The sequence below is a fragment of the Vidua chalybeata genome, chromosome 5 (assembly GCF_026979565.1).
Source record: "Vidua chalybeata isolate OUT-0048 chromosome 5, bVidCha1 merged haplotype, whole genome shotgun sequence".
Lineage (NCBI taxonomy): Eukaryota > Metazoa > Chordata > Aves > Passeriformes > Viduidae > Vidua > Vidua chalybeata.
The window spans coordinates 1,283,798-1,355,886 of NC_071534.1; positions in this window are offsets into that span (position 1 = coordinate 1,283,798).

Below are 72,089 nucleotides of genomic sequence, written 5' to 3' on the forward strand. Positions count from 1 at the left end.
GCAAGTACCTAATTTCATAATGCATGGAACTAAATAAACCAGGAATGAAATTAGGGCAATATCAGTGCTTCCCTGTCAGCCCCTCTCGGGCTGCTGCAGGGCAAAGGGCCTTTTCTGCATTAATTATGTCCAGTGTGCTGAAAGCATTGGCTGGAGCCTCAGCCCCACACAGCTTGGCAAGGGTCTGACATGGCTGGCCAAGCCTTTCTCCCCACTGACTTGACTACCAGGGCTGACAGCTGCCAGGTCCTGTTGTCCTCAAATGGAATTTTTCAAAGGTTCCTTCTCAAACTGTTGCCACCGACAGTCATGGAGGGAGCTCTGCTTTCTAGGTCAGCAGTTTTGTGTATCCTGCCTGTATTTGCCAGCCCACCCTTGTAAGCTGTGTGCCTGAAGAGACTGCTTTGAATGAAGGCACTCAGTAATTCACATGTGAGTGTGCACAACATTTAGAGCCCTCCTTTTGTCCCAGTCAAGCTGATTCTTCAGACTCGGGCTGATCTGTATATCCATAACACTGGCAGGATGATGTGTGATGTCACTCCTGTTTAAGAGTGACCAAATATGTTGTGTATATCAGTGACCACCACCTGTGTGTCTGGGATAGTGTCTTTTTTGGATAATATAACCTTCTGTGTCACTGAATGCTGAGAAAACACTTGCACTGCTAATCCTGAACCCTGTCATAGTGTGTTTGCTCTGCTGGTGCCTTTATCCATCGTGGGCTGCCAAACTCATGCTGTCCTTATCTCATCCAGAATTCTGGCTTTCATTATTAATTAGAGGTCAGCTTTATGCTTCCAACACCTGTTTAAATTATCAGGCCAAATTTGAAACTTTAGTAATGAACGTGCCCTGAGTAATGGTGTGAGGATGAAAGTCAAAATCAGACCTTCACCTATGCAGGAATAGTGCTGGGAATAAGGCAAAGAAAATGTTGGGCACAAACATCTGGATTCTGTCTTTTAAAGTCTAATTGATGAAAGATTGTGAAAATGCAGGATGGGTGTCATGATGTGTAGTAGGAAAGGTGAGGTGGCTGAAGATTTGATCAAACTAAAAAGAGGATAAAAACCAGGAAGTGGTCTGAGACAGGAGTTGCTGTTCTGTATAAATGAAAAATATATGTAATGGCATGGTTCTTAATAGGAAGATTCAAACTCAGTATTTAGCTAATTACATGAAAAGAGGGGTGCAGAAGACGCTGCTTGGGAACTGAAGACTTGGTTGATTACTTGAACAGGAAGCATTTCAGCCACAGTGCTGTAGAGTAGCCTATTTTAAAAGGTACTGTTATCTTAAGTAGTGATGCATCCTTTTGTTATCAAACTTGGTATATCACTTGTTAGATCAAAATATTAATAGTTGTGTTGGTAAAGTGTGTCTTTCAGTCTGTTTCAAGCTCTGGCATCTTCTGCTCTCTTCTCTTGGTGCAAAGGGTAAAATGCTGCCCTGGGGCTGTTTGCATAGTGATTTGTTCAGAACGGGAGATGAACAGAGCCACTGGGGGGGAAGAGCTCTCTGCTGTAGTTTGTGGGTGAGCAGAAATGAACTGAGCTACAGGCAGGGCTTCGTTTGCATAACCTGTGGGTTTCATTTGCAAAAGCTGTGTAACCATAGTTATCCTGTTGGGAAGCTCTGAAGCAATTACATTTGGGAAATGTACTTCAGGAGGCAGCAAAGGCTACTAACTAGCTGGGGACTCTGCACCCTCCCTGGCTAGTGAGAGCCATGCTTGTAGGCTGGTAGAATGATGCTCTTTTTCACCCATGAAAACTGCATATAGCTCAAAAAAAAAAAAATCTTAGAGAAGCAGGAAATTTGGGGAGAGCCTTGTGTGAGGGAATTGCAGAACGGGCTGAAGCGTCTCTGGAACGTTCCACTGCTGGAATCCAGAGTCACTGTAATTTTGCTGCGTGTTGGCAAGAGGTAAAGACTGAGGAGTGCTTTCTCAGGGTCTGCAGACAGATTTGAGTAAATTCTTTGTCTTCTGTGGTTCAACTGTGTGGTCATCTGTTCATTGCTTGAGACAGTGGCAGGAGAAATGAAAACAATACTGTAAGGATGACTTTTGCAAGGCACCCAGCTACTAAAACTCTGCTACAAATTTCGAGCTACAGGTACAAGAATGGATATGAAGCATGTGCTGTCCTTCTCTTCATAGTGTTTTTCTTCCACAGCTCATAAAAAATTTTCTACCTTTTATCCAGAAACGGGTTATTTGCAAGTATGAAGGTGTTGGATGTTAATGGCATTCAAGAAACATTTCAGCGATCCTAGGGATTTCTTGGGGGATTCTCTGAGGTGTTTGTGCAGGTGATACTTTGTTTTAGAGAGAAATCCTGTTTTTTTAAATTTCATTACTGTGGCTTTTGACTTTTTTGATCATGGATTACACTTTGAATGCAAAGCAGTGTCATTTAGATAAGACAAGTTGAAAAACACTACAGAACTGATGGCTTTGTGTTTAAAGTAGTTACTCTTTCAAAATACCCACTAGCAAATATGCTCAACAGCAAACTTCTGAGAGAATTGTTCCTAATGGAATCAATTTTAAGCAAGGGAATTGCAGGATATCCTGGTGTGATCTAGTGAGAGATAGGGCAAGCATCAGTAGGGTGGCTAAGGCTTGGTTTCATTTCAGAAAATTGTGGTGAATAGCAAAAGTAGGATGAAGGGGGGGGATTGGGAGATAAAGAGACAAAACAATAGAAAGAAAAGCAGGGAACGTGAGATAAATCATCATTTCAGAAAGTGCTTTATACCTTACTTTCACAAGAAATGCTGCCTTTTGTTGAAGAACAGTCAGGAGTCAGGACAAGGCAACAGACAGAAGAGAGGCAAGAATCCCCCCCTCTGAGAAAAGTGTGAAGACTTTAATTTTTTTTTTTTTTATTAACAAAAAATTTCTAGGATTTTCAGATTTCTAGGCCTTTCATCCCCTGCTCTAGTAATGCTCTGGCTTGTGTAGTGCCCACACTGAACTCCTGGGAAACAGAAGCTTCTGGTTCTATTTGTAGCAGTCAAGAGGAGCAGCGTCACCGTGCTGTGTTTGAGCATGTATTGTTTTACCTCATTGAGGGACACCTGTCCCCGGGGACAGCACTTCATTTATCTTCATGCCTGCTCCAGAGGGAAATTGTCAGGAGCAGAGCACTGTTAGTTGTAGTAAGCTGTGTATGTGTGTGCTGTGTTTTGGTGTAGTTCACTGACAGCTGGTAATCAGACCTAATCTGTCAAACTCATTTCACCTGAGACCTAAAGTGTAACTCCCATTCTGGTCTTTAAGGTAAAAGCATCACAAAGCTGCTTGGCTCCTAACCTTCTGGCTTTTAGCATGTAATAAGTTTTTTTTATTTCCAAATTTTTTTTTCTTATTTCCTCTTTAGAAACTCTGCTTCTTTTGGCCACTGATGTTTTAGTTGTCAGCACCTGTTTGCAAAAACCCCAAAACAAAAACCAAAAACAAAACAAAAAAAAAAAAGCCCCTGACTCCAAACAGAAAAAAAAAATGATAAAAACCAAAAAAGTTGGTAGTACTACACAAACTGTTTGAGTAGAACATTTTTTTCATGCAGTGACTGCATTAGCATATTTGATGTAGCTGAACCCCTATCCTTACCTGTTAGAGCTGCTCCTCATTGGGTGTTTGTGTTTCTTACCAGTTCGCTTCCTTAGGTTACATCTTTCAGATTAATTAGAACTCTGGAATCAATTAAGGATTCCTAGGGAACAAGAATCTTGATTGTAAATATTTTGGTACCCAGGTAATAATTATTAGTGAACAGGATTCCCAACTACACGTTCACCCTGGCTGCTTGTTTCTTCTGATGGACTCAGAAAGCAGGAGAGAAATTTCTCCACCTCTCAAATTCTGCCTTTGAATTTAAAAAAAAATATCTTTTTCACTCTGCTGAAATAGTTATTGTTTGTCTAGTCTGTTTTCTTCTTTTTTTTTTTTAACTGTTGCAGCATTGGCAATGTTCTCCTTTTATTCTGAAAGCTGCTAAAAATATTCTGAGTAGAAGCTGAAAATGTAAGACAACAGTCTCTTGGTGCTGCAATGCTTCATGGCCAAATGTTTGATGACTTCTTGTACTATTTTTGTTTCTGATGGCTCTATAGCACTCACAGAGATTTGCACTAGAAAAGAGGGAGAGCAGCTGACAAGGATTGTTCTTTGTAAGCTGGACCCAAAAGGACCAACAGAATATCTTCTTTCTTATCTCTTCATCTGTTGCTTTTTTCCTAAAGGGAAAATAAGGCCATTATACATCTTCTATGAATATTAATAAAAGGGTGGGGCTGGTGGGATGATAAAGTAGTGACCAGGGGGCCATGCTGTGCTTCTGAAGTATCCTCATTCTAGTGCCAAAATCTGAAGTTTTTCAGGGTATGTTGCACTTGTCCCATTTGGCTGAACCAAAGATTTTCAGTTTGAGATCTTACCCATGTAGGTGTTATTTGGCTTCAATTTGGGCAAGTATTGTATGGCTTGTTTGGTTGGTTTTGTTTATTTTTATTTATTAGGTTATCTATTAGACATAGATGAATAGCTTAAATCTATAGATAAGGAGTAAAGTATATTGTGTTAATCTCAGCATCAGCCAGATGAAGTCTTTCTGAAATTTTCTGTTCTGCTTCTGTTGGTTGTGTCATTCTTCACATCCCTTAGCAAGCGGATGTGCACGATGCATGATCCAGGAAATTATAGTTTTCTTACATGAAATTATTAAAGGGTATTGGACTGGCTTTGTGTTACTGCACAAGTACTGTCCCATAAGAAATCTTATCATAAAGCCCCCAGAAGTAGTTTCTCTTAGCAGCAGTTTATTATTGTCTACCAAGCTCTCTCTCAGAACCGAGCTTTTAAGGAAGAAGTTGGGGGTATCTCACAGTTCCCCACACCAAGATTGCCATTAACATTACATTTTGGGTTTGGCAAAAGCATTGGCTGTATAAAAACAAGGAAACAAAGAATGAGTTTTGAAATGATTTTGCCCTGGGCAGGGCTGAAGAAATAATGCTAAAACACATTAGACACGGGTTGATGACATGAAGTGTGGTTGCAGGATATCACTGTGAGAATTGAAGGGAAAAACAAGCAGTGTTTCACTGAATGTGTGAGTCTTGACAATGCCATCAACACGAAGAAAACTTCCAGTACCATGAGCAGTGCCAGTGCTCTTCTGAGCTCAGGAAGTGCTTGTTGCAGCCTTGAGATTGCTCTCATGCAGAAGAACTTAAAGAGAAAAGTGCTTTGGGAAATTGTTTGGAGAAGGCAAACCACAGTTCATTTATCTGAAGTTGCGCAGCTGAGGGGTGTTTTATTGACAATCTTGTATGATTCAAGGCTTTTCTCCTGGAAGTCCATTTTTTTTTAATTACAAGATTGTGATAAGTTGTTATATTTACAGTAATTGCAGTAATTGATTTAGTTAATATATATAATGGAAGTGCTAGAATTGAAGATGCCAGTGGAATCTTAATTTGGTCCTCTCTTGCTTATACACTGTATTATAGTCTTTAATAATGGAAACATGCACTGTTTTATTCATACAGCTGTATGTCTACATGTATCCAGAATATTCTAAGTACAGTAGTTACCTGTAGGTCCTTAAAGGTATTTTTCTCCTAAAAAGGTTGGATATAAACCTCATAAAATCTCATACTAATTTTCAAACTCTTATTCCTCTTTCCTCTAACTTGCTACATCTCTGCAGACATTAAAGTGATGTCACAGTGCTGCTTGGACAGGTGCAAGAACAAGGCTGACAGTACCAGAACACCTTTTTTTCCCCATTATTCTCTTTTTCCCTACAATGAGCACCATCTACCTCTGTTTTTGGGACTCCTGAGGCAGTGGCTGGCTACTTAATCTATTCAAACACATGTTCTCTTCCAACGTGGTGCTGGTGCCCATGCAAACTGTACCAGATTAAAAATGAGCACTTATCACATCTGTGTTGCTTGAGAATCACAGTGTGACCATAAGAGCTCATAGTTATCCTACACATGCTGCATTTTAATCAAACCAACAATTAATTTGGACTGTCTGTGCAAGTTTGTTATCAGTAAGGCTTTTCTTTAATCAGTGTAAATCTGAATGGTGATTTTTATCATTGCAAATGTATTTTTAAAAAATGACTTGAAGTAATAGATAGGAAACACATTGCACAAAGCTATTAACACCATTAACTCCCAATATGCTTCAAATTCATTGTAAACCTGAATTAACAATGCAGCTAATTTTTAACTTGCCTGCACAAGATCTAAAATTTTAAAATATAAAGTATATCTGTAATATAGATATTAGTCTAAATTTGCAAAATGGAGAAGCCCTCTCTGAAGCTCCCAAAACTCTGCCTGCTCTCTTCCAACTGCTCATGAAATTTTAACAGCTTGGCCAATCTCCTCAGCCTTTTGGCCTGACTGGTCATAGGAAGGAAAACTCTGTGGCCAGAAATGACAGTTGGCTGCTGATTATTTTATCACTTTTTTTAAAGCAGTCTAAGCCAAGCTGCCTCTTCCCTTTCAATCCAAGCCTTTCTCTTTGCATAGCACATCTACTTAAAGAAAAAAAAAAAGGGGGCATTTTTGGTCAATTCTAGAATTTTTAAAATTTCTACTCTTAAGGCAGTGTTGCAATCCAAAGAATCCCTTCTCTGGCTCATTTTCTAGAAGGAACCTGGGCAAGTTCTGCCACAGATTCAAGCCACATCAAGCAGCAGAAACTGATGTAGAAGGGAAATCCCCAAAGTGAGCATTATTCTTTCCTCAAAGAATATGTGCAGGTCATCCCATAGGAATTTAATTTAGATGGGGTGTATTCATAGAGGCTTTTAAGCTGCCTCTACCTAATAATGGGTTATGCCTATTACTCTAGTAGATTTTGAGCAGAAACCAGTAGGCAATTGTGGCTTAGCACAAGGTAGATATTGTAATTTGTATTTAATATTTATTTTAGAAATGAACTGTCTAGATGGTCATCATGCTGTACGCTGTAGAAATTCTTTCTCCCTCTGTTAAACTGCAAGATAGGCAAATAAACTTGGGCAAAAATGTAAAGTATCACGTTCTCCCAGGGAATGGCAAGAGCTGGAAAACAGTGAGCTGTGAGAGGGGAGGTTGCATCTCCACTCCAGCAGTCCAGCCATTGAGATATGCAGCTGGTAGCCAGGGCAAGCAATTGGATAGCCAGGGCTGTGGACTTCTCATAGCTCATATGGCTCTCATGCTGCTGCCATTGTTACAGCTCAAGATTAAGCTCCAGACTTTCCTTGATATCAAAGGAAATATTTACATCGGGCTGAAGTTCCGCAGCTGTTTCCAGGCATAATGTCTCTGCAGTCCCATTCTCCAGTGCCAGCTGATTCTTATTTCAGGAGCTCAGACACAGCTTTGTGGGCAAAAGGCTGTTCCAGAAAGGTGTTGCTCTGGAAGTCACTATTCACTCCACGCCTTGCAGTCACCAGGAGAGATCTGGAAAAGCAGAGGCAAGCAGTGGTTGTTGCCATGGCTGCTCTCATGAATCATTCAGCCAGGAATGTTTCATGGTGCCACAGGAGCTGGCCTGAAAGCTGTCTCTGCTTGGCAATACCATGTCAGGTAAAACTGGCACGTGGCTTGTGCTGATGTGCTGGGAGTCAGAGAATCCTGTCCCTGCCTTGAAGGCGTTGAGGATCTGGGATGTCGATCCCTGGATGCAAACAGCAGTCAGTTCTCCCTGACTTCTGTTGCTATGCCTGTGATGCCTTGTGAGGGCTGACCTGGAACAGAGACTGGACAGAGCTAAAGAATAAAGTAGGGATTTATTAGGAGGCCTCAAAGGATCCACCTTGGGCAGCACAACCCAAAATGGTCCCAAAATGCACGAGCGCTCCTGGGGGCTCTCACTGGGATCAGCTCTGCTCCATTTGCACCTTGCAGTTCATTGTCCCATTCCAGCTTTAGCCCAGGCACTCCCATCCTGCTTGTTTTTCTCTCTCCAGCCCACACTGTTTGTGCTCTTGGGCCTGAGATTTGGATCATTTGTCCTTGGTGCCCAGCTGGAGAAGGAATTGTTTTGTTTCCCTAGTCTGCAAAGACAGCTCACCATCCCCTCATATGAAACCCAGACCCACGCAGAGCAGAACCTGAAAAATATAAAAGCTAAAGTGAGGCATTAGCTGTGTGCCACCAACCCCAGAAATCCCTGAGGCAGGATGTAAGGCAGATGGGAATGGGTTAGCTGTGCTCAAACATAGGAGAGCATCCTCCTTCGTGTCCCCTCCTCACCTGACTCTTCATAAACACAGCTGTTAGTTTGGAAAGGCCAGGCAGTGCACAGCAGTTACACCAAAGGTCTTGAATCTTATACAGATGAACCTTTGGATGAATAAATCAACCTCCTGTGAATTTTTAACCTGTGGTTTTCACAAGTCATTGCAATGACATTTGAGGCTTTATTCATGGATCCAAAGGATCTCATCCTCCAGACTTAGCCCTCTGAAGTGAGCATTTACATGCACTGGCTTGTTTCTGTGTGTTTTGAGTTCTGCTCTGACACTAATTCTTGCCATTTCCTTAGGCAATAACATAGATAGGTTTCTCTGTAAATTACTTAGGACCTGAAAAACTGATGGTGACTGTATGATAGTAATAAAATGTTCCCTGTCACTGAATTTTTTCCTATGTACTGGAAATTTGCAATTCTTGAAACACTAAAAATTATTTAAGCTCTTGTCCTTTCCACCTGATGTATGGAAACACTCCCCAGAGCTCTGTGTCCAAGTGCATAATGATTCTAATGTGTTTTTTTTTTAATAAGTTTTTCTGTATGCCAAAAATAAGATTTAAAAACTTGGAAGAAAGACTTTCTTACCCTCTACTCAACGCATATTTTTATATGGTAATAAATAAAACTTGAAGTCGATAATAATTGGAAAATGTTTGCAGTGTTGTAATCAAAAGAGGACAATGGCATCCTATGGTAATAACTAGTTCGAAAGGTTAATTCCCTTAAAATAAGGATACTTCTTCCAGCCATAACAACAGTAGTATGTATGCCTGGTGTTCTGCTAGTTTTAGTAGAGTTTAACTTAAGTCCAGGTCAACAAAGTTTTGCCTAATAGTTAAGCTGCAAATGAATTTCTCATTTGGGTAACTTAACCTGAATATCAATATCTTATTTTTGTATGAAAATTTGCTTTTTCTTCACCAATAGTCCATTAATAAGGAATATATTTTCTTTAACAGATGCAGAGAACCCCCTTTTCCCCACCTCCCTGTATAGAAAAATATCATATCCGTACTCAAACCAGTAAAGAATCCGCTGTAGATAAATTCATACCATAGCAATGGAGCGTAAGGATTCCATTAATGCTTTAGTGATATTATCAAGCAAGAAAAAGGCAAAATGGATCCACGACTCTTACTCTGCTGGGCCTGTAATGAAGCAATGTTGTAGCAGCTGCTGTACTTTTGGGTTTTTTTTTTGTTGTTTTTTTTTTTTTCCCCTGTAGTCACCGCCTGGTGTATTGTGGAAGTTAAAAAAATAAAAATCCTGACTTTTTTATTTTTCCGTCTCTATTTTTTTCTTTATTATTTTAAGGAAGTCGGCTTCCTTTTGTTACTACCGTGATGTACTTCTCCCTACTAACTCCAAGAGCAATATGGAAATGACTAATATGACAGAGAAATATGAGCTTTATAGTGTAGAAAAAGTGGCTGTAGCAATAGATCAGAAATTATTGAATGTTATCGGTCATAGCACAATTTATTATTTTACCAGTGTGCCGTGAAAAGTTGCTCAGCCGACTCAAAGCTTTCCTACTGTATTGGTGCTGTCTGGGAGTTTAACTGGTAGCACTTTGCTAAATGCAAGCACAGGAATTATTTGCACATCAGGCCCTCAGATTCCCCCCTCTCCTCCCCAACTCTTCATCTCAACACACCGCATGCATGAGAATTTGATTTACCTTTTCTTATTCTGGACTTTGTGTGGCAAGGCTTTCACAGAGAAAAGATGGCTGAAAGATATAAGGGAGGGCTGAGAATTTGGAAATTGTCTGCTCTGCACTTTGTGTGCGCTCCCCGCCAAACTCACGTGTAACTCTCATTAATGCTAATGGGATTTAATACATGCTGCAAGAGGAAAATATCCTCATTTATTTTGCACTGAATCGAGTGGGTAGCAAAAGTGCTGTATTGACAACTCTGGAGCCCTCTATTTATCCAAAGAACAGGCAGTGTCAGAATAAGTTCCTCTTACAACTTTGGTGTCTCAGTCCTCTGGTGGAAGGAGCTCTGGAGGAGCTTAGTGGCACACATGCAGTAAATAAACTTTTTTTCTGTATGATTGACTGATCATGATAACTTTTAAGATGTCTCCTGCTATGCACGTGTCTATAATAGTCAGAAAAAAAACCTCTCTACTGAAACTTCTCACAGTAGTTTTATTAAGCTAAAAATGTTGGGGGGAAAAAATGGAGGAGGGAGTTCTTTCTAAGGATCAAGAGAATATTGTGTTTTTTTGGCTGAGATAAAGTTAGGCATAATTCTATGCACATTTCATGGAAAATTTTGAGTTCTTTCGGAGAAAAAGATTTGAGCTGACTTGCCCTTTTATGGAAAACTGTCTTATTTACCTGTTTATTTTTACTATTGTCCCGACTCATCTACACTTGATTCATTGATGTTATTTCCATTGAACAGACAGGATGTTCAGTTTTCAAAATCACACCCAGTCCAGGACTATACCTCATTACTTTGTTCTTTTAATCACTCCCTGTCAGCAGAAGTCTGGGTGAGTCTCTACCTGGCTGGCCTCACACATATTCCTGTGTGGTGATCTACCTAAAACACATTTCAGAGCAAGCAGCTGTCAGCTGCTGTACAGGAACTTCCTGTGCACTGATTAGAATGAAGAGTTTCAGGATTGAGCAGTGCTGCTTTTTCCCCTCTTTGGGCTAGAGGAGAAGGCTTTTGAGAGAGTAAAACTTGCTGGGGAAGGAGTCAGAGCATGCATGATACCATCAGGCACGTTGAAAATCAAGGGTGGTGTACGTTGATTCAGGTTCCAAAATGTTGTGGACTTCAGAATTTAATTTCATTTCTGCCAAGGAACTCCTTGTTGAGAGTGTGTCTAGGACACCTTACAGTTTTGACTATTCTGTTCGTCCTTTATCCTTTGTTATTTCAGTTTCTGAAAACTGAAATAACAAGGGAAATATTTCTGAAATATTTTAGAATCAAGTGTTCCACCTTGTTTCTCATTCAAACCCACCTACCACTGGGTTGTGAGTGACTTTTGCAGGTGTGAATTTTTTAAACCTCATGCTGGTGCCTAAGGAAAAACCCCTGACTTCTATAATCTCATTCTAATAGATGTATGCTCTTTTCACCTTCAGGTGCTTAGTGTAAAATGGACCCTATGGAACAAAAAACTTGAGTTTTCATATTGTCCAAGCTGTTGTCTCATGTAAACAAAATAAAAAAAAAATGGAATCAGTTTGAAGTTAACACCATCCTTGGGATTCATCTGGTAAAACCTAAACCAGATATTAAATAATGTTTTTATCATTTTCTCTTATGTCATACCAAAGAAATGGTTGATGCTTAGGCAGTAGGCAAAAGATATTGGAAAAGGACATGATAATGTAAAACTAAGGTGTGTTTTGAAAGTTGGACGTGAGCCTTCCCTTTACATTTTCTTCCATAATGTTGCAGTTGCTTTTATTTGGGTCATTAAATCAACTTGCAGATTCCAGGAGGGAGACCTCATTCTAAAACTTTTGTTTGGTTTTTTGGTGTTTTTTTTTTTTTTTCTTTTGAGGGCCATCTCACTTTGTAGTTGAACTGGATTTCTGCTGACACTAAAGACAATTCCTGTGGAGCTCCATTTCCAATATATAATTCAACAATTAAAAAAAAAAAGAAAAACCTGTGCTTTCATTTGAGAAAAATGTGTGGTTGAACAGAATTCAGACTTGTAGTGCCAGGCTTGTTTGCAAGGCTTTTTAACTTGGCTAAACAGTGAAGTTCTATTCTACAATTTATTTAATTAATGTTCATCTCATTAGTGGGGATCTCTCTTAGCCATCTACCATTATACAGTAAATTGCTTTAATGAATTCTGTGATTCTCTCAAAATTCCCAACCAGATGAGAGGTCCTGCTAATGCAATAAGTCAAGAAAGTACAGCTTTGGAGATTCATTAGATTTTATTTCTTATGAATTGTCTCTGGAAAAACTCTGAGGGCAGTGCAATGGTCAAAAGGGGTCGTTAGTAAACCCGCTTGTTAGCGATGTCCAAAAAGAACAAAGTTTGGTTTGGTTTTGAAATTCATTAGTACACTACTGATCTTTGTTTTGTTATGAGGTGCTTTTATTTGTTGGTTTTTTTTTTTTTTTTTTAATATCTTTTATTATGGTCAAATTCCCTTTAAAATAGGCTGTCAATGCCTGAATTTCATTTTTAGCTTAACTCAAAATGACAGAGGAGCAAGGTGTGTGTTCCAAGGAAAGCCCTGAAAAGCATCTACCAAATTTGTCATGTTTTCCAATTGCTTCCAGTGCACACTGCAAGTACAGTTCTGTCTGTCCTGCTCTCTCCCTGCTAACTATCCCTTTCTTTAAGCTCTCTGATGCTTCTCATTCACAGGACAGTAGAATGATGTTACAATAATTTCCCTTCAGCAGCAGAAGACACACTGCTGTATATTATGCCCTTTAGCCAAAAGAAAAATTGATTCTGTCATGTATACATTTATATCTCATCTTTTTTTTTTTTTTGAGGAAATTTTTAACTTTCTTTATGAGGCTGAGGTAGAAAATAATCAACTATTGAGATATATGACATGGTTCTCTCATCTTGGGAAGACTGTCCATCTTGAGAAATGGGAAATTCAGGAGCAAAGCTAAATGATGATTAGACCTCTAGGCAGGTTTTCTTTTCTACAAAAAAATCCAGTTACATTGTGGAGAATGGTTTTCTTACAAAAAATTAAAAACAGGGAACTGAATACAATGTGTCAAGTATTTGGAGTATTTTCCTATCTGAATCCTAAATTTGGGAAAAACACATCTTCACAAAGAGCCAAACTGTAATCCATGTGCTGTTAAAAGGTTTATTACCTTGAGATAGGGGAGCATTCTCTCAAGCAGCAGGAGTGCCTCTTGCTTAATTCACTGGGCTCATCAAGCATCTGCCTTCCATTCCTGGCCTGTCCTGTGTGATTTTTGCTATCTCAAAGTCTGTTTCCTCAGCTTTCAGTTTGAAAAACTGTGATAATTGTCACTTTGCCTCACCAAAATGGAAGAAAAAATATAGAACGTAGAGTTTGCAGCATGGAGCACCCCATGTATTCTGAAGAGAACCAAATGTAGGCTGCATTACAGAGTCCTCATCCAAAGGTGCTCCAAAGACTTGCATTAAAAGTGTGATTATTGTAGTCTCTTTCCAATGAGAGTAATCAGTTTTCATGGGGTGTTGAACATTGGCCAGCTTCCTTCATAAAAAGGGATCAAAAGTAAATAAAATACTCAGAAGCAATTGTCTTGAAATAAATTATGAACTGCATTAAAACCAAGTATTTTGAGTCCAAACCCACTGGTTTTAGTTGGTTGAGTTTGTTTTCATTTTTTGTGTGTGTGGTTTTTTTTTTGTTGTTTTTTTTTTTTTTTAATGAAATTGAATACTTTTTTGGTGTGATGACTTTTAGCCCAGATTTAGCTTCAAACGAATCTAAAAATCCTTTTTGAGGAGGTAAAAATGATGGCCTGTGATCAAACAACCCTGTTTTATACACCCCGCACCTGATTGAAAAATGTTATTTAAGTTTTTACTACCAGCTCTATAATTTTGATATTCCTGTTTTGCCATTTTTCTTCTCAAGTGTAGATATCCATGTTCCTACTTTTTGTCTTGTGAAGTTGATGGGCTCACTGTATCAGTTTGTTCCAAGTTAAAATATTTATTTCTAAGCCTTTTCCAGTTAATTCTGCAGTCATGACCTTAAATTGAAACTGAGGCAAATATGTGGGGTTTTTTTTCCCCATATTTGCATTGCATTGATTGTAAAGAGTGTTTGAAATAATTTTCTGCTCTGTCAGAGAAAGAAGCTACTGAAGACTGAGTTTGAATAAACTAATTTGGTAACTCTGAAGCAAAATTGATCAGAATGGGGAAATTGTAGTATCTATCTGTTTTAGAAAAAGTCTCTAGGTGGAAAAATCTAACCAAACTCAGAAAATCTGATGTTGCCAACACTCTCAGGATTCAGTTGTAATTCCTGATGGTGATGTCTTGCATTCCATTCCCCTTGGTAGCCTAGATAAATTGCATTTCCTGGGATTCCACACAGCTTCTTGTCATATGGAAGAAAAAATCTGAAATAGTGAGAGTTCCAGACCACTGCCCGCTATGGGAAGTTGTAGTCTGGATAATATCCAGCCCAGGCTGTCTGATCAATGTCAGGCAGAGACAGTTCTTGCAAAATTAAGATGCACTTAAAGGGGGGAAAAAAAATAAAAAAAAATCCCTCACCCCCAAAAGTTTATAAAAGTATTTTCATTAACCATTCTTCAATAGTAAATTTTCATCCTCTGTAATGAGGAATGAATGGGCAAACAGGTAGACAGAAAGGACTGAGAATATTTGTATACATGAATATGTGGACAGATACATGTTTTCCTAAAATGGAACTCTTTTTTGTTATAACAGAGGATAGGGTTTCTGGGAAGGGAGATTTCTCTGATCCAGAGGCAAACCCTTATTCCAGGATAGGTTCTATCCTCTTCATTTATATCAGGATCATGTGTGTCCCTCTGACTGAGAATCCCCAGTTATCTTTCCTTTTTTACTTTTTCATTTTTAATAGTAGCACTTCCTATTACCTATAAAGAAAAGTGAAGCAAGTTTTTTTTTTAAAGAACATATGTTTATTTTATCTTAGTATGTTAAACTTTAAAAAGTGTTTTAGAATTAATTCATTGTGGAACCCTGGGGCTAAGAACCACATGTCACAGGTAACCAAATTAGAAGTCCACGGGTTATGAGATCACAAGCCCCTAGAGAAATATTTAGTGGTATGTTTACTTAATATCAAACAGCATGTGAAGTTTATTTATTAATATGCCTGCAGGTTTCTCTCTAATCCCACTTCTCAAAGATGCTCACACAGAGATAGGAAAGCCAGGAGGGGGTGAATTGCCCTGGTACTATTTCCATCTAATAGAATAATATATCTGTTAAAGAAAAAAGTTAAGGTACAGTACATCCTTTCCTGACCTTGACCAAATCTCGAGTCCTGGTTTACACAGGAGCCTGTTGTGTGCTGTTTACAGAGAGCAGAAAAGCACATGCACAGCAACTTCCTCTTAGGGTTATGAATCTTTAAGAAGAAAATTCATTTTTTAACATAGTCAGAAGAGCAATTGCTCTCAGCTAAGCAATGAGAAAGCAATTCACCCATCCTTCCTCACATTGTGCTGCAGTAATGGAGCCTGGTGGGAGGAATTCTGCTGGAAGGAAATCTTCTTCCTTCCCCTTGCTGATGGTGGTGGAGCTCCAGTCACCAATCCTGTCCCAGCCAGGGCCAGCAAACCAAGGACCTGCCTTGGTTCCAGCTGTGCTGAGGTGCCAGGCACTGCTGCCTGTCCCCTCCACACTGCTGGGTGTCACCACAGCCCCTGCAGCCACGGGAGGTGTGCTCTGCACAGGGCTTGGGCTCGTGCCCATCTCTGCTGTCCAGAACCCCTGTGTATTCCTCAGGCAGCTTTCCCAAGGACAGAGTGCTGCTCTACAGCTCTTCGTCGTACTCCCAGACCTGCCACTAACCCGCTGATTTTTATGTGTCTCTCTGTATCTAACATTTACCACCCTAATGGAGCATTTTCAGATGTACTGACAAAAGTTTTTACGGAACTGCAAGAGGTACTAGCGATTTTATCGCACTGCCAAAGAGCTGGGAAGGATTGCTTGTGTTTGCCAGAGTCACTTTAGCCTTCTTGATCATTTAGCATCCTATTTATGCACCAGATAAAACATTAGGTCTAGGCACTATTGGAAAAAAAAAAAAAACAATTGCATCAATTCTATCTTTCACTTGTTCAAACTATGCAGCACATCACTACCTTAAATGTTAATAGGCAACTGCCTGGATTTCCTCTGAGTTTATAATTATTAAGCTCATAATAAACCTGAAAATTAAAGGCAAGAGAGATCTTTTTATGCTCTTGTTAAAATTTCAAAGCTTGGGAAAGTTTTACAAAATGCTGAGCTCTTTGTCTTCTGTGTCAAGGGCTGTTACCAGAGTAGGTGCAGAGACAATCTGGGCGCGTGCAATCTTCAGACAGATCCCATCAAGCTCCTATCTGTTAGAAGCTGCAGTGCTTGCATTTGGATTCGATATCTAACAATAATGTGGTATTTTATAAACATTAGTGGGCCTGATTTTGCACTGGTCAGCACAGGTAAAAAATAGGTACTTTTGGAAAACAAATAAAAAAGGAATTGGAACTGTCTCGATAAATAGTGCAAATTGTAAATTTCCCAAAGATGCAGTCTTTTACTCAGGCATAAAAAAATAAGGCTGGCAATTACAATATTGAGGAATTGCACAATCTGCTTCTTCAGTCAAGGCCTAATATTTACTTGACAATACCTTTATATTATTATATATAGCATTATGTCCTTTTAATACATAGAGTTGCAATTTCTCCTTTCTGTTGGATTAGAAAAAAATCACCTACTATCTCTGTAAAGGGAGTAAACCCATGCATTTTCTGATTCTTTATATCAGTGAAGATCTTAATACTTCTATTGATAATGCTTTATAGACATAAGTGGAATATTCATGTTAGGAGAAATAGAGAAACTTGCTTGAAGTCTGGAAACTGATCTTCACGAGCCAGTTTCACAACCTTTTTTTTTTTTTTAGTATGACCTTGGCTGAGGAATATGCTCCCTCTTTTTCCTAAGACCAGTTCCCTAAAACCACAGATCTAGGAAACGTTAGGGCTCTGAAACATGATTCAAGCAATACAGTAACTTGTGCCTCTGAAACCCCTTTTTGATGAAAGACATCGTTGTTCTATTGTTAAACACCTGTTCCAGGGTGTCATTTTTGGCAAGGAAGCTCAGTGAATATTGGCGTTTAACACTTTCCATGTTTTACCTCAGCTACAGAACTTGGCTCCAAACAATATTGTCTTTCATGCAAAAATATTTTGTCAGCGACAAATACATATTTTTGGGATGAATAGTGAAAGCCAGACAGACATAACCACATTTAGCTATTTGAAGAGGTGACTTGCTTTTCAGAAAAGACACTTTTTTTTTTTTTTTTGTAATCTGTGGCTGCTGAGAGCTTTTTGAATACTTAAACTTGGGGCCAATGCGTATAAATTTGAAGTAGGACTTGTTCATGTGTAATTGTAGCATAAAATACAGCTGAATTGCCAGCTATAACTCACCTATTGTGGAGTAAAAAGTTGAAGGGATACAGTTGTAAAGAGTTTCTTATCTTCCACAATTTATCTTGTCACACAAATTTGGTTTAATTTTTGTGTTTGCTATTGTCTTTGCAGTGTGCCAGCTCACTCTGTGAAGTATATACTTTTTCCATGTGTTTTCTTATAATTTGTGGTTCTTTGGGTTCCTGAGTTTTGATGAGTTTGCAGGGGTTTGCAAATCTACCTCGTAATAGGTATTGATTATTGTGCACCTCACAGCTTCTATTATTACGTAAAGTCTGGTTTCAATAAAAGGAAGCACTTGTGAAGTAAGGGAAAAGGCATCTACACAGATCTGATCCATAAGTGGATGAAATGCTTCTAAACTTTTCCTCTTCCTCTGCTAAAGAAGAGCCCAGTTGGTGCTATGGCTTACCAACGTTTTCTGTTTATTTTTGTGAATATTCTGTTAAAGAAGACAAGACTGTGTACTTGCTTTTACCCAGCTCATATCCACCCCAACAAGAAAAATTCGATTCTTGCCAGACACTCTCCCTGCTGTGCTATCAGAAGTGGTGCCACAGGCAGTTTTGGGGTTGGAGATGTGGACTGAGGTGATTTTATGTTATCTGGCTCCTGAACAGACAGGTCACAGACAGAATGGTCAGCTGGTCTCCAGAACTGTGCTTTGCCTTTCAGTTGCTGATGTGGCTGCATACTTCATCTATTGGTTGTTTTGAATTTGCACAGAAAGTGGAATTAGGAGCTGCACTTCAGACTGGGATAGCTGCAATGCATCAGCATCTAAGGAGTTAGAATGAAAACCTATTATTCACAATAAATTAAATTTCTAATGAAAGCAGAAGGAACAGTCTTAAGAAGAAACAATTTAGATTTTTTTTTTTTTTGTGAAGGAGATAGGAGAGCTCCTTTTATCTTTTGTTTATATATTAGCTAGACCATCTAGAGCATGTCATGTGTGATCTAGGATAGATGCTTTAGAACAATACCTTAAAGATCTCAAAACTCTATTTGAGCTTGTATGTGCAGACAGACTTAGCTTGCAAATAGAATCTGTCTCAAGGAACTCTCAGCATAATTTCTATCTGTCAAGCACCAGTATTAAGGCCCCTTAGATGTTCTGGTATTTCCATTTCTGTGGGAAATTTCAGCATTTCTACAATAATACAAGAATTTTACTTTTTTTTTTTACTTCTTTAGACAAGAAATACCAAAATAGATACTGATCTGGTACTTTTCCATTATGGCATATACTCACAAGGAGATCTGGAGTTCTGCAGTCTAATCTGTCTTTTTAATCCAGATGAATTCATCCTCCTGAAATACATCTGAGCCATACAATTCCTCTGACAAACCAATACAGCCTTTCCTTGCTAGGCAATCTAAGCTGCACAAAAACACAGATGAAGATGGAGACAGCAGGAAGGTCAGACTCCTGTAATACTTCAGCGTTGGTCCAAACACAGATTTCTTCTCTCTGCAATACTTCTGTGGCAGATTTCTTTCTCTGACATCTTGATTATTTGGTTAGCAACAAATGGACATCACTTTCCTCCCCAAACACAGGTGCAGGGTTTATCTCAATTGCATTGTAATTCAGGGATAAGGCCACAGTAGAGCAGTGCACAAATGGTACAGAACTTAAAAGTTAAGATTTTTTTTGTTTTCTTTGCTGCCTTTTGCAGCAACTATTACAGACCATATTCTAATGCACTGATTCAGTAGTGAAAGATCTTTACCAGCCCAGACACAGCACACTGACTTCACAGTGGCTATGTGCAGGGTGTAGGCATCACAGGCTGAAAAAGAAAATGGCTTTCTGGATGAGGTCTTATGGTGAATTAATCATTTGAAGCAGCAGCAATATATGGCATGATAAAGAGAGGCACTACACTCAAAATGAGAGAGATGGAAAGTATCATCATTGGTCTGAAATGCACAAAATATCATCCCATAGCTACTAGTGTATGGAAGATTTCTCATCAGGTGTTTGTAAGTCTAACTTTTTTTCTTTTTCAAATCTCTACAAGCTCTGCAAGCAATGCTGAGATCTTTTCTTGAACTGAGTGACAAAGTTGGAGGAACTTATACTGAAACAGAAAAAATATTTTTCTCAACAACTCTGCTGGCAAATTGATTAATTCTTCCTACAAAACTCATCAGAGATGCCAGCACTACTGCTGTTTCCAACTGTATCAGTCTAAAACCTACCCTGCAAAATGTGTTGTCAGATTCCAAATATTTGATATTTGGTTAAAGAGAAGCCTTTTAAGTCAAGTTGTTTCCAAGTGAGAGAGCTCTAACAATGATTTGTGTTACATTTCACATAATTTTAACCTTTTTGTTATGGAAACCCCACGTTGCTCTACAAAAACTGTTAAGGAGTGCATGGCAAGTTGCTGGGGGTTTTGAAATTATCTGGTGAATAAGCAAAAATTTCAAAATAAGATCTTTTGCTTTATAGCAAATGCTTTGTGAGTTTATTTGCCAAGTGTAGTTAAGCTGTAATTATTTATGATAAAGCGCTATGCAAGACTTAACATTCCTCAGAGTAGTTTGCACAGTTCAGAAGTGAGAAAGTGGAATTACCTCCTACTGTTCTCAGTTGTAGTTGTACACATTTATTCTATGCCTGCTTTAGTTTTTAAGGTCTTAGTGACTGTAGCACTCTGCTATTAAATCAAGATATTCCAATATCTGAGTCTGAGTTCCAAACTGAGTCTGTTGTGTTTGAAAGCAGACAAGGTTTGCAAATGTTATTGTATGCAAAGTAGCTATTCTGTGTGATGATCATTGTTAATGGGTGTGACATGGGAAATACATATTAGTGCATCATGTATCATTCTGGATAATTTAGCTGAAGGGCAGTAATTACAACTTTGGGGTGAATTTCGTCCTGATTTGTAGCTTATAAATAAGAACTGCTAAGAAGCTTTCCTGACTCTATTTTCCAAATATTTCTGCTGGGAAAATAAAGATGGGAGGCTTGGGGGTCTAAACCCAATTGTCTAGTGCTATTTTAGGGGCTACAGGTCACAAAGGATGCCTACATACAGACTGCGTGTGCCTTAGCAGAAAATGGAGAGCTGTGTCCCTTTGGACTGAGGGATTTTAGGCTACAAATCCCTCAGACCACTCATTTGAGTGACTAAAATGATGCTAAACCCAGTTATCTCTTGAACGAAATATTTTCACACCTGCATGCCAAATGTTTGGAAAATAGGTGCAACTTAGTTTCTAAATGCATGTACAGATGACTGATTTTATATCCTCTCTCTATATTTTTTCAATATTTGCTGTTATATTAGTTTTGTTACATAAAATTACAATTTAATCTTATTAATAACTTTTCATGTGATTAATAATTAAAAAAAAAAAATTATTCACCTTTGGCACCAAAGGTGAATAAAAATAAATTATCCCGAGGAGGCTGTCCTTGCAGGAAGCACAGCATCCATTTTGTGCCTCAGTTACCCTTGCCTTAACCAGTGGAAAAGCAAAATTATTTGGCCTTGTTTAAAATGTAGTTAAGGCAAGAGAAGTAATATGGCTTTCCACAGTCTGTGTGTGTAATGGATCGTAACCAAGGTCCCCTGACAGCAAGTTTGTGGCTTAACCACAAGACCATTGTCTTCTATTAAAGAAATGTTAACCTCAGAGAAGTGAGGGAGTCTATAAGCTTTCTTATCTTTCAAAGTCTGGCTTAATGAGCTGTGGTGTCTGATTTTTTCGGTAAAGAGGAAGGCACCATGGAGGAGTCTGCAAAGCAGTGAGAGACATGAGTTAAACAAGGTTTTTCTTTCACTTTGTATTGTGGGTAAAGATGGTGAGAGGAGGTGTTAATTTGAGGGAAAATATTTCCTCACACGTTTCTCACATCCCCCTCTCTATCCTGTATCTGTCTTGCTGACCACTGGGCAATCAGTATTCTTACAATAAATACTAAGAGTCTAGGGTATTGAAATAAAAAAAAAAAACTGTAAAGATAAGGGAACTATCCTTAAGATTGCAGCTTACTGTTACCCATCATTAATATCACAACCTTCCCTGTGGGGGCTGAGAGTTTTATTTAAGATCTAGGGTTTGATGGCTGCTCTCTTTAGCCCTCTTAGCTCCATCAGCTCGAGCAGAGTTGTTCTGCCTTGGAAGCCAGAGAGGTCCATGAGGAGATACAAGTGACTGAGAGTTGGCACAGTTTACTTGCTCTTAAGGAAACATATTTTAAGAGTCTTTATCCAGCGTAGCGTTACCTAAAATGGGCTTGCCCTCTAGTGTCAGGAAAACTGAAAGGTGATCTCACTTTTACTGGTTTTATATCTCAACTGTTCTTTCCTATTTCAAGTGGTGGAGCTGCTGCTTTGCAGTCTGAGACTCGTCAGGTCAAACCAAAGCAGGAGCCAACATCTCAAAGAGCTCCTCAGAGGCTGGCAAGCATCTCTTTGCAAGTGAAACTTAAAGAGCTTGCCATTTTACCCCGTTGGTGTTTACTGTTGGTTTCAAAAACCTCTTAAAAAATATTTAAGTGAGGAAAACCACCAGAACTTGAGCTTGTTTTGTGTTTGTGTGATTGGAAGGCAGTTGGTGTCAGGTTTGAATGGAAAAGATGCCATCCTAAAACTGGCAATAAAGGAGATGGGGGGCTTCTCTGCACAGAGGGCATGCTGTAAAAACAGGACTATAATCACACTGCAGTGTTTGACCCAACATGCTGTAAGCAGACTCCCTGTCTTCAACCCCCTGTCTCCCCCTCTGGAAAAAGCCCAAATCCAAAACTGTCAGAGGTAACCAGAGAAGGAATCAAACCAGAAAGAGCAGGTCTAGTCCAGCAGAAGGAACAAAATCATCCTGGCTGATTTTATGGCACAGAAGGAGTGAGGTCACATCAAAAAACAGGGCTGAATACCTTGTCAAAAAAACTTTGGTGCCCTCTTTGACTTGTGTGAGTTTTTCTTTGCAGACCAAGCATTGCAGCCCGTGAGAGCACTGGCTGAACTGAGATTTGGCTCCGTGCAAACACTTCTGCATAGAGGAAAAAGCGTTGTATTAAATGATAGAAGAAGGAGGTAGCCAAGTAAAGAGGGCTTACAGTGAGGAGATTGATGAAAAAAATGCTGTTTCTGCGGACTTCCCTCAAAAGAAATGAGAGAGGAGGTGCAGGAGATCAATTCCAGTGAAGGATGAGCTGTACTTTTGTGCCATCATTGTTTGTCTGGCTGAAAATAACATTATAGAGAAGAAAATAGATGACATGCATCTATTTGCAAACTTGAATTGAATCTGATAAACTGAGGCGTGGAATGTGGGAGAAGAAACAGCAAGATCTGGAAACATTATAATTCTTTTGATGCAAAGTTTCTTTTCAGAAAGAAACTTCTTTTACTGAGGAATTTATTTAATTAAAGAAACACCTTACTTTGAATTGCCACTTAAAAAGTTATCTTTAAGTGAAAGACAAAAATTTCACAAACCAAACAAAAAAAATATTGAAACTTTATAGTAAGTGACAACTAAATGTTTAAGGTAAATGAAGTGATGCAGAAGACAAAGGTTTCATAGGAGTTGTAGGAATAAGAGAGCTGAGTTTGCATCTTGGTGTGTTTTATTCTGCTTTGATAAAATGCATTATTGGACCAGTGCTGAGCTGTAGAGACAGCAAGGCTCACAGGTAGTGAAGGACTCCAGAAATTGTTTTATTCTCTGTAAGCTACAGGAAGTTCTGACCCAAACCTCTGAATTCCAGTTCTTCCTCATTTGTCCTCTCCTTCTGCAAATCCTCCTTTTTCTTTAAGCCTCAGTATCCATTTCTTGGTTACCTTTGTTTTAGCTGTATTCTGGAAATTGAAAGTTATTTGAGAATGAGGAAAAACATAGGTATGGTTGGTTAGAAAAAGGATTCATGTTTGATAACATGTTTGTTTCAAATGTTTAGCAAAAAAAAAAAAAAACCACAAAAATGAGTCTTCTGAAATAGGTTTTTCAAAAATGTGAGATTGTAGTCCATAATTTAATTTGATTAATTTTTGATCAGTTCATTTAGCTCATGGCAGAATACTGCCCTACAAGGTAAAACATGTAAATATATTTATCTCAGAATTTCATTCAATATCTGTTAAAATGGCATAGTGTAAAATTCTCAAATAATCAAAATTATTATATATAAACAAAATATCACTGTATCTCTGAAAACAATAACCGCATATTTGAAAGGACCAGTGTGGACTTCTCTAGCTTTGAAAAGAAATTAATTTTAAAGTAGAATTTTCCTACAAAATTTAAGAAAATTACTTTTTTTTTTGCAGTTGGAAAATGGTTCTGCCAAAAAAAATTTTTTTTAGACTGGTTCTGGTTATACAGACTTATCATTGAGTAGAAAAAAGGCCTGGGAAGGAGAAAGAACAGCAGGAGGCCTGGTTCATTTTCTTGTTTTGCAAGATGTCCATGATGCCCAAGCTGGGAATGCTGCCCCCCACCTCTACCCTCAGTCTGAAACATCCAATCCAATAAATTTGAGCTGTGAGCTGAATCTGAACCAAGTTTTCTCCATCCACATTATTTGCTCTCACCATGTAGTAATAGTAATGAGCTCTATTACCATGTAGATTTTCTCTTAAATTAAGATGTATGTTTTCAACTCTTTATTTTCTGTTTGCACCTACAAGAAAATTGTCATCTTCCCTGCTCTAAGTGGCTCAGTGTAGGAGCATTTTCCCTGTCAAGTCATTGTTTTGGAAATATATATTTCTAATTCCTTGTCCTTTTATTTATGATCTTGCTACATTTTTTTATCTGTCTGTGTTTGTTTATTTTTTTATTTGACATTCAATGAATTTGCTCTACCTCTGTCTTTTTAGTACTGGCTGATGTTTTATAACATATTGATTCCCAATATTTTAAACTGACCCACTGTTGATATGAGGATCACACTGGGAAGTAAGATGTTTACATCTCGCTATGAATAGCAGATAAATGAAATAATAAAGGTTGTCAAAAGCTGGGAAATAAAATACACTGGGTTCTTGTTTGCTCTCAAGGAAATATGGCTGTGCAACTCAGAGCTAGCAAAGTTCAGAATTCAAGGCAAGTAGTTATGGACTCCACTTTCCTATTTAATTATTTCTTTCCTATAAAATAAAAATAATACTGGTCTCCAGGACTATAATTTCCCCAAAATGTTGCATGACAATCGTGGCTTCACCAGTGATTTTCTCCTATGGTTTTACAGGTAGTTCCTTTATAAATAATCCATGTTCTAATGAGCACATAAATGAAGCAAGCAACCTTCTTTCCTCAATGTATTTGATCCTGTTGACTAATTAGAGGAAGAAGATGCAAAGATATTGACACAGATTTTACTGGTTTCACTTAAAACTTTCTCCTATATAAAGGCTTTTTTTTCTTTTTTTTTTTTTTTTTTTTTACTATCATTTTAAATTGCAACCATTTCCAATTGAGTTTAATTCCTTCTGGTGTTTACTGCAGTAACATTAATCATGATGAACTCATCCTGTATTTAATTTTGATGCAATTTCAGTATATACTATTTGTGAATTAAAATACTTATTTTGTAGACAGTGAAAAATTATTTACTGATTATAGCACAACTGTGTGTGTGTGTAGATATAGATATATTGTATACATTAACGGTGACATGTAATTTAAATCTGCACATTTTGCATTATTCAGTAGTTGCATGCCAGCTGCTTTTCTTTTGTACTTTGTGATTAATTTCATTGTTGGTAGATTTTATGTTTTCTGAAGAGTCTTTCACAGAGCTTACACAGGATTCAATGAAGAGAATATGAATACACAGTTGTCAGTGGTGTTTTAGCCTGATCTACAGCACTAAAGTTCAATGGTCAGAGTTATAGGATAACAAGGGAGGAAAAAAAAAATGAACTGTGGCATTATTTTCAAAGAATACGTGATTGACTTTTATCAAGTAACTAAAAATAATTAATCCTTCCCCTCACCCTTTGTTGATTCCACAGCAATAGTTTGTCTGCTTAATAGAAACAAATGCCAGGTAGGGGAGTGCTTTGTCTGAATTTGCGTGTGTGTTTTTCCATGCAGCCTTCAACTCCAAAAAGCACAAAGCTGCTGTGTGGGGCTGAAGAGTTCCAAAGCTGGACTTCCCCAGCCTGTTTTATGTGTTGCATTTTTGCTTCCTTTGTCAGGACAGCTTGAAATAAGAGCACGTGGAAAGAAAAAAAAAAAGCAAGAAGTAGTAAGCATGAAAAAAAAAAATAATGCAGCTCTTAACCACCAGCTGCAATTACAAGTTGTAAAGTTCCGTCTTTTGTGTTTGTTTTCAAAAGCAATTTAATAAACCACAAAATTTTGGAGCACTCTAGTCAGGGAAGTTGCAGGTAGAATTTATACCACATTTCTCAAAAGGCATATATTCCCCCTTTTTGTAAAGCATTAAGTCCCTCCCTTAATTAAGCCTTCTGGGGTTTAAATGTGTTGATCTCATTTTAAACTGAGCTCAGCACAATTAGACACACTGAGAAGATAGCAGATAATCAGCACATACAAAAACATTTCAGACATAAATGCTTCATCCTGCCAGGCCCAAAATTACTATTTCAGTTTTTGGTTTTTTTTTTTTTTTTTTCTTGTTGGGGGTGGGGTGGGCAGGGAGGGGAGAAAGAGAAAGGAAAAAAATTGATTATTTTCAGCTCGTCATACATCTCATTTGTAGTGGGTCAGACCTTCCCCATTCACAATTACCACTAGTTAATCTTATCAGAGAAAAATTCAATTACATTTATCAAGGTTATTCCATACACTCAAGTTATTGCCTCGGAAAAATCGGGTTTCAGTGTTAAGAATGTCAGCATTGTGTGTGTGTATGGGGTTTGGTTTTTTTCCCCCCTATCTTTAAAAAATAAATAATTAAATCCTGCTTTTACACTGACGTTACTAATATATAGTTATAATAAAGTAATATTTGACAGCTTTGTAAAAGGGATCATTAATACATAGATTATGGAAGTTTAGGAGGGAGGCTCATAACTGTTAATAGACTTCAATTCTCAGCCTACACTGACATTTTAAAAAATCTAGTTTCAAATTTGATAACAGATTACCAGCTAGGCTGGGAGCCAGCCACCTGATTAAGGCAATTTAAATGCTTGCAAAGTGGTGAGATTAAAATCAAATAAGTGCCGATTTTTTCCCTGCTTCACTTATCTTTCCCTGGATTCGTTCCTTAACTACCAGGTGGCAGAGGACTCTGGGTAATTTTCCTCTGCGCCAATTACCCCAGGATGGTTTTTAGGGTGAAGCAGAATAATTACTGCACTATCAATCCAAAATGGGCTGCTTAATGTGTTTAAGAGAGATTTTGAGCCTTAGCAGGGAGGCTGCCTGAAGCGTGCTACGCTCGCGGTGCCAAAGCCCGCTCGGCCTGCTCGCGTACTTAACTGTTCACAGAGAAGGCAGCACACACCCAAGGTGAAAGAAAACAAGGAAAACTCCTGGGAAGCTGCAGGAAAGTTAATGAGCTGCTTCCAACGCGTGGCAGGCTGCACTTGCAGGTGGCTGACAAAGCTAGGCAGGTTAAGGAAATAATATTTATCATCCGGCTGCCAGGACCGTCTTTATCAAAAGTCTTTCTGAAATCCGTACGAGGCGCAGAAAAATGGGTTTGAAACAACAACAAACAACAACAGAAAAGGTGTATGGGGGATAAGATGAGGAGAAAAATGCCACCAATGAAGCAGCGTAGATCCTTGGTGGGTCATTTGCAAAGCTTTGTGGGGAGCTGATCTGATACGAGGAACGTTGATTTTAATTTTTTTTTTTTTTTGCCCCCCTAAGCAGGAGGAAGGGTGGGTTTGTGATTGGAGTGCACAAGGGGAGAGCTGGGGTGGGTTGGGCTGTGCCACGGGGCTCTGGTGTGTGCCCAGCCAGCACCAGGCTGCTGAGGGAGGGGTGCCTGGCTTCTGCCACGTCCCCACTTTGGTTTTAATTGGTGCCGTGCTGGAAAATGAGGTGCTCTCCAGATGCTCCCCGGTTGATGCTCTCTAGATGGGAGCCAGCTACCCTCCCCCTAATCCTGGGACTGCTAGTGAAAAATTTGGCAGGAATTCCCCACTTTGCAGCTTTCCCCGTGCAGAGCACAGGGAAAGGAACACTCGGTGCAGCCACGGCACAAGAAATAACTCGTTAATTATTGGTTCATTAAAGCATTTGAAGATCAGGGGTGCAATGGCAATACAGAAAAGCTCAAGTGCAAGGTGAAGGAGCGGTATGTTCTGTCATCAGGCTGGTGTCTGGTGGGGGAGGGATGGGAGAGGAGAGCAGGGCTTAAGCTCAGCTGAGGCTCTGCAGTGACATTTCTGAATAGTATACTGTAGCAGCCACAAATTAAATATTATCTTCCATCTGGTGACTATGCACTTGATTTCTTTAATTATTATTATCTGAATATAAATTGTGAGTTTTAGCCAAGGATTCTGGAAGGTTGTCGTTAGAAACAGAGAGATAATTAAAAAAAAAAATCATTATATTTGCGAAGGGGTTGCTGCTGTTCCTTGCCTTTCAGTGATTTGCTTACACAGTTTTCTATACGATCGCTACCTACTTGATCTATCAAGCTTTTATTATTTAATGAAAAATTGATCTGTGATTTTGATTAGCAGAAAGCTTGGCTAATGTGAGTTAAAACGTTCAATTTTAAAGAGAAAGCCTCTATTCTAAAATTGTTTCAAGGTGCTCAGTGACCTCAAGTGGACTTGAAATACATCTAAAAATCACCAGATATGCCATCAAGATGTTGGTTGAGTATCACCCTTCCAGGAGCACAGGGTATTGGATGTGCATTTGTGACTGAAGCCATGTAGTTTATGGGTTTATATTCCAGTCCAATTTCTTATGCAAAACTGTTTTACTTGTGCACCCACTCCCTGCTGCCTTCCTCCAGCAGAACAGTGCCTCCCCAGGGGCAGGAGAGGGGAAGGGGAGGAAGATCAGCTCTGTGACTTAGATGCCAATTTTGAAGCTGCCCCTGTTTTATACCACAGCAGTCTCACCTGCCACCGCAAACCCCTTCGTGTCCATCCCGCCAGATGTGACAGTTTATGCAGAAGTGTGTCTTGAAAGACACAGGCAATCCATTTAAAGATTATCACATGAAACCATATTTACTTCAGAGGCCTGTAATAATTACACCTTCACTTGAAAAATCCCTGGGACTTTAGCTGCTGTGCCACAGATTTATACTCAAACATTTTCATTTGATGCGCAAAGTGTGAAGTACTCTTTAGTGGCAAGACAATTATCTGATTCTACTAATAAATGAATGCACTAGTAGTCATTTTTAATTGAACAATTATAGGATATTGCACTGTCAGTTGATTATAGAAGTCATTTCATAAATGTCAAAAATCTCTTTAAACGAATTATGGAGCTCCAAAATAACTCCGGCAATCAGCCAGCAATAACACAATAATCTGTTTACCCTGTTGTCAGGCAAACTACCACCATTTTTTTTTTCCTTTTTGAGGGGGGACTGAATCTTAAGGATTATACTCCTGCTCAGGCAGTAGCAGCTACCGAGGCTTTGATTAGTACAGATCATGAGTGTTGTCAAGTGCTGTGACATGTATTAAATAGCAAGAGAAATTAAAGCTGTTTTAGAGAGGTGTTGGTAGCAAACAGGAGGACAGAATCTCTTCTCTGAGCAAAGAATCCTGGTGGAAGTCTGAAAGGTGCTTTTGACACGTTCCAGTTTTCTGATGCTTCAGTTGACTTCAATTTTTGTTTTGATGTTGACCACATATACCAATTCTTTTCTGTAGTTATGGGATAATCTGTTTCCTCTTTTTTCCTTGTTGCATGTACAGATGATAAAGAGGCCAGGTTTGCTTCTCTCTGGGAGCACCTGTGTTCATGAATATCAGTCATGCTGGGTTATCTGCCTCCTCATACAAGTGACAATCAGAATTAGGCTCCCAATTTTTATGGATGTGGCAGGTCCTTCCCTAGTGGATTTGGCTCCCTTTCTTTCCTGGAGCAGGAAAACACATAATGGTCCCAAGAGCAATTTAGGCATATCTGCAAGGATGGTTCCAGTCATACAAAGACTTACTCTGACCAGGGAAAGACAAACAGGGAACACCAAAATAGGAGCTTGTGGTCCATTGTTGTGGGAGAAACTTCTGTTTTCTGAGAGACAAAGAAAGGGGGAGGTATTTGAGACCTTTTGCTTTTTACCTAAATAAATTCAGAGTGACTCATAAACTTACTGCTTTGAAATAACATGCAGGCAAAATGGAATCAAAGGTAGAATGAAAAGAAATAGATCTTGGATTTTTGAGATTTCACTTTTGGAGGTCTCGCTTTCTGGAGACTTTGTGTGTGTAGTCAGGGTTTGATTTTACTGTATGAAGTGCTCAAGTCTAGATACCTTTAGACTGAATAAATTTAACAGGATTCCACTTCTTGAAACCATTTTTGGAAATCTGACACCTGATTCTAAAGCTGGTCATCCCTAAATGAGTGTTCTTGAAAGAGTGGATTGTATTTGGGGGGCTGATGGTAGTAGAATAGATTTACTGCTGGTATATGACAAAATCTTTAATTTCTTTTAATCCTTAGCAATATATGGAAGATACAAGCAGCTTTGGCTCTGTTTCTTGATATATTCATATTTTCAGATGTTGAAAACTGAAATCAAGCTCAGAGTGGGACTGACTAAGAGAAGTTTAGTCATAGATGGCTCGGAGGCTGCATGACCTCGTGATGTTTTAAGGCAGGCACCACCACTGGAGCAGGAGAGCAGTGTCCTTCTGTATTGTCTGTGCCTCATGGAGGCATGAGCTGGCACAGAGGGGAGTTTTGGGAAAGGAGCCAGAGGCATCATGCAGGTTCAGAGTCATGATCACCCCATGCAAGCAGGGTGTGCCTGTGGCCATCCTTCCAGCTCTGCAGTCAGCAGGAGTGGAACTGGAGGATCTTTGACCTGTTACTTGCCCCATGAGGACTGCTTGTTGGGATCAGGTAGATCAGACACAGAGAAGCTAATGGGAGGTCTAAGGAATTGTCTGGGTGTGGAGCTTGCTTGCTGAGCTCTGAGCTGGGTAATAATGAGTACTCATGGTCATGTGCAGTAACTTCAATCAGCTTGATATGCTGGGAGCACCAGCTTGGCCACAAGACCTAGACTTTTAAATAATAAACCCCAATTTTCTGTCCCTATTAGCAGGTGAGATGTGTACAGGAGAGATTACATCCCTATTTGCTGTGTATTTCCTGAGATTAATGCCTCTGTGTTATTAAGAGTTACTCTGCTGGCTCTAAAGGATAGACTGGCCAAAAGCGTTTGGTTAGACAAACAGAAAAAATGAAAAGCAAAGAGATAATCAGTTATTAATAAGGAAGTAGCAGAGAGACAGGACTGATATTTATTCCACTTTTATTGTGAAGCTTTTTATTTATGGTATAGGTAATTTAAAGTAAGTGGGATGGCATTTTGCTTGATGAGACCATGGCCCAAAAATGTGAGGGTCTGCTTCTTCCCTGACTTACACCTGTGTCACCACGTACGTCTGTGCCAGGTCTGTGCCAAACATGGACAGTTTGGCAGCTTCCTCACACACGCTCTGCTCTGAATTTAACTGACTACACAAAGTGCAAGGCAGTCAAGAAGCAGCCTCTGACATTTTTAATTGGCATTGAATTTAAGTCATCATTAATTATTCTGCTTTTAAAGGGAGCTTTATTCCTTTAAACTGCCATGCATGTTATTCAAAACTCTTGCAGGGATCCATCCCTGCTATCTGTCTTGGCTAGTAGGATTAAGCCCTTATGGCTAGTAGGTGGCTGAGACCTTACCATATGTTGCTGGTAGACAGCAGCAAAGCTTTACCCTGTGAGAAGCATACTAAAAGCAATCTGTTGGGGTTTTCTTTTTTTTTTTTTTCTTTTTTTTTTAAATATATATATAATACACCAGCACATGGTTAATCAGCATTCTTATTATTAAACTAGCTTGTAAATAACGTGATTCTCTCAGGAATCACATCAGTTGTGCTGTGAGTAAGTTTAGGTTTCAAAGGTGCCACAGTGCCTCATTCTGCATTGACGGAATTGAACAGCATTAACCTTTTCACTTACACTAACAAATACAAGTTAAGACAAGATGGGCTATGACTACTGCACATCTATGTTTTGTTTTTGCCCAGGGCTCTGTACAATTGCCCAGCACTTCAGAGCTAATATTGGTTGGATGTTTGCCTTCCCTCCCCACCCCTTTTGATATTTCTATAAAACGACAAAGCATCATTTTTCAACCAAAAAATAACCAGTTACATAATAAATATGTTCTCTTTAAGAAGGAGAAGGAAAAAAAAAAGGCTAAAAATACATCCCAGGCACTTTTAAAGAGATCTAGCAATGAGAAAAACAGATTCTGCAGTACACTTCAGCTAGCATTTTCCAATGCAAACCATTCTGCTGTCATTCTAAATTCCATAGTGCATACAATACAGTATTGATAGCAAGGAAACACCATGCTGTGCTTATATTCCAGAAAACAAGGAAAAAAACCAGGTCCTCAACGTCTTCCAGGCAAAGAAACCTATTTTATTTGTCTTTTAAGATGCAGGTTCTTTAGAGCTGTGTAACTAACTAGTTCAGCTATTATCAGTATTACTTGATGTGTAAGCCAGCTGTCATGGTGAAGCACCAGGTGCATCTGCAAAATCTGGCTGAGAGACTAGTGGCTCCTAAACTGCAGCAGATCTTGTGTCTTTCTTGGAGGAACTGAAAGATTTGTCTGGTGGACAGCAAGCAGGAACGCTGGTTTGGCTCACAGTAATGCTGACATCTGTCAGCATCTGATTCCAGTCAGATGCATCATAAAAAAGTCTCTATCTCTGTCTTGACATGTGGAGAGTCCAAACAGCTCCCTCTGACATAAATGTCTGTATTGTAAATACTTTTTGCAACTTTCTTCAGAGACTATGTTTAGAAGACTGACTATAATCTTGATAATTGGTGAATTAGCACAGTAAACCAATACATTATTCATTAGGTAGTTATCAAAATATCACAGAATCTTGCAGGGAAGACAGCATTTGCATATTCTAGGATTGACCATTCATAAGCATTAGAGAATCTGCCAAAATCTGGAAAGATTCAATGTAGTGCTTGCATAAAAAGCACCTAGATCCCGCCGATTTCCCCCTGTAAGGCTAAGAATAAAAAATGTTCTTTCATCAGAAACATGGATCAACCTGTGTGAATTTGTAGCACAGGCTGTAGTTATGATGTATCATGTCTGTCATCTTAAAATTGGCTTAAATTTTAGTAGATCTACAACGGTTGAAGCGATAAGAAGAGAGATTGGCAATGTTGTAAGGGTAGATAAATGCAAGATATAGCCTTAGCTGCCTAAATGGGTATTTCTGAGGAACCAATTTTTTCATTTGGTAGTCAGTTTTGTGTGTAAACTTTAAACATTAGCGAATCCTGTTATGATGTGCTGCTCTTTAAACCATAATGATTGGGGTTTCTGCCTGTGGTATTTGTCTTTGCCATCCCATAATGTCTTTGCACTATTGAAAATCTTTACTGAACTGAAGTTTTGGGATGTTGTTTATTGTTGGGTTTTTTAATTACTACCTATGAGCTACCTTTGTCAGCAGGTAGTTCATAGTTATAAACACAACACTTTACAGCACTTACATAATTATGCTTGTTACAGAATTACAAACACTTTTTGAAAAAATATGCATTTTGCATCACAGGGAATGTGATAAAGCCTTTTTTGAGTGTTTGCACATCTTGGACCAGTGGCAACGGAATGATAGGCTGAGGTTTGAAATCTAACTCTGGGGTAGATTTTGGTTTTTGTTCCCTGCTGTTGGTCTTACAAGGTGACACAAAAAATCAGGGGACCAGTTTTGGGTTCACACTGGTATAACCTCACTGAAGTCACTTTTGGAATGAGTGGAGTATGAGACCGATGTGATGCAGCTAGTCTGTTTTATTCCATCCAAATACTGAATTATTTTTAAAAGACAAATATATCTGGAACTCTGAAAGATGCTGGGTATGACCAATATATCTGCAAGCAGATATTGCTGATGGCAGTAGGCACTAGGGACAGGAAGATGATCTTCAAGTGAAAGAGGAAATAGGTTCTTAAGAGAAATAATGTTCTGTGTTCTTGACTCTGTCTGTCCTAAATCTCTGGGCTATCCAGATCTCACTCATGGCACTGTTGATTTCTGGACAACTGGTGTTTTGTAATGAGCTGAGGCTTTCTTCCTTTTGAGGTTTCCACCATGCTTCCTACAACATGGTCACTGAGATGGAAATAAAGGCCAAAAACCTGCTGCTATGTCCTGTTTGTGGCTGTGGGTTAGAACAAAAGCTTAATAAAACAAAAGTAGTGCTAAAATTGTTGTCATGAGGTTGAGTTTTTTTGTTTTGCTAGGTTTTTTTTGTGTTTTTTTTTTTCTTGTTGTTGGTTGGTTGGTTTTTGATGCCTCTTTAGAATTGACACCAAACTGCATTGCCTAGTAGAAAATGAAGATATTTTTTGAGTGTATCTAAAGGCATATTAAAGTGATAGACACCTGTCATTTATCTTCCTAAATCTTTAAATTTAAAAAAAGACTTTTACTCTAATAATTTGGTATTTCTTTATGATTCCCATTGAACACTAGAACCTCTTTAACAAGGCATAGAAGAATATGCAGTTTTACCTTGACTAACCCCTGTATTTCTGGATTATTTTGATTGAATTAAATGCTCTTGATTCCAGCAGGCTGTTGATAGTATAGCACATTTAAATAAGCACCTTATCAGCTCAGGCATGGATGTAGAACTGGATAGCATTCAGGAGACAGACTGCTTTTTTTGTAGTGGGTGGTGAAAAAAATCCAGTGGCACTCAGGAAGTGGTGGGAGAATAGTCAGAAGGACAAAGGACTTGCAGAGAACACTGGAAAGGAGAATCAGGGATTCAGTGCTGATGGGGAAAATGGCCTGGAAGGACAAGAACTGGAGGCTTAGCTGGTAACAGAGCAGCAGCAAGAACCACTGAGGGAAACAGGTTAAAGGTGCACCACTAAAGCCAGATTGCCTCACCGAGAGATAAAATTATTTAAATTAAAATGAACTTTACACCATGTCAGCTCCTTTGCTGAATAAAAATGGGGAAGTGGAATGCAAAGGATCAGGACTTAAGAAACACAGAAATGTTAGTCTAGCACCCCTGCATTGTTCTCATGCTGCTAAAAGGCATGAGGTGCTGACAACTCTGAGACCTTGATTCAGTCTGACTGCATTTTAAGGGAACATCTGGCTTAAGTCTGCTAGATTCTGTTTATAACAAGGGTAGAGGTACCTCCCAAGGATGTTGATCTCTCATATTCTAATTTCCCCATCCAACTAATGACGCAATTAATCGTGTTCTTGAGTTGCCTGTTTCCTTTGACTGCAGAAAAAGAATAGACAAGTAATTTTAAATACCTAAAAGTAAGACATCTAAAGCCAGGTGAGTTGAATCCTGTCTTCAAAACGTGGCTTATGGGTTAGATGTGCAACTCGGTTACCTAGGAAAGGATGTTGTAACAAAAAAAAGTATGCAGGTCACATCTTTTGTTCCTGAATGTGCGATAACTTTGATTAAACTACCAGATTAAATTCTCTTGGTTTAGATTTTAAACTTGTTTCAAACAAGGTTAGATGGCATTTAAGTTCCATATCACTGTGTCTCCAGTAATGAAAATTAGTCTAATGGGCTAAGGTACCCATTATTCAGGCTAAATTAGCTTCCTGGGAGAGATCCCTGTAAAGCAGCCATCATGATGAAGAATGTACCAATTAAAAAAAGTAAACCAACCTGATTATTGACATATTCTGAATTTCCTTTAAAACTTTTTCCTCTTTTGCAAGCTTCTGCCTATTGTAGAATACTGGGCACTATCCAGTAGAGAGAAGCATTATAGAAGAGAATGAAGAGAAAGGAGGGAATTGCTCCATGTCTTGTTATTGCCACTGTTTTGAATATATATTGAATTATTCTTGAAAGAATGCTCTCCTTTCTAGATCTTCCTGGAGATCATACAGGCCCTCCTTTTCCCTACTGCCTGTCATTGGATGATACATCCAGAATACCATGGTTGCTTGTATGGAAAAGTAATCAAGAGTGCTTAAAAAATATATATATATTTAGCTGCCTATTAATGGAATTTAATACCTGGAAGCAGACAAAACCAAAAGCCACTTGGCAAGTCAGCTGTTCAGGAAAGTTATAGAAACATTGTCATGTTCTGTTTCTGCTGTTGATTGCTGAGAGTACATGGATGATCTCAGAGGCTTTCTTTTGATAGAATTTCTTATGATTAAATGAGGAAATGGGATTTTGGAAGACCTGGATTGTATAAGTAATCAAAATTTCAAAGGATGAAATCAGAAGCATACCCTGGATTCAGTTTTAAGGAACATCTGTCCCATTTTCAGAAGTCATTTGAGCTGAGAGCACCTTTTGTTGCAGAGATGTAAAACAGCACTCTGGAAATAGCAGAACAAAAATTGTACAAGTGACTTTGCTTCTCCAGCTCAAAGTCTACCACCTCAGTTCTGATGCATCTTCTCTGGCAATTTGAAGGAGGATCCTGGTCCTTGCATTGGAGTGGCTGTGGGATGTTCTGCTGTGGATGTGCTGTGCATCTCTGAGAGGTGAGGTTAGCAGCAGGAAATGCCATTGGAACATACACTTGTATCCATATGTTCAGGCACATTTTAAGTGTGCCAAAGTGACATGTCACATAAAGGTGAATTAGTCATGACTTCCAGAGAAACAAAATTACTATTTTGAAGAATGGTCCTCAGTGACTTAGGTGGTCCTGACACATCCTGTATCTCCTTTTCACATCTGTGAAATGGGAAAATAACACTTACCTACTTCTAAGAGATGTTTCACTGACTAGCTTTTATGAAGCACAAGCCTCCTGTGGAATGAGTGCAAAGTATTACTCTATTTATTTTTATGAACTTTCTGTTTTACTGCAGTAGGAAAGCTTAAATTATCCATAGAGTTCTTGAGCACATTGGGGAAGCCAAAGATCCTGATTTTGCCCACTGTGCTCCTGGCAAAGAAAAGACCCAAGGGAGACTCCTAAATGAAAAATATAAACAAAACCCTGAAGCTACTCAGATCCTTAGAAGATTAGATTTTTGAAAATATGTTCTTTATAAGATAAGTTAAATGCATTCTTTCCCTTATTTTTTCCTCTGGTTTGGTCACAGGTTGCTCCAGGCATCCAAATGGGGGCATTCAATCCCTTGCTTTATTGATCCTGACAGGGACTCGTGCTATGGTGCCCTGTCCTCCCTGAGGCCACCACTAGCTGTGGATTTAACAGGTCCAGCAAGGAGAAGGAGAGGTTCCAGAAGCTGTCACTCAGCCTGGGATCCATTCTTCACCCTTTCCTTCTCATCCACCCCTCCATATATTTCATTATTGTCATGACGGGCAACACTTGAATTTCCAGTTATACCACAGAGCTCCTTCAGGGGTGGAGGTTGTGGGGGGTTTAGGGAACATGTCACAGGTGGGAAAATTACCTGTGAGACCAAAGAGAGCTCTTTCTGTCACTCTCATGGAGGAGAGGCAGGAGAAAGTGGAAGTGTATTTTTATGTGAATTCTTCTTCCCAAGGTGCTTTGGGAGTAAAAGATAAAGGGAGGTGGTCTAGGCACCACTTTTAGATTTTGACTGCAGAGACATTTTCCTTTTCCCTTTACTGATGTCAGTGATTCACAATTCTTCTCTAACCCCTCATGTATAGATTTCAGTAAGTGGTAAACTCATTATCTCACATTTGGATTTACAGTAAGATTTGTTTTTTGGGTTTTGTTTTTGTTTTTTTTTTGTTTTTTTTGAGCATGTTGGGGGGAGGAAGGTTGTGGAACAGCATTAGGAGCATATGGCTGGGAGCACTGTCGGGATGAGAGGAATGCTGCAGGTTGGGTGTACAGGGTGGGAGATCCCCCTAGCCTGTGACCACAGCAGAAGTAATTGACGTTTCTAAGTGGAATGGAAAGAAAAATGCCTTTAATTTGGTCCCAAATGCCTGTATTCTACATATGCCTACTTCTCAGATAGGTACAGACTGATACGGCTGGGAAATTTGTTTCATTCTTCCCACTGGCAAAGAATGCTTCCTATTCGTTTCCCACTATCCCTGGACTATATATTCTTTTCAGAAGACTTTTATTCAAGTGTCACTTCAAGTAACTGAGTGACTAGCTCACCAGGAAGAAAAATCCCAGTATTTTAAACAACTAAATGCAACTTGGGTGAATAAGAAAATTAGCAGTCTTGTGCTTACTTGCAGTGATGCAATGGACAATCCAGGTGGATCATAGCTGTGGCCAAAGCTCTCGGCACCACTTTTTTTTTTTCTTTTTCTTTTTTTTTTTTAGCCACCATTTTCTTATGAGCTGTGGCGTTAAATCTTTGGTTCTATGTTCATTAATAGTTGTTAATGGCACGGAGTGATCGACTGCAAGATATTGTACTTGCAGAAGAGATTAAATGCATGTCTTTCGTGGGTATCAGCAGAATGGGACAGCTTATCAAGAGTTTATATTGCCTTCAAGATTTTATTTAGTGTCTGTGCTGTGTTTATGTCAGAGGACAGTTGTTACCTAGTCCAATGTGAAGTGAGATAAGAACAGGTGATGCACAGCCTACTGTAATGCCTATGACTACTAAATTTTGCCATTACAGCTTTCCCATTATGTTTGATAGGGCAGCATGAACTTATACAAGGCCAGTGCTTTTTGTTGTGTGGCCTCAGGGATTATGACCTGGTACAGACAAGGCCTAGAAGTGGCTGCAAGATGTTCTCACACTGTGGCATTTAAAATAGTTTTAGTCTTCTCTGTAGTCTTGGGAAGCAATCTGCTCAGCATTCCTCAGGATGAGCTCTCGTGTCCACCTGGGAATAATGCTTACCTGCTCCATGGGGATCTGTGAAAGTAAACCAATTATTCCTTTAGCTGTGTTCGTACAGCACTTTAAAGATAAAAAAAAAAAAAAGCGCTACAATTGTAAGTGGTGTTCTCTACATTTCATTTCCTATGTAACTGCATATTTTTTCCTGAGATTTTAGATATATTTTAATTTTTCTTACATGTACTAGAACACTATTCTATCTCTAGCTGAACAGGGTACTGTGGAAGTGTAGGGAAAGAAATTGATCCATCTCCTGTGTTATCCACTCTGTGCTTTTATGATATTTTTGTGAACTGCTTTCATCAAGTTCGTAAGGATTTGTCAAGGTGTTTACCTGTTGGGAATCTCAACGTGATTTCTTGAGGGTGCAATCTGGGGCTGAGTTATGTGTTCTCCTCTTCTGCTCTTCTACCTATTCGTACATCAAAGTCTCCACCAGTGTAATTCTTTCAGGCCTGCTCTTTATTCAGCAGTTGCTGTACAAAACAAATGTGTGTTGTGCTTAGAGGATGCTTTATTTCATATACATTTATCCACCTGATGAAATGAATACATTGGGTGCACATAAGCAGAGATTCTTGCTGAGGAAAGGCAGTGGCAGCTTGTGCCTCATACCACAGAATGCAGTATAAAGAGGGCTGTGTTGGTGGTGTAAGCCAAAATTAGCAATGAAAATTGTAGGTAAGTATCAGGAAATATTTCTTAATACTGAGTTCAGGCAGTGGAACAGCCTCCCAAGGAGCATGATGGAAAAGCCCATTGCCAGTGTCAATTAAAACTAGACTAGTTTTAGAACTGGGGAATATACTGGGGGGAACAGTCCTGCACAAGTCTAGATGACCTAATAACTCTTTTCCATCTGCAATACTTATGCCTGAGATTCAGAGTTATGTATTGCAATATGATTTCCTCCTGACTGAGAAAGACTGAAGCGTTTTTCTCTCATGCAGGATTATTTTCACACTATCCAAAAAGTTTCACACACACTAAAAACTAGTAGGGGAAAAGAAAGCAGAACCAGATCTAAGAAATTACCCCACTCAATGTGCACCTGCTGTCTCAGTGGTTGTAAAAAGCAAGCCCAGACATTGTTCCTGTGGATGACAACTTGAAAGGGATCAGGCTTGACAGAGACCATGGACAGGGCAGGGTAATCCTTTGCAGGCAAAGGTGCTCTTTAAGGAGAAATTAAGGGATTTTTCTTTCTGTCGGCCACTACTGAGTCCTGACTCCTTTGTACCTGCAGTCATTGTTGGGGAGCCATGCCTGATAAGAAGGGGCATAACACAAAATGTCCACTTATGTGCAGTTTTGGGGGGAATAAAATGTTTCTACCATAATTTAGATTTAGGCATTGAGAATAATCAGTGATGCATCACAGAAAGACCCATTTTTTTTTTTCCATTTAACAGGGAAAAGGTTAGAGTAGTACATCATCTTGCTGCTTCCATTCTGTGCATTTAAGAAACGGGCTGTCCAGCCACTAATTGAGAAGTGAACTTGTACATGAAGAAACCAGTTTGGTAGGGCCCATAAAAGAATTGGTAATTTTTCTGCTAGCAAGATGCCACACTGGGAAAATAAAACCCTATCAAACTGACATACTGTCTGCCTATTCCTTAGATATTTTTTGACTGAAATTTGAAAACCTGGGTTTTCCTTGCTTCTCTTTCCTCCTGTTGGGTTTTTTTCTTGGCAGCATTCTAAAGCTGAGGGGAAACCTGTGGTAGCACCTGCCCTTCTTTCCTGGATCAAACGTGGCATGAAATAGCTGCTGCTCCATAAAGACCTCCCTACCCTCGCAAAGTCAACGGGACCTTTGCCGTAAACCTTGGTGACAGCATGTGGAGTACTGAGGCTGGAATGCTCCCCGTGTGGGCAGGAGGCCAGATGGGCCAGGACTGTAAGCCCACACTGTAAATCTGCCTGGAAGTTTGCCCCCAAACTTTCAGGAGCCTTTCAAACCTCGGCAAACAATCTTTCTGTAAAACAGCCTTCTACCCAAGTCGCTTACGAGTCTCACTCAGTTTGCTCCCTTCTGATGTCTTGTTTAAAACCTGCTGCTTCAATATTAGCTTGAATCAGCCCTTTTGAACATTTACTTACACTTATTTGGCTTTCTCTCTTTGCCTTTTCTCTTGTCCCTGTTCTCATTTTTTTTTTTTTATCCGTATGACTCCATTTCTATTTGCATATATGCTGCTATGAAAAAGATAAACTAACTAATAGTGCCAGCCCTCCAGCAAGGACTTTGAGGGACTTTCTTGTCTCTCTGACTAATTCCTTTTGTGGCCTTGGGAAAGTCACTTATCTTGTCTTCCTTAGTTTTTCCCTACAAAAAATGGAGTTAGCAAGGTTACACTGACATCCAAGAGATCCTGTTTCTGTTGCACTAGGAAGTCAGCCATCTACAAATACAGGTTTATTCTATGTGAGATAATTAAAAGCTAAGGTGTTGTAATATTGTGGATTAATTTTAGTCTCCATGGTCAGCACTGACCACATAACTGAGGGGAAAAATTCTGAATTAAAATGAAGAGCTGGAAAAGTACTAACTACTTGTTTTTTATTAATCATTGTGTTATTTATTGCTGTTTATCTTGTAATTATTGCTTGGGAAATAAAAAAATCTATCACTGCTCTGTGCCAGCTCTAGCTGCAGCTGTGGATTTAGAGACGAAATTCAGTCTTCAGCCTTTCCCTGGGGCTGATGGACTTCTCCTTTCAAAGTAGGACACTTCTATCTGATGGCATTAACCATAAAATCCCCCATTTCAAGTCTATGATATCCTGAAGGACAACGGCTCATTTCATTTCTTATCAAGAAATCGGGCAGATCAGTCATATTTCCCGAATCAAATGACATTTTCAGAAAATTCATTTGAACCAAAAATGAGGTTTCCTCTCCACAGACTCCAATTAGTTTAAAAGTGGTTTTCTGATGAAAATTCTTGAAATAACTGAGCTGTATAAAGAAAAATCTATATCTATATATGTATGTATATAGATATATGTACACATGCACAGTCACTGTGAAAGCCGTAGCCAGAGTTCCCTATCAAGCAGTATAAATCTTTAATTTTGGCAATCAGCAGTAATGGTGAAATACCTTAAGCTTTTTTTCCTTTGCTTCCTCCTCATTTTCCTTCCTCTCATCCCATCACTCTGGCTATTCCAGTGGGAGTGAACGCACTCATTTTCTCCCTAAGTACACAAAATTAGCTGCTTATCTGTTGATCTTCTTACATGATCCTTTAAAAATCCTTTCTCTGTACGTGTGTCCAAGGCCGCCTTTGCCTTCAGAGGAAGCCCAGACAAGCCAATCCTCAGCCTTTCCCTTACCCACTCACAGGGGGCCTGGGCCTAATTAAATTGCTCTCAAAGACAAGAAGGGATGAATTTCCTTCTTTCCATCTCCCTTGTCACCCATTTAACTCAGCTGAGATCCATTCGTTCCTTTTTAGTTATGTTAAAATGGAAAAGGGGGAGCCTGCTTTGAGGGGGACAGGCAGGGAAGGGAGAGGAAAGGAGAGGAGGAGGAGCAGGACGTGCGTGGGCAGAGCTGCCAAGGTGCAGCATCCCGGGCACAAACAAAGCAGCCAAACCAGAAGAAATGGGAGGCAACTGGAAAAGGGCAAGCAGCAGGGCTGGGTTTCTCTGGCTGGGACTTCCTCTGTGCTTTTTATTGTCTGTTTCTGTACTCAACCTGAAGAAAAATGTGATGTTTAAAAAAAAAAAAAAAAGACAGGGAAATATCTCTGCACATTTCTGTGTGTCTATGTCCTCTTTCAGAGGAATGCTTGCTTCTTGCCCCACCCCTCCCAATAGCTTTCTCCAGCCAATGAGGAGGCCTAGAAAATTAGGATGACGCCCATGTGGCATCACCCAGGAGGGCAAAGTGGTCGATTTGGCTCGTCCCAGGTTGGTTGCACAGGGACAGGGTGAAGGGGAGTGCCAGGGCTCAGGACTGTGCTTGTGCCCAGGGAAGGACAGCCCTGGCCTAGCCAAAGCCGGGTTCCCAAGCAAGCAATGCAAGCCAAAGCCCAGGCCTAGGAAGAGCCAATCAATTAACCTTTGAAGGTCACCCAAAGTTGTTGCTTTTTTCTTTTCCATTCCTCTCCCCCCCCACTTCTCAGTGCCATATCCTCCTCCTCCATCACCCAAACCCCAAACACATCTGAGGGAAGCCATTCAATTAAATCTCTCCTGACTCCAGCTGGCTCCTGAGTGAAAGGTCAGCAGTGTCCGGGAGGGAGAGGCGTGTGTGAGGAGGAGCCGGTGCTGCCGCTGCAGCCTGCCTCCCTCCCTTCACCTCCCCTCTCTAATGATACCCAGTGGTCAATCACTCCCCAGCAGAGCGAGAGATGCCCTGAAGCATCATTGTGGTCGGGAGCGATCGATCAGGTTTTTTTTTTATTTTTTTATAAAAAGATGATAATGATAACCCGTGGACATCATGTCAGCGAGTTTGCCGTGCCTCTCGGAGGCCGCGCACGCTCTGCCTGCCAGCGCTGAGGAGAGGCTTGGAGGGGCTCACGAAAGCCTCGTCCCCCCACTGAGCCCACTTAGCCCTGCCTTAAAGCCAGCTAATTAGACTGAGGGCTGTTATTTCTGCTTACAGCAGAGCGGGAGCGAGGAGGGCCTGGTGCCAATGGCGAGCAGGACAAGAGCTACCTTTGTTTTAGAGAGGCTTCCAGTTAACTGGAGGTAATCACACAGAGGCACGGCCATAAAAAATACATACCTGGATGCAGGCCCTCGGAAGAGAGGGTTGTGGTGATCCACTGCTCCCCACCCTGTGCTGTTGGGGGGCCTCTATTTTGAGACAGATTAGTGCTCCGTATTGCCAGGCAGGCAGAGGTAATCACCGGTCCATGCTGGAGTTGGAGATCTGAAAAGCACCGGGAGGTGCTTATCAACATGCGATCTGAGCACCGCTGGATGTGTACAGACCTTTTAAAATTCTATTAGTACGTGTCTGAGTAGATTGTGGGGAAAATACAAACAGTTTTCTAAAGAAAAACTGTCAGTGCCTCTGCCTAAATCTCCTACCCTGCAGCCTCAGCGTGGGCTTCTGTTTTTATGGATAAATGTGATTTGTCTTTTAACTGTTGAGATTACACACTCACCGGAAGGACTGCAGACCCTACTTGGAAGAGGAAATCTTCCCCTTATCCCAGTTTACACTTTATCAGAAAAATAATAATCAAACCTGGGGGGCTCTCTGTCCCTTTCCTCCATTGAGGAGATATAGGACAAATAACTCCATAGCAATAATTTTCTATCCCAACACAGTGGTTTTTTTTTTTTTTTTAGTTGTTGTCACGTTATTTTCTGCATCATTTGAGGTACAAAACTACATTTTCCTCTGCACCTATTAAACTATTTGATGATGCCTTTTATTTTGCACTATAATTGGGAAAGCAATCGTGTGATAAAATCTAAGTTTGTTGTGAAATAAAATAAGCGATGTTGAAAACATCCAAATTATATTGTCCAAGAAAGTTTTTCAGAGGTTCTGTTCATTTAGTGAAATTATACTATTGTTATTTTTTAAGTTTTTTACACTTTTGAGAAGAAATCTTTGAGCATTAGAAGATACTCCTATCAGACAGAACAGTAGTGCCCCATGATTCTGCCACTACCTCTCTCTTGCAGTAAGGTGAGTAGAGAGGGCTAAAATAACTGTGGTCTCAAACAGGATATTTCTCTCGTTTCTTGTGCAGCTGATTTGTGTATGTGAAATTTGCATCTGTTTGTATGGTTGAGCCAGTAAAGAAAAGCTGCCAGGAGTGTGTATTAACATGCACTGGAAGGACGGAAAGCTCTGTGCAGGCTTGGAGAAAAACACAGGACAACATTTGATGCCCTTTGGTAAAGAATCACAAAAAAAACCCAACCACGTGGCTTTTCCTTATAAAGCTTCATGTAAAAATAGAGGCATAATTTTAGAGGAGCTGAAAATGGGTCTGACCATGTTGGGAGCCAGCAGACAATATGCAGAAGATGTTGTCATGTATTCAACCTCATTAGAAGGATGCAGATTTCACCTAGAACAGTGGTCACAACAATTAATTATATTTTATTTTTCCCAAGCTAGTAAATTGACCTAATAACCTACAACTTTATAATCCTATAAGTTTAAAGTGTATATAGGGAGCATATATGGGATTCATTAATTCTGTTGAAATCAAAGGCTGTACTGACCATGATGAGGCATCAGTAGACTGGGCGTAATTTCTGGATAAAATGTTCTAATCTCATTTTTCTTTTGGGACAAAAGAATTTTTCATACCCAGGGATCAGTTAGCTGTGAATAATGATGTTGTACTTAAGGTCAGTGATGACATAGCTGCAGTGACAGTCTGTCTGTTCTGGGGACATTCCTTAGAGAAAGAACCCAAATGAAAAGGTGGGAAATGTAGTGTTTGAGAATGTCTAGGTAACCTGCTAAAGAGCAGCACTTTCCTGCTCAATGAGGTTTGCAGAACTGCTGGTGAGGTGCAAAGCGTTCCTCCCTTCTCCTGCCCACCCCTCCTTCCCCAGTTTCACTGTCAAGAGTTGTTAGAGACAGGCACAGGTACAAAGGGTGGAAGGGTTCTGGCCTTCCAGTCCAGCCCTGGGGTCCAGGCTTAGTTTTTGCTCCTGAATCTTTCTGTATAAAAGGGAGGGGGGAGAGAAGAGGGTGACTTTAACAGTTCTCAGTTCCTTCTACTATCCTACAGCTCAATTTTGCTGTTCATGAACTTTGAAGTCAGCAAATGGTAAAAGCTTACGGTCTCATCCAAAGGACACTGAACGAGTTCCATTGAGCTCTGCTGCAGCGTACTCTAATTAATATTTTTTTGATCTAGCATAAATGCAGAAGTGTAAGCACACTTTCCTGCCACAGTCATCCAGACTAATCCCATTTGCTACAGCTGAACTATGAGGCCAAATAGCAAAGGGACCACACACACACCAGCAGCCACTGACTCCCTATTAAGCTTTTGAATGCCAAGTGCTGCTAGGTGCTAGTGAGTTATTTCATGGTGTGCTTATCTCCCTTTAGCAATCCAAAGTACCAGGTTAGTTACTCTGGTACCAGACCATTACAAACATCAGAGTTCTGTAACTAGAAGTGGGAAAGCTTCAGGCGTGCATTGGTCTTAAAAGAAACAACAGCAAATATGTGAAGCCATATGCTGCAGATTAAATATCTGAGGATGAAAGGTATTTCCTCCTGTTTTAAAGACTTTTGAAATTTTCCTATCCAACACCGTGTGCAGGATACTGCACTATTCTCTTTGTGAAACTGGATTGCGAGCTGCTGTTGTAATAATGAATAGATCCAAACAGTGGTAGCTTTTCTTATGGTTCCTTTGTTGATTCTTTAACTACTTTGTTTCTGCTGTACTGAGCTGAACATAGCATTTTGTAGACTAACTTCTAAAGCACTTTTCTTTTTCCTGCTTTATTCATGGCTCCTGTTTCATCCCATGTTATCTTTAGACTCTTCAGTACTGTCCAACATTTAGTTTCTCAGAGAAGTAGGTGGGTGTGAAGTAATGTGTGAGGACATTTTGATTCCATTTGGCTACAAAACATCCCAGGAAAAATGAATTAACCTTAGCACTGGTACCAAATTTTCTATGCATTGAATTTGCAAATTATTCACCCAAATACTGACTTGACTACTCACTGTCTGAATAGATAACAGATGTTCAACCCTAAAATGTAGGGGCTTTGGTCATTAAAAATAATTTGAATAGTGCATTGCTTACCTAGTATACCGCAACTGATGGAGAGTTGTGGCATACTTAATTCAGAAAGAGCTTTAAAAAGTAATTGTAAACATGACCTCATAGTACTTTATTTCCTCTAGGTGATTCTATGTCAGATTTACTCAGAGTTAAAATCAGAGCCTCTCTGTTAAATGCCAGCGCTATAAAAAACAAAATCAAGCAAACAACAACACACTCCCAACCACCTGAAAAGGCAAATAGTATTAGGTTGTTTTTGTCATTGATGTCATTGTCAGATTTCAAAATTATATTTGTCACTGATGTCTCTAAACACCTTTAATCTTCTAAATCTAACAAGTAGTTTTGATTACACTAATATCTGAAGTGTGAGGTTTTGTGTGGTTTCAGTAGGACTGCCTGTGGAGTTGAGGCTGTGTACTGTGGACAAGGATGCCTGAATCTGAGCTATCCCAATGTGTTTGATGCTATTCCAGTTCTCAGAAGGCAGTGATATCTTAGGAAAAAATGGGTCCTACCTTAACTCATGCTAAGCAATGTGTTTGCACCACCTCCCTGAACCTGTTTTTCCTCGCAAGCCAAGTATGACGGGATAGGCTCATTGCTCGAAAAGTTCCTGAAGTTACCCGTGCCAAAACCAAACCAAACGAAACAAACCACAAACACATTGAGCACGGAGCTGCAGAGGAGCATTTCTAGGAATGCTGAAGGATGAGGACTGTGCCCATTGCACCCCTGCCAGCGCTGGCTGCTTGCCCTGGTGGGGACACGTTGCCAGTGGCTCCTTAAGCTGCCCAGAGGGTCAATTGCAGCAGCAATCTTCAAACTGCAGGTATCCAGTTCATTCTTCAGTCAGCCTGAAAAACGTCAGGATATCAGGCTTTTACCTCTTCTTGAGAGTTAAAGCTGTTGTAACCTCTCTTATGGCCTCCACTGCCTAATTCAGTGCCAAGTAAAGTATGTTTGTACGTTTACAGTTCCATATATAAATGATCACTGCATTAAGCATTTATAGCAAATTTTACTCTTTAAGGTTCCCAAACCACTTTAAGAATTTAAAACCAATGTAAATGATAAAAAGGGATAGGTCTGGTTGAACTACTTAAAATGAATAATTAATTTGACAAATCTATTTCTTTTTCCTTATTTGCAAATTATTCAAGTGCAGAGTTAAGTTCTTTTGTTCAATAGTTGAAGTTATTTGATTAATAGTTTAGGCAAAGTATTTCAGTCTACTAATTTGCCTGCAAGTTGTTTCACATGGCAATTATGATATACTTTATCCATTTATAATTGAGCATTTCACCTGCTAAACAATGACCTGCCATAAATGACATGGTTTTATTCCTCCATGTTGCTTGACTAACTTTATTCAGTTAATTTTTAAGATTCAGAAAGAGGACTGGACATTGTTCAGACCAGGAGAATCTGGAAAAAGCCCATGGAAGCATCCTATGCAGGACAATCTCATGCATTCTTGCTTGACAACATATTGGAAAGACCCTGCCAGGTATTTCAAGGGCATAGAAAGACAAGTGGCATTTTTCTGGTTTTCTAGATCAAAGTAGAAAACTCTGAAGTCAAGCCTAGGTGAGACTCAAACTAGCAGGATGTAGGCTGTTGATGATTTCTTACCTGAGAGATGGAAAAATCTGATCCTGTTGACCATCTCAGCAAAAGCCATCCCAGTCAATGGAAAACTGCCAGAAGGGCCTTAAACTAAGTGTGCGTTTGAGTAATAATATAAAAAAAAATTCCAGCAAATATGTACTCTGTGTGTGAATTACAGCCAGCCCACCAGACATGCAACAAAGCCAAGTGATAAGGGGCATATTAGATTGTAAAAGAATTGCTAAATGAACTTTCAAGAACCTTGTTAATAGGTGAGCAGAGGCAGTATTAATATATGTGAAGAAATGTCACGCAGTTAATATTTCTGAAACATGGTATGGTGTCATTGTGCTGGAGTCTCACAGATATTGATTAAATTTTTTAGCCCTCTTAATAAGGAAGAGGTGCTGGAGATGGAATACTGCATCAAATAAACATTGCATGTTGAAGAGTCACAAATAATCTAGTAACAGGAACTTGGTACTTCTGAGTCAAAAGATAATTGCAGATTCCTGTGTACATTACAGAAAAGAAAAAAAAAGAAAATCCACAGAGAGAGTGAGAAGAATCCACAGAGAGAGTGAGAAGAGCTGCTCTGTCACCATTTTTCCTCCAGTGTGGGGAGGGAAAAAAAAAAAATCTATCATAGTAGTGTTTAAACTGAGGAATAGTTTCTAAGGTTTTGTTTTGCCACCACCAGAATTCCCTAGAGCTTCCAAAAATAGTAGCAGATAATCTCAGTGTGGAGATTCATCTTGCACAAGGAAGTTCAGAACTGAACATAATTTTGATGGAAAAAGAGATAAATTTTGCCCGCCAGTGACCATCAAACAGGAAGAACTGTCACACAACGTGATTATATTTACTTTATAAGTATGAACTGTGTATGACACCAAGTAGTTATACTTAGATTTTTTAGGGGGGCAGTTTTTCCAAGCTTGAATCAGTTAGCATAACTGAACAGGAATGTAAATTTTAATTAGTAAGTATTAATGAATACTGGGAATTGTTCAAGGACATAAACTCACACGCAAAAATGTGCAGTAATCAAAATGTCCTGATTAAACCACAAAAAAGTACAAAAAAACAGAAAATAGTGATGTGTCAAGAATGGAAAAAGCAGACATAAGTTATACATTTAGACTTATAAGTAACTGATGAAATAAATTAACAACTCTGTTAAACATCAATGGCCAATATGGTTAAAAACAACAAGATGGCAATTTGAAAACATTTTAGCATCAAAAAGAATCTTAGGTCAGATATAATTCCACTGAATATGCAGATGGTGGAAATCATAAATAATGACGCAGATAAGGCAGAAATGTTTAATAAATATTTCTGTTCTGCACTTGGAATGAAACAGGAGGATGTATCCATCCCATATGATGTTGTGGATGGAAATGAAAGTTTGCCATCTGTAACAAAGAGAGAGGTAAGGCAGCAACTGCTGAAATTGAACATATTCATACCAACAGCCTTAGATTATTTTAGACCCAAAAGTCTCAAAGAAGCTAAGAACGATACTAAATTTAGCCAGTTTACCAAAATGTAGAAAATGGAGATATCAACCCTGCTCTGTTGTCTTGTAGGCACTAATTTTCTTGCTTTGGAAGACTAGTGGAAAAACCTTTCCCCAGAATGTGATACAAAACAAATCTTACTGAACAAACATAAACCCTTTTATTTATACCTTACAATATTCCTTAGGCTGATACAAACATGGTGATGTTGATGGTCTCTGTTATGAGAAGGAGATCTAGTTTTATAAACTGATTTGAATTGCCTGGTTAACAGCCAAGAATCAGCCAAATATCTTTAAATGTAGCCAAAAGCAAAGTAGAACATTTAGGAAGAAAAATTAGGGAGACTCTCTCAAAACAGCGAGTCAGAAAATGGTTTGGAAGGGTTCTCATACATTATAACCTCAAAATATGTTTAAAATGAGATCAGATACCTCTTTAAGAGTTGCTATGAAAAAAAATTCTATTGTCTATGCATACCAATGGTCAAGCTTGGCTATGACAGTCACTTTTTTTCTAGTCTGGGAGTTTATGACAAGAAAGCAAGAAAGTAGAGAAAACATTTTTGAAAATTATTTGTTAAATAAAAGTGTAGCAAAAGCATTTGGGTTTCAGTTGAGCAAATCCCTGGAGGAGTTTGTTTTGTTTTTTTTTTTTTTTTTTTTTGCAGTGTTTTCAAAGGGACCTGATTTGACTATTAAAATGCAGCAGTTCTGTGGTAAAATTCAGTTTCCTGGCATGGATGGTACTTCATGTAGGCAGATGCTCCTCTTAGCAGAAGACCCTTAAAAACCTCATAGCAAATACTGCACCCTCTACAAAAGTTCTGAAACATCTGTATGTACAGCAAGAGTTCAGATGTTATCAAGAGCAGATGTTCAGAACCTGTGACTGTGGACAGAGTTCAGACATGTGCACTTCCTGTTTAACCAAGCCTACCTGAGTCACACAAATGAAAAACTGAAGTTGGAGGGATGCCAGACCAATTTTTGTGTTTAACAGCAGATCACTTTTTCAGCATCATCAAGGAGCCATCTGTCTTTAAGACAAGCATTCCTGACCTCCATATTCTTCTTCAGCCAGGCTGGCAGCTGTGAGGAAAAGGGCAGCAATAGACCTGAGTTCATCACATTGAAAACTTGGTGTTTTGTGGCTAACTCGGTGTCATACTTTCCATAGTTTCTAGCTGGCATGAATTTTGGACAAAAATTTCTCCCATCTTCTTGTGAAATAGCACACAGCTGTACCAGCAGCAGTGCACCTCAAAGCATACAGTTCAAATGATGTTCCCACAACCCAAATGAGTTCTATCTTTTTCTCCAAGATGTTTTACTCTGTAGCCATCAGGAAATCATGACATTCTTTTGTGCTTCAGCATTTTGTTGTCAGTGGAGGTTTGGTGAGATTTCGCAGACTTGCATCTCCCTTCCACTGTGGAAGTTGCTCTTCAAAAACACATTTCTGGGATTGTTTTGCAGAGCATGGATGCCAGTTAGCTGGCAAAATTAAGTTAGACTCTTAAACAGTGCTTTTAACTCTTTTAGGAAAAAAAAAAAAATCCAGCTCTGGAAAGCTGGATGCACCTTCAAAAGAAATTTTTGAGGGAATTCTGCAGAGCACCTATGTTCTTGCAGAGCAAAATGGAGACAAGTTAAAAAGGCCTCTGAACAGAATGAAGGGTGTGTAGGAGTCAGTGTAGGACACTGGTTATGCAGCAGCAATTGATGTTCTAGAATAATATCTTGTCTGAGTCATAGCACATAATCATTGCCTAGGTGTGGAGATTTACAGTAACAACTGGGCTCTTCTAATGATTCACTGCGTGGCCCTCAGCAAACTACTTAATTTTGCCTTTCAATTTCCTTGGCTATGAAATGGGGATAATTACATTTCTGGAGCTTTATAAACACTTTGGGATCTATAGCTGGAGAATACATAAATGCACTAAGCAACAACACCAGATTTTTTTTTTTTTTCTTCTAGTTAAGACCCTTAAAGACCAGCTTCACCTACTTGTCATTGTGCAGGTGGTCTACCCGAAGCTGATAGAGTACAAAATTGCTCTGGAGCAAAGTTATAGCAAAACTAACTTCTTTGTCATCTTTATTCTTGTGTTAGGGACTTTTCCTTTTTTGTAACTGACTTTTTTTTAAAGGCTCTAATCAAGTCTCTGCTTTTCAATAGAAGTAAATATCTCCGTGATGATGCCAGACCCATCTTTCAGACTTGCAGTGGCTGCTGCAGTGCAAGATGTGTTTGGGAGAGGAGCAAGCCCGATGGAAATCATGCCACTGACAGTGACAGCAGTCACAAATTTGGCTGTAATTTGTGACTAGATAGCAACTATCTTCCACCATCTTGGGGCAGCCATTTCTGCTCTAAACATTAACAGGAAAAAGTGATTTTGAATCTAATAATGAAACAACACTTCGATGGAATATAAAGGTGCTTAGAAAATTATGGGGACAGTAGGTTAATTTTCTGAGTTATAATTTATCTGACACCTTAATGACAATTTTTTTTTTCCCAATGCAACATACACTCTACTGTGTATAGTATCATTTTGTCATTATATTCTAGGGGTTGCAAATAGTTAAGGATTCTTCTCTTCCTTCCACCCCTTCTTGGCACTTCCCCCTCTCCCAGACAGAGGTTTGAACACAATGATCAGCTCCTGGATGTGGCAGTAGAAGCACTGCTGTGCATGGACCTTTGCTGCCCAGCTCTGACTCCCACACACCCCTCAGGTGTTATCACCTGTGTTTTTTCCACTCAAAGGTCTAAAACCCAGTGCTAGTGAAAAAAGAAAGTTTATGTGTTAATCAAAGTCTAATGCTTCTATGTTCCCAGCTCTCCTGTCCCCTCTTGGTTGCATGTTGTTATTTGCTATAATGTCAATGTTTTATCTGAAGATCAAGTGCTATCAAATAGGATATTTTTGGTTCTACTGATAATGTTGTTGATTTGCTGCAGCTTCTCACACACTATAAGGAACTCAGGAAAAAGAATTCTTCTTTTTCCCAGAAAGGAGAGGAAAATTGAATGTGTTTTGATCTAATGTGATTTTGATGATACATGTTTCTCTGGCTGATTTTGCAATTCATTTAGGTTTTTACATAGAAGGTTCAAAAGCAAAGTTGTACCTCTCAGATTTAATGATAAATAATTTTTTCTGCAGTCCTTTCTCTGCGTTATCTCTGTCACGCGCTAATACAAATAGGTAAAAAGAAAATAACTGACTGGATAAAAGTAGAACTACCCCTTTTAAAAGCTGGAAGTAGTAAGAAGAGAGTGTCTGCAGACTACAGCTTTCTTTGGTCTAGGGAATCAATTTGTTTCCTATTACCTTCTGGTAATTTGTTCTGTTCCCTAAGTTGAGCCATGAGCTCGGGGTTAACAGGCAGGGAGACAGGGTCTCTTCTAGGCAGGAAAATTTCCAATAACAACTTGAGAACATCACTGTTTTACCCTATTGCTTTCATAATGATGACAGAAGATACCGATTTGCATGAAAATTTTGTCTTAATTAAATTGAGACATCTCTGCTGATATAAGTTTTGCTGCAAGTTAAACCCACTTACTAGAAATGTAAATGCACTAGAAAGGTAAAAGCTTTCTAGATATACACTTTGGTGATTTTCTATCTTGTCCTTTCGTGCAAGACTGGATTGTGCCACTTCTGCACTTCTTAGAAGTGAATCTGTGCTTTACCTTGAATCCCAAACACTGGGGAATGAGTGTTAATGGCACTCATTTGGACAGTGTTTATGGTGCCTTGGAGTTAATGGCAGCTGGCTCCTGAGTGTTTCAACCTGTGTTGCACTGAAGGAACTAGGTGCATAGCAAAAATTATTCTTCCAATTTTATGGCACTGTTTATCCCTGGGTCCCTTGGCTTCCAATAGCATTTCACCTATAAGCCTGCAGAAAGGGAAAAATTCTAACCAAGAATTCAGTCACCCCTCTGATTTAGTTTCCTCAGCATCCCAGCATGCTGAGATAAACAAGGGTCCTGTGCTGCCAAGCTCTAGTTAAAATCCATATGTTCACCAAAATGCCGTCACTTATGTCATGCAGGTTCTGAATCATTAGGTATGATGTTCACATTATTACTCACTAAACAGTTTTTTATACTGTTGAGGCCAATGCATATCAGAATTCATGAATTCTGAGCGTTACAAAGAGTTCTTAATGATACCTTCAGAAGATGAAATATATAGGTTTCAAAAGGTATGCGAAAATATGGATATTAGGCGTAATAGTTAGAGGTAGGAGGAGCACACAAGATCAACAAGCCAGACAAGTTCAGAAACCTTTAGTGATTGTGTAGTGATCTGTAATGAAAATTCAAGTACCTTCTCTTTAATGATCCATTTATCTCTTTGACATGATTTTCTATCACTCTTACTGGCATGGCTCCTGTTTTCTGAGTGTTTATTGCAAATTTGTTTTGTCAAACAAGTCTTTAATACCAGACAGATCAGGCTGCTTCCTCAACATTTTCTCTGAACGAATTCTTTGTTGTAAGGAAAACACAGATGAATTATTTTATGTCTGAAGGAGCAATACTGATATGATTCTTGCGGTAAAGAAGGAGGAGAATTTTAAAGTCTCTAAAGCATGGTGAATTGTTTCTGTATCAGCAGGCTAACCAGATGAAGTCATCACTTTTAACCTATGTTTACATCAATAAGGGTGGAATTCAGTCGGGGGAACAAGATATCTGAGGAGGGCAGTGTTTTCTCCAGGGCAAGCTGGTTCTGCCACAGTGCAGAGTGCCCTGTGATGTGGCAGCAATACACAGCTCTGTTGGCTGCTGCCTCTTCAGGACAACCCTGGGCTGTTTGAATTTTTGCTTTGGTTTGGTCTGTGGGATGGATCCGCTGTGCAATTGCAGCTTCATTTAGAAATTTTACTCTTTATTTCAAGAACCATGGTCAAGTTGAAGTCTCAATATTAATAAGGAAAAAAAATGATACGTTATTCCAACTCAGAGTATAGGGGTACAAAAAAAAAAAAAAAAAAAAACCCAAACCAACATCCTGAAGCTCATTCCTTCAGTAAAATCTTTTAAATTAAATGTCAATTATTTGAATCTGTATTTACTTAAGTTTACAGGCATGTTTCTCTATGTGACACCTTATTACAAACCATGAGAAATTGTCCTATGATTTGCAGAGCTGGTGCTTTAACTTGACCCCTGTGAGTAGTAGTTAGGCTGGGGTGAAAATCCAGAGCATGCAGGCACCCCACAGTATCTTCCTCTCCTCAGTCTTCATGTAGGTACCTCACTCCATTTTGACAGTGGTGCCTCACTGCAAAGAAGGAGAGCTGTTGCAGAATAGCTAATAACCTTGTAAATTCACACCCTGTAGTACAAAAACTTCCCCAAACCATTAGTAAGTCATTTTTATTGATTTCAGAATCCCATTAACCTTAAAGGTATTCCTCACACATGGTGGAATCAGTCAGGAAAGCAAGAGCAAACCCTAAACTTGAGGCTTCAAGGCCTAAAAAGCATTCATTTAACTCTCTCCTGCCAGTCTTGCAGACTCTGAGTATTTCTATTCCCTTTACTGCTCCTTGTGACTTAGTCCTGGAGAGCAGAACACAGCAAGCTGAAAAAGCAGCCCCTCTGAACTTTGTGTGCTAGTGATATAGGGTAGAGTATGGAAACCTTGGTAAGGTAATAGGATTTCCCCATCTTTCAGCACCAGATCTGTTGTCCACATTCAAATTAAATGGGAATTTGGGGGGGAAAATGTAATACTATGTATTATGTCTATTGCATATATTTTTGGTAATTCCTCAGTTCCTCAAGCTGGAATTATGAGCATCCCATGTTTTATGGGATATCAGGCTGCTGCTGAAGTCTAACAAAGTCATCTCTGTAGTGATTTAGATGAATTTGGGAAGTCAATGGTGAGAAGAATTATTTTTCCATATTAAATTAAATCTGGACTTGTGGGAAGATTTCTTCCTAAGAACAAACATTAGTAAGAAAATTCCCCCTACTTCAGAATTTTAAAATATATACAAACCACAATTAAAGAAGTATTAAAACAGGACTTATGCTGACTGTAAAAGCAATTTTAACAGGTTTAGTTACACTACTGTTGACTGTGATGATATACCTGAATAAAGACTGCAGCATAATTTGGGAAGAAAGTAATCTCAAATTACCTCATACCATAACTTTAACGATAAAAAAAAATAATAATGAGAAACAAACATTTATTTTGTGATTGTATATTTATCCCAATAATGAGAATATAACTTTATTTCCTTTGAAACAATAATAGTGTTTCTTCAATTATTTTCAAATTCCCAATATTATGTTTTTATGTACTGTACTATAATCCTTACACATTAGCTTCTGTTTCTTTCTCTCACTCAACAAATTGAATTAAAAAAAAAACAAAAAACAATGGCAAACGTATAGAGTTACCTATACCTTTTCCCAGCAAGATGAAAAACAGAATTTTATCCTATTTTCCTGCTTAGGGAATAGACATTGTCTTTGTAAAGTGGAAACCTAATATTACAGGTGAATTTTGTGGGTTTTTTTCCAGATTATTCTTACCAAATTCTGTAGTTCATATATCAGTAGTGGTATGTAAGGGAGGCTTAAACCATGATGCAGCATTGGACCTGATTCTGTAAGTAGGCAAACTGATGTCACATGTCATTATTTCTTTATGCAGATGCTTTTTACTGCATCAAATCTCTCATTTGTTGTCTCTGAAGAAGTTTATAAATATTTTTTTACAATTAATGCACTGAAATCAGAAAACATGAAAAAATGCAAGAGGATGCTCACCGTTCATGGGTTCAAATGACCTGATTTATTATTTTGATTTGACACTTACCTTGTAACTCAAGTGTTTTATAGATGTGGTTAAAACAAAAGACAGCTGCAATGCTTGATGAAGGTAAATGAGACTCAGCAAGTGTGTCTTATAAGCAGAGTTCTTCCAGGTACTGTGCTAAGTAGCTTTTGTAGCCCTGTCACCTCCTTGCACCATCACAGTACCTGTGTAAAACAGATCCCCCTAAACACTTCCTTAACTTTTTGAGCTCAGACTCATACTTTATGTCAACTGCTTGTTGATGTCTCTTGACTACTTGCCCGTTTCTGATGCAGGATTTAACAACTCCTTGTGCTGCTGACATTTTGCAGCCTGTTATTCTGTAGGCTGAATTTGAAGACTTCTTTTAGTTGGGTAAAATAGAGCATTATTTTGCTGTTTGCAGTTTATTGGTATGTTAAGCTCCGCTGAGGCTCCAGGGATCAAAAAAATCAAGCTAAGACAAAAAGAAGAGAAAAGTGAATCAGTTGGGTTATATTAGTAAATAATTTAGGGTGCTTAAAATAACAATGTTCACACATTTTTAATTTAAAGCCTGCTAAATCCTTTTAAAATTCATTTGTATTTGCAATTACTTAAACTGTGAGCTGTGCACTGGAGGGAGTGGAACTATAGATTTGAAGAACGTAGCTGGAGGTAATATATAAATTCAATTGATCAGTCTGGCAGAGAATTGATGCCACAATTTGTACCCGGTGGCACTTTCTCTTTCTTACCCGACTGGCTTAGAACATTATCAGAAAGTCAATATGACACGCCAATACAGTGATATACTTGCAGCCATCAGTCCCTAGCTTGGATTAAACCCTGGGTGCTCACGCCATGGGTTGCAAAGGACAGACAGCCTGACTCCAGCCCCCTCTGAGCCACCCTGAGAGCACTCAACTGGCTTCAACTTCCCCGGTTTCATGTGGTTATCAATGGCCCCAGCAGCCAGCCAGGGCAGTCAGAGGATGTCTGTCTCTGCAAGGCAGTGCAGCAGGCAGGGAATAGTGCCTGTGCACTGCTCCAGTCTGGCTGCAGTTCCCCCTGTCTCTGACAGGCTTTACACTCATCGTGATCAGGTTTCCTTTATAACTCTTCTGTAGTCTCATGTTTTGGTTCTCTCTCTTCCTTGTAATTTATTAATGATTTCACCTCCTCTGCATTCTCTTTTGAAACCCTTCCATTTTGTAACAGGCATCTTTCTGAAGCCTGATGAGGAATGACTTACAAAGTCTGCCTTTTGAGAACGTGACTTTCTCTTATTTGCGCCTTCATTGAGAGCTAAATCAGGCCGCCAGCCACTAATTTCAAACAAAACACTTATTTGAGTAAAAACCCATTATGTCTGCTGTGACATGTAAAACTAGGAGGTCACCCACAAATTTGCCCTGCATTTATTTTCCTCACGGGATTTTCAGTTGTGTATAGCATGTACAGTAACATCTGACACTTCATGGCACGTGTTAATTTTTTTTTTTTTCTGCAGCAGTGACCCTTCCCTCTCCACCTACAGAACATGTGATGCTTAGAATCAGAGAAATAGCATGGAGAGCTGCTGGGTCAACAGTTGTTTAACCCTCCCTGTGATAATGCAGAATTATTCTAGCCAGTGCACCACAAGTACTTTGTTTTGTGCAGCTTTAAGTGACACAGCTGATTATCTCATCCACTCCTTTCCCTGCTGACACTCCAGGACACTTCATTGTTAGGAATTTTTTCCTGGTCTTTGTCTAAATTTGCCTGGTTTATACATGATAGACACCTAATCACTTGCTCTCTCTAAAAAAGTTCCCACTTTCAGTGCTCTTTTTCAATACTTCTCTGTAATTCCTATGGTACTACTGTAGAATGGACTTTAAGAATGGACTGCTTTCAGAGGCACAGGACTTTTGTTTGGTCCCTTGATGCAAGGTTGGTGACAAGGGCTGGGAAATTCCTTTCATGTTGCAATTAGAATATTTGGGGAGAAATGTGTCTGTTTTCTTAGATGAAGAGAGAATTCTGAAACCTCACAGTTCTTTTGGTTTACAGGATTATATGTTCCATTTTCACTAATGTGATTTCATGTAATAGCTGGAGAAGGAAAGTGTCATATTTATTTGGTGACCTGCTAAAGTCAATTGTAGCCAAGTCCACGTGGGTAAAGCTCTCCTGCAAACACTCACACACGCACTTGCCTTTACATCCATGAGTAGTTTTGTTGTTTTCACAGATAAAGGAAAGCTGACGTGTGAGTGTCAAAAGGACAGGGTTTTAGGCCACAGCTAGAGGGCCAGGCAGTCAAATGTTTGTGTAGCACAGAAGATGCACATAAATTTCCAGTGCCCTGCATATGTCCATGTCAATGACTTAAGTAGAATGTGGGACCTCTAACCTTCAGGAATAAGATGAGCCATACTTGCTCTGGTGCTGTTTCGTACTGATCTGCTCAATCTTCAGTGATAAAATCCTCTCAGAGTAGATTTGATTCAACTCATGGCAACAACCCCTTTTTGTTAGTCTGAGATCAGGATAGAACCAGTCTCTTAATCTATTTGGCTTTCCTATTTTTGTACATTAATTGCTTATCAGGAAATAAATAAATGGGAAGGTAAAGGACTTGTGCACATCAGGGCAAAAAGCAATAGCCATTAAGCCTGTAACTTACAGTATATGCCCTTTTAGCAATAAGGACACTGCTTGAAATTGTCAGTGCGACAGATTTACTCCTAATAGCTTAAGCAAATTTCACAGTTTACCCAGGTCATTTTGAAGTAAAAAACATTAATGTGTTTGGAATAAAAATTAAAGATTATAAACTTCATGCACATCTGCAGAGAGTCAGCCATATGTTTCATGTGTTTATTTAAACTATTAGAAGGTTCTTGTTGGGATAGAACATGTTTCCTCTCTATCTATAATATAAATAATCTAAAGGCATTTAAATACATTTTGACATTTAAGCATATGCTTAAATCACTTGTAACATATTGATTCAGTCCTGTTCTACCAACACACACCCAAGACTAGAGAGTGTAGAGCTTCATCAAACTGTATGATGCACAGGGCTTTGTGTAGGTCCTTATTGTTTCAAGCCATGGAGGAAAAGAAGGAGAGAAGGAAGATGAAGAAGGATGAGGGTGTGTGTGCCTGCAGTGTACAGGGAAGTGCTGGCCATCTTCCTCCCTGGAATTTGGCTACCTTTGTGTCTGCCGCTCTCGTTTCCTGGTGGGGTTGGAAGGGCAGCCCCACGCTGGGTGTAACTTACCCAGAGCATATCACTGGGTCAGTACAAGTTGTGCTTTGGACACACGTTTGCACACACACGTGTTTCTTATTTCAAGAGGTTGATGAGGGGTCTTGGAGTCTTGCTGGAACCGACTTGGCTCAAAGGTGATCACTCTTTAAGCATGTTAAGCTGTTAAGCAAAGCTTAAGTTAAGTGAAAAACAGCACCAGTTGCTCCTAAAAGCAGGGGGCCAACACCTTGTCTTGCTCCTGCTGCCATTGCTACAATGGGACGCTTCAGAGAAACAGAGGTGGCATAAACAAAGCTTTAGGTCTATTCCACGTGATGCTGAAACTCTGGAAAATAATTCAGCGTGTGTTTAAACAAAGAGGACGGTTCACCTGCTCATAACTTTTGAGGGATTGCTCCAGCATTTACCCACCTAATCGCTGTGCTGGCCTGGGCCAGAACACTTAACATTCTGTAGCATTGAGCCCTGAGTGTCTAATTACCATAAAAAATATACGGTGGGGAATGATTATGCACTGGTAGGGGGGGAGGGTAGAGTAACCCTAATAAATCTTTTTGATCTTTAATTTCTCTACTAAAGTATAAATCAGCTCTGTATTTTTCTAAAGCCTGGGTTGGTAACAGATATTAATGTAGCTGAGGCGAAAATTAAGATGGTGAGCCTGAATATTATTGCAAGGAGAGTTGACTGTATCACTGAGGGTGGGATCCAGTGGGTAGATGAAGACAGTTTGTTGGCTGAACAGCATGCACACCATGGCATGCACTTCCAGTGAAGGGACAGTCTTCATCCAGCCCCCTTGGAAATCTATCCAAGACTGTATGTTGATGAAAACTACAAAATACTTTTCTTTTTTTTTTTTCTTTTTTTTTTTTTTGTGGAGGAGAATGCATCTAGAAGTTTACATGCTGAAAGAGGTGTTCTGAGATGGCTCTGGTTGCTCATCTCAACTTCATTATTAATAATCCTTGAAGGCTGTAGATCCAGATTTCCAGTTAGCATGAGATTGCCTAGCACTGCACTTTTTATGTGGGTTAGACTTAAGAAATGAATGTAGGCAACCTTAATTCTCTGTTAACGTTTTTGTGCGTATGGGAATATATTTATATGCACATATACTCACAGACATACAAGTAAAATATAGCAAAGATGCATTAATTTTACATTGATTCAAAATATTTACAATTTCAGTTAAGATGATCGTGCTAAAGTGACAGAAAATAGTAAGTATTAACTTTGCACTGTAAGTAATGACAAGTACTGTAGATCCTCACAGAAAAAAAACAATTGCCTGTGGCATCCACACAATATTTAAATTGGTAATCTCAAAAGAGAGGATGTTGAGATTTTCAAGCTGGTTTTTGGAAACTCTTATCTTAGCTGAGAATGTAAGTTTAGGATAAGTTGATAATTCAGAGCCTGTTTTGTTTTTTCTTCCTGAGACCTAAGAGACTGATGTCAGAACTTCTTGGATAGAAGCAATGCTCACTATCTTTTGAAATATTGCTGTGTAACTACAAGGGTGAAACTCAGAATGCTCTCAAGCCTGGGTGAACTTCAAAAGGTGAAAATACATTTTACCTGCATAGACCCACTTTGTCATTATCTATTCATTTCATTATTTTTTTTCATTTGCTTCTAATTTTTTTTATATTACATGACAGTAAATCCCCTCTTGCCACACCCCTGAAAGCTGCACTTGAGCTGATAACTAAGATGATATTCAATAATGCTTATTCTCTTCAAGTCTAGAAGGGCAAAAAGAAATTCATGCACCTTTGTTTGAGCCTTCCCTGGGTGTGCTCATATCGAGTTCCTACAGCTCTGCTTGGCCATGATTTGGAGGAATGGTTCAGCAAGCTTGGAAAATCAAGTTTTGTGCTCCTCACAGCCAAAAGGAAGGAGAGAGAATGATACCTGTCTAAAATCTGAGCACAGGGTCTGCAAAGAAAGTAACTGACTGAAATACTTGCTGTTGCCTTGGAGTGAGTGGAGAGGTTTGTTAGATGTTGTAGATTTGAATGACACTTTTTTTTTATTATTATTATTTTTTTCTCCCTCTTTTGGACTCTCTTCTGGTAACACCAAGTCCTGAACTACTTCAGTGCTGGGAGAGCAGCTATAAACATCTCACAGCATTGTTTAAAAATGTCTTTTTATTTTGTACCTTTTAATGCTTCCCCACTGAAGTAGCAGTCCCTCGGCCAGTGAGGGCCACCAGTTACTCATTGGGTAGCAGCTGAAGGAGAACTGAGGATCCAATCCTGTGATGCACTGAGAAACTCCAGGAAGGAATTGAATTGCTCAGGGCTACTGAGATTGCCCTGTGCCACATGGGCTCTGTTCTTTATTTGCTAAAGTCACCCACCTAAAGAGGTAACACGTACAGAAGGCAGAACTAGAGCTTTTGCAGGAAAATACCCAAGCCTATCACGCTTAGTGTTATTTACAAGCAAGTTTGACATTTCTTATTTTCTTAAATTACATTTAGGTTGTTAAGAGGGATTTTTTTTTTTCCCTTTGCTTTTAAGGATACCAGAATAATTATTCAAAGGAATATGTCAGGTCAAGTGTTAACAGTACGTGCTGTAAATTAAAAAAAAAGAAAAAAGGGAAAGTAAAGCACCACACACAAGAACCAACCATCTGTTCCAAAAAGCTCTTAGAGTCATATCAGTCTTGGTAAGGATTTAAAAAATACAGTACAATTTCTGTATTAAGATTTATTAAAAGAATTAACAGATTTGCCTCAATTAAATGATCCAGAGTAACTTCTGTACAAGATATATTTACAATGAAATGATTATAGCCAAAAAGCACACAATTTACAGATCTTCTCGTATGGCTGGGTTTGGGTGAAAATAATATTACCTAAGGAAGACAGCAGTTTTCAAAAGCAGTATCTTCCAAATATGATGCAAAGTGACTCAATTCCTTCAGTGTAGAGTCCATGAAATGTTAAGAAAACTCACATTTTCTTCCCATTGCTGAATACTCGAAATACAATGACTCTTGGCATAAAATTTGTTGATGGCAAAAAAAGTCAAAAATCATTTTTTTTGGTTGGAAAAATCCTCAGCAATTTGATCGTTGGTAGCTGGGACTGCAGGCCTGCAGCTTGTCTGTTTTACTCAAGGGTTAGCTTGTTTTGTGTGTTAACTGTAAAGTAAAACAACTCTAGGCTAGGCTCTTGGTGGCAAGGAACCTAAGTTTTCTTAGGAACTACAGTATAAGCTGTTTGATTCAAGCCTTGATTTCAAAAAGAAAGCAAATAGTGAATGTGAATTTTTTCTGCTGACCCTGATGGTGTGAGGTGCGTTAAAGGAGGAGGATGTGCAGGAGGTGGGGTGAAAAAAAGGGAAAGAATGAAAGCATACAGACTGCTCTGGCTGGGCAAATTGAGTATGCACGAGTTATCTTTTCGTGGTACATTCTGTGGTCTGCATTGCTTTCCAAGTTACATCTCAAAGGTGAGCTCAGGAACATTGTGGAACAAAGTACTGGGAAGCAATGCATGAATTCATATAATCCATGGGCTACAGATGCAGAGGCCTGGGGAGCATGAATGTGGTTCTCAGTGAGTATGATCTGGTGTTGTGGCCTCATGCTCCCACTCCTGCAGCATTTGGTTTGTAGATTTTTGCTGTGTGCACTTCTACTTCAGCAGACACCACACCCTTCCCTCAGCCCCTGTGCTCTCTGCTCCTCTGTTCTTTGTGAGCATCTTCTGCTGAGCTCTCCTGTGTTTTCAGCGCTCATTGGAGGTTTATGGCACTGGATACTAATTAGTCTTCCCAGCATGAACTCCCTCAGTATATTATTACAGCAATGAAAATATCACTACTAGTCTAAGTGTTTGATCTTAAGTCAACCTATCTGTAGGTTTTGGTATGTAGTTGGGGTTAATCCCAGACTGAGCATCTACAGGTTTGAGAGGAATTCTGATCAGCAATTTTATAGGCAGTTCAGGTTTATTAGTAGTTAGAGTTATGATTGGGCTTGACTCTCCTGTCTGGATTGATCCTGAAATGTGCTGATCTTTTGGTCTTTTAACAGAGAAAGAGGAAAAAAACCAATGTGGGTCTTTGTGAGAGGCACTGTGTTGCCTCTTTTATTCAGCACAATGCACTGAGCATGTTGTGTGCAGTTTTCCATATTTAATGGCTCTTTTATCAAACAGAGTTGCTTTAAGCAATGGAATAAAATGAACTGTGTGCAAGTTGTTTCCTTGGCTTCCGATATCCCCTCTCAATCCAAGTTTGCCATTCCCCCATTGACTGCAAATCAAACTGAAAGTGTAAAAAGGGAATGGAAAGATTTATCTGCTTCCATTAGCGAATGCTATATCTAACAGACAGATTCATTTAATGAATAAATAAACACATAGGAGGCACACAGATGTTTTGCCTAAGTTTTTGGGGGTTTTTTGGTTGTTTTTTTTTTTTTTTTTTTTTTAATAATTTCTGAAAAAACACAGTTGAGTCTCCTTAATTGGCACAGGGGAGAGGAACATGACAATTAAGCAATCAGCCCAGTGACCAGAGGTGCCATGGAATATCTGTGCACCTTTTCTGTTGGTAGACAGTAGGTGCCAAATCCACAGCTCATGCAAATTGGCACAGATTTGTTGATCCCAAATGTTCTGGCCCTTAGTTTGGGCACTTGTGTACTGGAAACATTTTGACTTTCTCTGCCAATGTCAAGCCTGGTTTGCAAGCAGAAGAAAAGGACAGCAGAAATGAAGCAGGATTTGTGTGCTGGGACACTTATGTCTGCTCCAGTGCCTTTGCAGGCACCAAAGTAGCTTTCAGACTAAAATCTAGACGTGGAAGGAAGATGATCTAGGTGTAACACCTATCACTGACCTTGAAGAAGTTAAGTTTATCTCTCCATGGCAGATACTGTTACATTCCAACCTGTAAAAGCAGAATTATGGTATCACACCACTGCGCTGAGGTTGTCCATATCTATAAAAAAAGGGTCAGTGCAGTGAGACAGGAGATGTTAAGGAAGCTAAAAAGTCTATAATTTTTTATTAGGAATTAGCCTCTGCCATTTATGGCTTCCGTATTCACTTATGTGTGTGGTCATAATCTTTCATCTGGCTACTGTGACTCCTGTAAGAGGTTAATTTGTAAGGGTTAATTCTGAGAAATTGCTATGTAAATATGTCCTCAGGGAGGGACAGGCCAATTAGAACTACCTCTTATGGTGCAATATTTGCAACTTCATAACCTTTAGTAAGCCTTTAATATGGCTTCAGGAAAAAAATCTGCTGTGGTTGGTTTTCAGGGACGATCCTAAGGTACATAAATATGAACTGAATTTTATAACATTACTTGAACTTAGGTTCTAAATTTATATTCAGACACTCAAAGAAGTAAAAAGACTTTTCAGAAGTGCTGAGAATTGAAATTTGAGTCCAGTTTGAGTTGGTGGAAAACTTGCCACTTCTGGAACCCAGCTCACTGATCAGATATCTAAATATGGATCTAAACTGTAATTTGCAAGCATTCATCTCGACATAACTACCCAGACCATGGAAAATCATGATTTTTAAAGACTTGCTTTTCCTCCCATTTCTTAATTAGTGTTATTGCAACCAAAGCTGTTTAATTCCCAACTCCCTCCCCCTGCTGTGTCTGAAGGTAGAGATGTTTAATAGATTTGTGTGGACTACATGCCAACTACATCTAAGGGCATTTGTAAGAACAATAAATTATTATTTTCTCAGGTAAAATCTGTAATATTTGAAGCTGGTGCCTTTGATCCTCAGCACTGGGCAGTCAGCATGGGAGAAGGATGCTAAACCTCGCTGATTTTAATGGGAAAGGCATGGCTTTGCCATTGTCATCATTTGAAGGTGCTGCCCTGGCTGCTCTGTGACCTTTCCACTCTCAGAGAATATTTTAGAGTAGATGGTGTTCTCCTTGAGTAGAAAAGCATAATCTTTTACGTAATGTGGGCCTGTGTATTTTAGAGAAAACATTAAACTACTGACTCTCTTAATTTTTTTTTTTTTCTTCTTATCATTCTTTTTGTTCCTTTTTAGTTTTCTTGGACTCATCCCACTGCTCTCCTCCCTCTGCCCCAAATGGAGGTGGCTTCTAATTTAAAGCTGACCTTTGCCAGGGTCTGTGGCTTCTAAGAGTGCTTTACCCTTTGTTGAAGTGGTTTTTAACTTTACTTTATATTTTAAAAAAAGATCAGTTGGGAGAGTCTAATGCTCCCAATTCAGCTTTTTTACTAACAGTGCAAGTTAAAAGTCAGCATGGCTGAGAATAAGGGATACAGGGGAGAACATGAGCAAAGGAAAGTGCATATTGATGCACGGCAGTAATGCACAGGAACTTTTCACTGAGGTGGTCTCATTGTTCCTGAGTAGAGTCCTCTAGGCAAGGATTGAATATATTTATTGCTCAGTCATATCCAAAAATCTCTTGAAGGTGTTTTAAGAGAGCACTGAATCCCCATGACCTGTATTAAACTTAGAAAACCCCACTGTTGTCTGGAATTTTCATCCTCAGATAATATATTGAAATTACTGTAATGATTAAAAAAAAAAAATCTATGGAGCTCTCATGTCTCTGATAATATCTGCTATGCTCTCATCTTTACCAATCAAGTTCAAATTAATTTGTCGATTTTTTTTTTTAAAGAAAAGTATAAATTCACTTGAAAAAAATTGGAGGAGGGACATGGAAGCAGTGGTGGGAGGGAGGAGGACAGGAGGTTAGGATTTTCTACTGAACTAAAAATTCAATTTTTATGTCAAGTAGCATTTTATATATTTCTCCAGAGCAAGTTTCTTAAGTTTTATTCTGAAGGTTTAGGCTTGGGAAAAACCCATGTGTCCCATTCCCTGCATGTGTGTTTGTGTTGAAGTTTATTAGGAAGTGGATGTGCATCTGGTGGTTTCACTCATACAAACTATTTTCATTCAGATAAAAGTCTTCTGAAGGACACAAGGCCTGTAAAGCCTCCTGGGGTCTCATACCGACTTGGATTTTATGACAACACCATGTTGAATTTCCTCAAAGGTTTTAATCCCACTCCCTAACATCAAAAGGAGACTGATTCATAAAACATTACTTCTATCTTTTTTTTTTTTTTTTTTTTTTTTTTCCCTCAGAATCTTGCTATAGATCTTTTGGAAATGGAAGTAGATATTGTGTGTTGAATTGATTCGTAGTTAAAAAGGGGGAAAAAAAAAAAAAAAAAAAAAGAAATCCAGCCCTGGAAGTGTATGTAACTATTGGCCTGAGAGAAACTTGGTCTTGGCAATTGGGCAACTTTAATTTCTTTAAAAAATCAGAAAATAAGGATAAAGAACAAAAAAGTGCCCATAAAATACATGAAACAGATGAATTTCTGTAGCTGCAACATTAATATATCAACACTGTCAAAAAGTCATAATTGTCTCAGCACTGTAACATTATTTATTTAATATTGAGAAGCTATTATTGCACTCTAGTTAAGAAAAAACACTCTTACCTTAAAAATGCATGAAAATAATATTAAAAATTAACACTAAAACTATACAATGTGGCAGTAGGAAGCTCAGCAAATTGATAATGGAATAGGGAGACTTTCAAACCAGGTCAGAAACTACTACTTGATGTCTTTTTGATGACATATGAGAGACGAGACATAAAACATGCCCATTTCCTGGGAAAAAAAACGAGCCCATTTGTAGAACTTCACTATCAAATAAAAGCATAAAATACTGAAGGATTCCTGCAGTACTGAGGCCAGGCGTGGAGTAAGGGACTTTGCACAGAGCGAGCTTGGCTTTCTCCTGGAGCAAGCATGAACTAAAGCATGCTGACAGAGGAGCATAATGAGCATCCAGGGCTGCAGTCAAGGTGATGTGGATGGAAACGTACAAATCCCAAACAGGAAACATTTCACTGTTACTAACTGCTCATTTAAGCGCTGCTTCGGCTGCTCGTGTCCGCGTGGAAGTGGGGCCTGAGTGCAATCAGCAAGCCTGTCTCGTTGCACTGGATGTGCTGTTAAATCATAACATCATAAAATCCATGTCCCTTCTTCAGCTCTCTGTTGAAAGTGGGAATAAAGCTTTATCCACAACAAAGTCTGGCCCCAGTAGAAGTACCAGCTCTTCAGAGCGATTCTTGTTTCTACCTGGCTTTCAAATGGACTCTGCTCAAATTAATTGTGCTTTTGGATAATTTTTTCTCCTCTGATGGAAGTAGTGCTGCCATGGAAAAACGTTCATGTAATATTTTTATTTGCCCGACGGGAGTGGTGTCTGTCTAGATCATCCAAAAAGGATTCTGTCCCGGAAATCCTGTGTTGTTGGGGAACCTGCAGAAATGGGGAATGAAAGAGTAAAAATACCTGTCCACAAAAGTGAAGGAATTGTTCAGATATATGACATGTGTGGTTTTCAGAATAGCTGGAATGAAGCTAAGTGGGGTTTCCAGGAAGAGCAAGGTATCACTTTCATGAGAGAAAGATGACAAGGTTGTAGAAACAGCAGCAAAGTAAATAACAGACTACTACAAACCTGTATGTACTCCATTGTTTTATTGCAGTTTCCTCTACCATTTAACAATTATAACACCATTAACTGTTTTCAGCTTTCCTGCTGTTGCTCTTGCACTCACTGATCCATCTTTTATAGTGTATCCTTTATTTTTCCAGGGAGTGTTTCAAACCAGTGACCAGAAAGTATCTTTAGTCCGTTACACATTTCAAATTTCCTTGAAGAACTTTTTTGATCAGGCACAATCTCTTCTTGAGCACTTAAATTTGCAACTCTTTAATTTTTCTCCTTCATTCTGTATCTTCCCGAGTTCAATTTTGAAACACTATTTGTCTCTCTGAACTGAGTTTTTTTTTCCTCACTCATGATTTTGAACTTATTTTTACATTCTTGGGTTGAGGATCCCTGTGAAATGGTTATGAGGTTTCATGGGAAAAAAGGATGCTCTAGCACTGAAGTGATCTTATTTTAGAAACATTTATTTGGTGGAAAGTGTTTTTTTAACATCCCAAGTAAACCCAACAAGGAGCAGTATGTTTGCATTTGACACATGCAGAAGCACAGAGAGAACAAAACTCCCACCTAGTATTTTTGTGAAACTCCTTCAAAGACAAAAGAAAATACAGTTGAGGAGGAATGATTATCAAATATAGCCACTTCCTTCTGTTCCTTTTGTAGAGGGTGCTGCCCTGCCTGTACCACTCTGACCCTAGCTGCTTCCAACCAGAATTATCCAATTGCCTTTCTCTTCTGAGTAGGATTTCATCAGAACAAGATTTTGGGTTCAGGCTTCAGATGTCTTTGTTCTAGAGGAACTTGCAGAATGGGGGTTTATCTTCAGAATGTCTATGTTTAGGTACCTCGTGGTAGGTAAGCATGAATATTATGTGTCATAGAAAGTGCATTATTACTGTAAGTTACAATTGTAGGGGAAAATGACGGTGGTGCTTAAATGAAGCTTGACAGTCTGCATAGCAGGCACCAGCCATCTGTGCTATGGCAGTACTGTTTGTATTTTAATGTTTAAACATACAGCAAAGATAATTAAGAATAACTATAATTAAAAATGATTACAACAAATTACTTTTCCCTCAGCAGTGATGTGCGCCTGTAACTTATAAGTTACTTGATGCAGTAACCCTTTGGTAAGGCAGATAGGGTGGGAATTGCAAAGCTATCCTGTTTCTTGACAGTTCATAGATTTTTCAGGGGCTTTATTTTTATTTTTTTTTCCACAAATGATGAAAGAATTTTACATACTGGGCTTCTTACAACTATTTGATGCGCAGTAATTATCAGTGAAATTTCATTCTTCATATCAGAATCTTCACTCTTTTTATTTTTTTTCTTTTTCCCCAGACAAGATTAAAAGTAGCGTATTTCTCAAGCTATGGAAATAAAATGACAAGAAAAGAACACAAACTCACACATTTATTTTCATTTTCAAAGAAAAATATTAATATTTGCTCTTGACAAAAAGAAAACAAAATTTGAAACAAACAGAAAGGAACCAACTTTTAGGATAAATTAATGCAGTATCTGTTGTAACTTCCTATGCCTAAGAATAATAGGCACATTTTGCAGCCCCATTTGTATAAAGCTCTTGTGTTGTTTCCAATGGATTCTGTTGAGGGGTCCTTGGTGTCTGTCCTCATGGAGATGAACACATTTCAAGCACACGAGTAGGGTTAAAGGCAGTTTTTCTTAACCATGAGCAGAATTTCAGCTCCTGAGCACCTCCTTTAGAAGACATAAATGAACAAAGAAAGAGAACAGTTGCTGCAGCTGGCTCTGGAAAGCTCCAATCCTGCTCCAATTCCATGTCCTTAGGCACAAGGTGAGATCCTGCATGGAACTGGATGTGGCCAGACCATGGGGGACCTGGAGGTCCCCTGATCTTCCTGTAGAGTAGACATAGTCTACATCTTCTGTGACATTCCTCTGCCATCCTTCCTGATGATTTCATATGTCTGTGGTGCCAAAGGCTCCTCAGAAAAGGCAGCAGCAGCTTCTGCTGCTCTTCTGAGAGGCGCAGTTTCAGTTCAGAACCTGAGCTCTGCTCTGGTGCAGCAGGGCTTTGGCTTTCCTGGAAAGAATTGGATTGTTGCTGGATTGATTGCATACAAAACCATTTGTCTGTCTATCCATCACACGCCAGTTTAGATGGAACATTTTTTAGCAACTCATTCAATACCTAGCTTTTCATGCTGCAAATATAACTTAGTGTCATAACTACTATGAGGTGACTTGCAATAATTCCAGGAAGATTCCTAAGCAATTTGACAGATGAACAAGCAAAGGGTCAACATTTACTTACACCTACTTGGCATTTTTGAGGCAGAATCAGATTGGTGGGTCAAGACACTTTGAATTCCTTAATTGATAGAACAAGAATAAACAAAAAAAAAGTAAAAAACAAGTGAAATTTTTTGTCAAGGCTACTGCTTATTAAAGACATCTCTGCCTCATTGCCAAGTCACCTAAGAAAACAATTTTGGACTACCACTTCTGCTTACTCTCCAAAAACTGATAATTGCCATTTTGTAGAAACTATCCTCTGAAGTTGCTCCAGAACTTAGCTGTGTTTGACTGGACATCAGCGGTGTGGCCTGGCGCACAGACAGTGATAGATGAATTAAAAGGCACACCTCTAAACTGAAATTGCCACGGTGGCATCCCTCTTGCCCTGAAGGTGACAGAGGAGCTGTGCAACCTCAAAGGAAGCACAGCCCTGGAGAACTGAGCAGTTTCATCACATGCTGGTCACTTAGATTATCAGAATGAAGGGGATATGTAAGCGGGGCATGAATAAAACATTGCAATAATGTGGAGAAGAATCCAAATACTTTTCCAAACCTAATGTTTTATTTACCACTCTAAGTAGTTTAGTGCTGTTCTGGCATGTAATATTTGATGGGTATTATGTTTTATAAAGTTTGCATTGATAAATGTATCTGCCTTTCATAGAGGGGAACCACATGCTCTCCTTGCTTGAGGAATAATATTACTCTGTAAGGCTGATTACAGCTCTGTTTGAAATTCATTTCAGATTTAAGTGGTGTGGGCCAAACCGAGCCCTGGTGCAAATCTGCTTGTTCCAATGGAGCTCCACCAGAGGAATGTTTGACCCTATGGGTTAATGTAATGAAAAGATAACAGCACACTGTATGATCACATAAATTAAAGATGGGAAATACCAATTAGGTCAGCTAGTCCTTACCCGGGGGATCAATTTAGAGTGTTCCCTACACTCTACTCTGGAGTGCTTTGCATTGTTTTAAGAAACTCAGGCAATAAGACTCATCTCTTGGGAGACTACGTGGTAGTCCATCAGATATCACGACTAAAAACTGGGTTTTTTCAATGTCCATCTCAATTTTTTAATTCTCAAATTTCTGATTCAGTGTAAGGAACAGTATTCTAACTTTCTTTTCTATTGGCTTTTCACAAGGTAGATCCCACGTGTTTTCAATTATCACTTTCCTTGGATTCACTCAGAAATAGAAGACAGGAGAATTATAATTTGTTATTGTTATTATCATAATTATTATCATTTTTATCATTACTATTATAAATTGCCTAGGTCAAATAAGAATTACAAAAATAGATTTTTGTCCTCACAGATGAAAAAGACACGGAAAAGAACTGATATTATTTCTGTTGTACCTGTTGTTTTTTTGTTGTTTGTTTGCGGGTTTTTTGAGAGCAAGACTGGAAGCAGAAATGCACAAGCAATTAGGAAAGGTTTTACTTTCATCCCAGATAACTCGAAGTAGTACTGCAGATTCCGGGCTCAGATGAGATAAAACCCAATTTCCAGATGCATCTCCACAGTTGTACGCTCCTGGCTACAGAGCTAACAGAGACATTCAAGCTGTCACCGACCAGAGTGGTGTCAGAAGTGACTTGGGCAGCAAAACTTGGTGTCTGAGCAGTGCCATGACAGCAGGGAGGGCTTCCCTCCAGTGCCACTGGCTCATCACACAAATACCTTTGTCCTGAGTTTGACCTTTCAGTAAAAAAAAAAAGGCTTCCCACTCTCTGAATGGAGCAAATCTCCTTGGTTTTAGTAGGAGAGGCAGGTTTTTATCCAGAGTGCCAAGAAGATTCAGGAGTTGTTCAGAAATTGATTGGCTCAATTGTGTCTCGTGCTGCCACAGCACTTCTTGTCCAAG